Raw genomic sequence first — 72089 nt, 5'->3', positions numbered from 1 at the left:
TCACAAGAGAGAAGATGCACATTCGAATTTACCTATTTAAATGCATGTAAAATACGATAAATTATTTATGTTATCTTATATTTTGCTTTAAAGTTTAAAAATAAGAGAATAATACAACAGATTAGATTAAAAAAAAAAAAAAAATGGAAACGTATAATGGTATTTTCATTTTCTAAGTAAACAAGCTAATCATAGGCTAATAGAAACAAAATTAATTTTTAATAATTTCTGTAATTTTATAAGACGACTTCATTAAATTTTTTAATGAAAATTCTTTCCAAGTTTAACATTAAATAAAAGCAAAAGCGGTATCTCAAACATTCTAAATTCTATAGCATGAATAGGAAAACACGATCTTAGAGATAATTCTACTGAATTGAAGAATGAATTAGTTTCCTAAGATATCAGGAGAATGTTATTCAAATAAATGAAGGATCTTTTCTCTAGTCTCTGATGGCTGTTTATCTCGTTCTAAACTAAAATTACCTGATTAAAGTAAATTTTATAAGTTTAAAACAAATTAAAATACCAATTAAATAATTATTTAAAGACAATAACATTAGAAATCACCCGAGGGAACAAATGATAAAATTTAACAGTTTTAAAACTTTTCGAATATTTTATAATTTTTATAAGAATGATAAAATTACCTGTTCAAATCTCTTATTTTATTTTGTTTAGAATATTATTATTATTTTATAAGAAACGATACGAGTCTAAATGAGTAATTTAATTTTACTTTTTAAACTTGCTATACTGTAAAAGGTTCTATCACTTCATCTTGAGACACGCTACTTCTCTTGTAGAAGTCTGATCAAGCTGAAAATTTGGAATTAAGCCAATGACGATCGTAATCTAACCTATCAAGAATACTTAATTAGTGTAATATAGTCATTTGTTTATCAACAAAATTGATAAATGTTTTAACATCTGTTCAATCGAGCATAGATTACTGTATACCTTCAAGAGTGATTTTATCGAATTTTTCGGTTTATATAAAGAGAAAAAATATTAGAAAAACAATAGAAAGAATTCGACAAAATTTAAAATTTGATTGTAATGTAAATAATTAAACACACATTTTATAAATTTAGTTAAAAATTATAATGTAGATTGACGAAACAGACAAAAATGTGAACAAAAATGTCCATTTTTATTAAAAATAAATTGATCAGATTCTTAATTTGTAAATTAAAAGAAAAAAAAATCCATAATCATTAAAGAAAATTAAAGGAAAATTACATGTAAACTAAAGTTTAATATCATTCGAACAGGCTTATCGATTGGATAATAATTGTCATCAACAAATAATTTGCATAACATATCAGAAATTTCAAAGAAACTTTTAATTATTTCTAAAAATTGCAATTTCGTATATTTATATGGAAAAAAAACAATTAAAATAAATTGGCATTTTTTAGAATTTTAACATTTTTTTTAAAAAAAATTAATGTACAGTAAACTTCTCGAAAATATTAGTTATTTTACTTTGTTTATTTAATAACCAAAATAGAGCAAACCTCGTATAATTTAATATGAAACGTGAGAAAGCATGAAAATAAGTTTGCAAGTATAATATTATGTGAGTTTATTCTTCTAGTCTGAATTCGTGAAGTGACACGAGAAAAAATATTTCCTAAATAACGAGTAACGCCATTATATTCGTGCCATTTTATACAGAATTGAAAATCACATTACGCATCAAAGAAATAGTAAGAAAATAAAGGAAAAAAGGGGGATTTAAACCTTGAAAATAAAGATAATTGCTACTTATAAGACTTCAAAAAGAGGGATTAATATTTAAAAAACGAAAACATCGGAAAAATACGTATACATAATAAGTAATACAAAGTATCTTTCTTTCACTATATTCTATAATAAAAATTCAAAATATTTATTTATATATTAGAAATATTTTCTTCGGTATTATTTATATAAAAATATCTCTCAAGACAATAAAGTTAATTATTTTATTTGTATTAAAAATGAGTATTTAATAAGAAAGCATTAATAAATAAAAGTTTAATATATATATATATAATATGCTTATATGTAGAATTATTTAATAATGATGAACGTAGAGAGCATTTATAAATATCGTAGACTCAATCAATTATCGATAAAGAAGATCAAGGGATAGACTTTATCATTGATCTGCTTGAGTATTGTGACAAAGATAAAATTGCACAAAACAAAAAGAACTGAAAATATTGATCTCAGATATAATTAATAATATATAATCCTCTTACCACGAATACTAGCTCTAAATTATAAAGAATGTAATGACTGTTACAAGAATCCATGCATGGATTATTTATCTTAAACATCTCCAATGAATTAACACAAAATAAATACAAATAAAATTGTATTTTACTCGAAAAATAATACTTCGACTTAAGTTAAATATATTTATATATACGCTGTATTAAAAAAAAAACTTTTATAAACTTGAGTGATATCGATCGGTTGTCAGGATCGTTTACTTGATTTCGATAGATTTTTATCACACGAATTTAGGCAAAAGAGCACTTTTTTCTTATACAAAAGCCGTCAGAAAATATTGTATGTCTGAAGAAATATTTGCCTATCCACTAAAAGTACATCAATGATTGATGGACTGGTATCAATAGTATTAAAAAGTCTTTTCCGAATATTTGATTAAAAGTAACCAAAAATAGTCCGTGAAGAACTTTTGACATTGATAAATAAAATCTTAGATATAATAGTGTCTTAAATTATTATCGATACTTCAAAAGAAAGAACGTTTAATTTATAATAAGAGTAGAAAAATATTTTAATTGAAAACTTATTGATGCTAGTTTCCATTTTTTCACGTTTATAAATCATTTTTAAAAAGATGCAGAATAGAAATTGGATCTGATATTGATACTAAGTGGGATAAGAGAAACACTTCTGGAAACTAGAGGTGAAAAACTCTGTTCTTGGAGTAGCAAGACAACCTTTCGATCGTGTCTACTTGATAGACTTTCCAACGACATCCTTTTTTTTATTTTTACTTTCTGGAAGAAAGGTTTCTGATGTGAAAAGTTCTTTCTGCAAAAAAAGATACAGGAAGGAATACTCAATTTTGAGGAAAACAGATCATACACACGGTTAGAAAATATTAAATATTGATGTATTCAGCAAACTTTGTGGATAATGCTTATAAGTAAGCGGCAAATGGCAAATTTTATATATCACTGCACCAAGTTTTTGATATATTAATAATGTAAATGCAGTTCGGGTAAGTTTACCGAAATAATACATTTTTAAACAAGAAAGTTAATTAAGATTTTTTTTTTCAATTATATTTTTATTCCAGCTTTGTAAATTATCTAGTTTGGGAGTTACTTTTTGCATTATATGTAATGTATTTTATTGTTTCTTTTAATCCTTTTTTTTTTGTTCAAATTTTGTTGGGTACTTATAAATCGTCACAGGGATCCGAAAGGAATTCTCCCATTTTCTACTAGAGATAATTAATGCTGTCAGTCAAAAGAATACACTTGAGACAAAGCGTTAGTTTTCGTGAGAATAAAAACCGAATAGTAGATCTAATGAGCTTTGTGCTGTGGGATTTATTCTGATAAATGATCTTTCTTTCAGCATCTGCATCGAACCTCATTGTCCAGCTATTTAGTTTGTTCATTAATAAGATATATATATGCGTCTTTTATAAATACATCTCATCCATTTTTATCCCTAATATTTAAAGAAAAAAAAATGTAAAAAAATTATCTCAGTTTAGTAGAAAATTTTTTAATTATCCTCATAAAAATTTTTTTTTTTATACAGAAAATCTAAATGGGGAAACATCATAAATAAAAACTCCCGAAAGAATTCCTGTTTGTATCAATTCTAAATTAGTATAACTTGTTTACTTTGATTACATTATTGCAATAACAAATTACATGTCAGAGAATCATTAAATTATCATTCTCATTCAAAATTTATAAAGTATAATTAATTTTATAAATTTCATCAATTTTTATTCTTTAAAAGACAAGATTTATTGTTTAATTTATTACTACCCGAGTAATCTGAATTATAGTGTCATTGTTTCTGAATTATCTGAATTAGATTTTTCATACTTCTTAAGCTTTTATAAATGGTTCATCTGCGTTGTTTGAATATATTCTAATACTGAATTAGCCGAATATTTAAATTACAAGGTATTATTAAATCTGATTTATCATTTTATCTCATTCTTTTCGATTTTTCTAAATATGAATAATTTGAATTCTCTTCGAAATAAATTGCAAATTCATAATTCCAATAAGTATTTCTTTTATTTATATTTATCATTTATCTGTTTTAAACTTAAGTGTAAAAACAAGAATATGTTTTTATTAACGAAACCATTTAGAAATCTTTATAAGTACATATAGAAGTTTCCAGTTTTTTATCATTTAATTTGACTGGATGATCGAGGCGGTTAAGATGTTAGCCTACAGCTCTGGGGATCCGGGATCGAATCCGGGTAGTCAAGAAAAATCCAGGAGTTTTTTGAGTATGTTGTGGGCCTGACCGAATCCATGACGGGTATGGAAAAGGCCCCTCTTAGTGCCACAGGATGGAGAGAATATTAAAAAAATTGATGTTTTAACCAAGCAATTTATTGTAATATTGTCACAATACACTTAAGTTTAGTAGTCTTACCCCTGTACATCATACTTCTCCTGTTAACAATGAAGTCATGCCGGTCGTGTATCTAACTCCGTTCAGGATAAAATTTTTAAATTGAAATAACGTAATATCCAGGCAAAATCGGATGTTCTTATATAGTTAATCGAAGCCTCCCATCCCTGTGTTTTCCGTATCTGTTTTAATTTTCATCTATCTAACGCCATTCTCGAGATTAAGGAAGATCAGATAGTGGGAATTTATAGATCTATAATTTTTTCAAATTGTAGCCTAAATTTGTTCTGTTTTAGCTGCATGAATTCTATTATAATGTATAATATAGTTTTCATAAATAAGCCTATATGTAGATCCAAAATTTCATACAATTTTATTCAGAATTTTGAAATTTATGCTGACATATTGACTAACCGCCATTTTGAAACAAACTGGTTTTAAATGCGGCTATTGCGACAAAAATAATACCGTTTTATATTTTATAGGAAGCTAATAAAATTTTAATGAGAAACGTCTTCGATTCTTACTTGGATAAGTATCAACCTACAAAATATCGTTTAGTATAGATGTATATGAAAATCTATAAATGTGAGACCGAGCCAAATGGCCCTGTAATAGGGTCTATTCAGTGTGATCTGAGCCCTTTTGCAAGCTTTATTTTTTAAATTTTAATTTATAGCAATAACAATTATATTTTAAAACAAAATATTGTAAAATTCACTTAAAAAGTGGAATAAAAATCAATAAAATGATATAAAATGTTTCCAAATTGTATATTTTATAATTATTCTATTAAATTAATATTCTGCGTATTGTATTGCATACTTCTATATATAGAATTCTACATTCTACATAATTCTATATAATATTATATTCGTGTATCTAAGCAACAAAATTGATCTAAATTATATTTTATATCTAGATTATCTATACAACATTTCAATTAAATTAAGTTATATAATACAATAAATATCAAATAACATATTTATTATATAATGTTTTAATCAACTTATAAGCACATTATGTATACATTATTTCGTAATATTTACATTCAAATTATTATTATTAAATCATACATAAACTATCTGAATAATACTCTTGAGCTTATTTAACTATTTGAATAACATTTTAAATAACTAATACATTTAAGCTACTTTGAATAATAAATTCAGACTAATTGGTTACTGTAGACAATATTTTAATTCGAATTGCTCCAATAAGAACTGCTTATACATTATTTATATTCAAATTATTTCATATTTAGTTTACGTGGACAATGTTAACCAAATAATTCGATTATTTAAACTAATATTTCTATCCACATTACAAATAACTATTACATCTGTATCATATTATTATTATTATTATTATATCTGAAATATTCGAATTACTAAATGTTAATAGTTCAGATAAAATTATAATAATTACATAAATTATTCAAATTATTATTTGTTTACGGCTAAAACAAGTTAGATAACCAGAAAAGTTATTTATTACCTTAAAAATAATTTATTACGCTTGCTTATTAATCATATAAATTGGCGAATTATTCGAGAACCTACACTGTACTTTATCAGGGTTCTTTCCTTTAAAAATATTTATGAATTGTTGGTGATATAATCAAATATTTTAAAAATTTAAAAATAACCCAATGGAATAAATGAATTTTCTAATTATAAACGATCTTACATCAGGTAAATCTCGGAGTTAGTAAAATGAGAATTATATGGAAGAGAAAGGAGGCAAGTGTTCATGACACCAACTAGCTTGTAACCTCTCTTTCCATATAACATGGTACGTTGAGCTTAAGGAATTAATCAACACCACCTGCTCTAAATGGTTATAATAGCAGCTTCGTTAATTAAATACTTCAAATAGTAATCTGTATCATTTTATTTCTTTTCATTTTTGGAAATTTGATAAGGTCTGCTCTGTCCACAAAGATGGGTATTAGTTTCAACTTTTCTAATTAATAACCCTATGAATAATACCTTTAAAGTAGAAAACTCATTATTCAGATTGTTAGAGATATATTAATGAATATTTTTGCGTAAAAATAATCTTTAAAAATTCGATTGATACGATGAAAGATAAAAGGGAAACATTTTTCATTTCCTATTTTGTGAGTTGTTAAAAGCCTTCTTTTCTTTCTATTTTTTTTCATTTCTATTCTTTTATTAAATGTAATTTTATCGCTAGAAAAATTCGATTAAATTTCAAAAGTATTTTTCTTTATTTTTAAAGTCTCTTTTTATATTAAAAAAAATTAATATTTTTCATGAATTAAATGACTATTAGAAAACCAAAAGTTTGTAATTTAACTCTAATGGTAAGCATTAATTTTTAAAATATATCAATACTTTAATATATATATATATTTTTTTTTATTTCATTATTTTTCTCAATTATTAAATGTTTAAAAAAAGAAAACTTAATTGTTAAATTACTTATTTTAAGAATTTCGCAATTAAACTTATTAGATTGTTTCATGATTGTATTAATGATATTGAATTTCTTAATTGTTTTTTATAAATTACACGAAAACGTCGATCGAATAAATTAAAATTTTTAAAGAAAAAGAAAAAATTAAATATTAAATTGAAATAAATGAAATAGAAGAAAATTTAATTTTCCTATTAAAATTAAGAAGAAAAAGAAATTTTTTTGCTTATTGCTTTTAATTTTTTATACTGAAAAAAATGCGATTTTTCTTCATAGTGCTTTGCTTTTATGTACAAAAATTGTTTTTGTGTATTAAATTTAATTTTTATTTACATTATTTAATCTTTAGTTGAAAAGAATAATGCAAATTATTTTCTGTTTTTAAAACAGATTTAAAATTGTTTATTATAAATTATATAGAAATAAATTTCTTTATTTTTTTTCTCTCTATTGCTGCTGATCAATTGAGCTATAATACTAAATAATTTATATGTTTTTATAGTCGTTCTATAGAATATATCTATAATATAGTAGGTAAGCGTAATATCTCGAGAGATTTAGAAAAGAGAAAATTATTTTAAGATTAGTTTTCTTAAACTTTTCTCGTTATCTTGAATAATTTTCAAAGACAAAGATCCGCAGTTATTCCTTTGCTCAAAAAGCCACTAAATCAAAGTGCATTTGCCTTTCTTCTAGTTACTCTCAAAACTATCTCCCCTGGTGATTTTGTGTAGAAAATTCAATTTGTTTAATGGATTTATACGCACGAAGATGGTAAAGCACTTCAACCTCCAGGGTCTCTTCTTGCAACTCGGAAGATAGAAGAAAAGATACAAGAATTACCAGAGTGGCTGATGGAATACAATTTCCAAAGGTTACTTAGATACTACAAGAATGTAGACAAAATACTTATTCTAAGAAAGCGTGCATAATTATTCACTTTTATTTTTCAGTTTTAGAAAATTCGATTTTTACACCATCTTAAAATTCGATCCGACGATTTATCTTCTCATTTAACAAGTGTTAATTTATTAAAATTTTATGAATATTTATCGATTTTTCTAATGTTACAAAAAACATTGACGTGGAAATTAATTAATCTCTATTACAGAAACTATTTAAATTCTTACTTTATCTGTATAAAATACCATTTTATTTTTTGCACCATTTATTTTTAGATAAATATTTTTAATATGATTGGGAATTACAATACTCAAAAGAGCATTATAATTCTATTAAATTTCTATAATAAATATTTATATATATATATATATAAAAGGAGAAAGACAAATGTAAAATTTCAAAATCTTTTTCAATTTTTCCAAATCAAATAAAATTTAAAAAAAATTGAGACTTTGTCATATAAAATCAATAAATCTAGAAGAAAAGTAAACTTAACATTTTGCTTAAACATCTTTCTTGTCAAAGATTCTTTTTAAAAATAATATTTAACTAGCATTAGCAGAGATACTATTGAAGATAAATATATATATATGTTCGTTGGTAGATAAAAGTAAATATACAAAATTTTTTGTTATGTATTTTAGTTTGAAAAGCTAATCAGATTATCTTTTATTTTGTGTTGGAACAGCTAAATAAACTTTAGTACAGAATTTCTTGGCAAGACTCATTTTATCTTCCTTTTGGATACTTATTAGATTAATGAAAACAAATTAGGACAATTATACTCGGTTCTAAATTCAAATGAACAAAGTGCATTCTGACAAATTATATACTATGATATAATTCCGTTTACTTAAGCAGAAGTCCTTTAAAAATTTTAATCCAAAAATGTATTCTATAACCCATTCGAGGGATATTTTTCATATTTATATTCAAAGTCTTCGATTTATGATATCATATAGGTCTTTCTTTTCGAAAATCTTACCATTAATTCTTGAAAAATGAAAATATGGAAAATGGATCTTGCCATACTTGAAATACGAGTAAGGGCATAAAATATATTAAAATCTATAAAAAATATACATAAAAATCAATTTATGCTTTAGTGAATATATTGAGATAAAAGGTTTTCTTTTTTCAATCTTTTTTTTTCGCTTTGAAACTAATACAAAATAACACTTTACTTAAATTAAATTTTTAAAAAAACATGTTAATAATATATATAATACATTATTAAAGTCTTTTTTATATTTATTAATAATAGTGTTATATTATTTAAGCGATATATATATATACATGAACGTTTTTAAAGTTGTCTGTTTGTTTGTCTATCAGATGTATATTATTCATGGTTGACAAATGCAAGTAAAAACAATTTTTTATGAGCGAATATAACACCAAGGAATAAATATTTTTTGAGATAACTGGAAAAAAATGGCGGTCTTCCAAAGAAATACGCGATGTCGCGATATCGCATCGCATACGAAATGAACAAAAACAAACTCCATTGTTTTGAAAGGGTAAAAAAAAAGGTTGTGCACTAAAGAAAATTATATCTTTTTACGTGAGAAATATTAAAAGTTTTACGATATTTCTTTAAAATTAACGATGTGTCGGTGCACGCGATGACATGAAAACTGCAATATATCAAAAACTATTCATTATAAAAAAATCATTTCTGACAGAATTTTTCTTACATAATGTTAATAATGTTATTTGTATCTTGTTTTGTCAGTTTAAAATAATATTTTGGTTATAGCACACTGTCTGCCCGGCTGACGTTTCAATACGAACAGGTACAACGTGCCTAAGATGGAAGGCCGTTCCGACAGTCACCGGTGCAATTGTATAATTTGATGCTGAGATCTGATACCACTGAACAGTCTGCAATTACATAATATTTTGGTTATTGAAAAGTTACGTGATGCTTCGCTACTGGGATTACAGCGTGTAATGAACAGGTAATGATGCGAAAAGGTACTTATTAATAATTAAAATAATAAATTCTTATGTTTAAATGTTACTATTATAAAATAAAGCATATTTTAAATTATAGAATTTTGTGTAATTTTTAAATTTTAATAAATTACAACTTCATAATTAAGATAGCTTTCATATAGTTAATGTAAGAATTGTGAGTATAACATTGCATATTTTGTTATATTATTAAATTAATATCTAATATCTGACAATTATAATAAGTCAAATATAGTATAAATTTGTTAATCCAGCACTTATTTGTGCCGGATTATCGGACGTTTCTGTGTTTTCGCAAAATTCGATAGGTTATATGCGATCTGTACTTTGCAGACATTGCTGTACATATTGTACAAGCGCACACTGCTATATGCTTCCTGTACTTGTTTACGCACGCTCTTTAATCAGTTTGAGATAATACAGGGCATGCAGTGCCTTAACTAACCAGGTGCACAGGTGTACAGGCACAGGACTTGACGAGGAGCCTCAATATAGAACTGACAAAAAAATTGTCAAATATACTGTAACAATATTTTTCTTTATAAACATATGTAAATGTTCTTGTATATTTCTTGTGTTTCCAAAAAAAAATTATTTATAAACAATTGTTTTATTATTATTATTATTTCGCTTTAAAAATTAAGGAGCCCAAAAATAAAAGTTTTTAAGGAGGAAGGAGGTTTTATTTTTGGACCCCTTAATTTTTAGGGTGAAATAATAATTATGAAACAATTGAGTGCATGACTATACTGTGTTAAAATTGATTGAAAAACCTGTGAAACGTTAATTAACACGTTATTAAACCCGCAGTGATTATATCCACATGTGCATATAATAATAATATTTATTTTCCAGACATGTATTGTTCTTCCGCCCATAATCTTTAGTACATCACAAATTCCGATGCATTTCTATCATGCCGGATTATCGACTAATTTTCAAAGAGTGCCGGATTATCGGATGCCCGATTTACTATTGTATTATGATGAAATATTATAAACGATACATTTCGAGATTCACAAGATATTTTATTGAGAAAATTTGCTTTTAAATTATATTTATCATTATAATAGCAAATGAAATTTAACTTAAATAAAGATTTTTAAACATTATCTTATCAAAAATAATGGAAAATAGCATTAATAAGAACGAAATTGTTAATTTTTTAATGCCAATTTTCCAATTATTGTTAAGTTACAGCAAATTAGGTTGATATTTGGGGTTAAAAGCGAACTTAAGAACGTGAAGTTAAGCACATAAGAGATTTGGAGATTGTCTCTGGCAATCCCCTGCAATAAATCGATTAAGTCAGTAGCTATAATAGATTATTTGACATAGAAAGAAAGGAATTAAAACTAATGGCAGGCCTATATCCGAAATGGTATAAATAGACAATAAGATATTTTTCAAAAATCGAGTTTTCTAGGTACTGATATATCACAGATTTATTCTAACTTGAGGCAACGTCATAGCATATTCGTGAGAAGAGAACAATGCATCATTTTTATTCATTAGTCTACTTTAACGAGTTAACAATATACAGTACGTTGACGTGATATAATTCGAAGAAATTATTTAAATGAATAACTACATTCATTTCTATTGCAGACATCGTAATTGGGGCGAATCTTCTACAAATTTACTCTTCTCTACTTCATTATTAAGATTAATAATGAAGTAAAAAAAGTGAACAGTGATTGTATGTAATGAAAGTTTATTAAATACATTTTTTTTAAAAATTACTTTAATTAATATATTTTATTTTCTAAACACGGGTTCATTAATCATTTCTAGAGAAAATCGTTGATGGTATGATTTATTTTTCTTTTTCTTATTGTAATGTTTATAATTGCTTTAATGTTAAAACATTCGTTTGTGAAAATAAAATTATGATTTAGTTTACAAATTTATTTTCTTTGCTTATATATTAATATTTAAAAAAAACACTTGATGTTACTGAGTCTTCTATGGAAGTTGATGTTACTGAGTTCTTCTATATCAAAACAGAAAAACTTGTTTCGAGATTTCAGGAACTGTCTTTCCAGTTTGTTTACTATATCTTAAGAAATAGCCAAATGTATTGCAAACTGATGAATAGAGAAACTGACAAACAGTTTTCTTAAGGCTAGAGTAACCTATATACCATTTCATTCCCTTTACGTATACATAAAATAAAAAAAACCCTGTTTGTATAGTATGAATTAGTAGTAACTTCGGTGATTTTATTAAAATATTAGCTATTACTCATGTATTACAATAATTATTTCAGGTTTACTTTACTTAACAGTGTGTTTTTTTCCCTACGTAACGCAATTATATTAATTATATATTCAATTATTTCTTCGTCCATTTTACTCATGCATGTTTTAGCATTGATTCAGTTTAGATTTACAGGCTGTAACAATACTTGTAGCAATATGATATGGCATGTAACTAAATTACACCATTTTAGTAAATATCATTAGAATGTTTACTATAATATGTTTGATTTTTTAATAAGTAACACTAAAACAGACTTAATATAACATTTTTCTTAGTATTTTCTTATCTGTTTAACTAAATACCATATAAAAATAGCTTTAATTTTACATTTTCTACTTCATCAGTATTTATTTACTATTTAAAAACTTGCTTTTATGAATAATTAATATATTTTAAAATACACAAAGATAACATTAAAAAGTAATAAAATTAATTAATTATTTTTTAAAATATTAGTTGCTTAATAAGAAAGCATTATCGTAGCATGTTCATACTTAGTGCTGAATTTTCCAATAAGCACGTAAGTACTTAACTAGGAGCTTGAGGTCTCAGGAGCCCCAAAATTGCAAAAAAGTGAAGAAATTTTACCGTTGGAGTTGTATATCATACGTTATAAATAATTTTACAGCTAGAAGTAGACGTTATTAGTTTATGATGTCGTTAAATTATATAGAGGCCCCAGTATTTTGTTTCTAGAGATCCACCATTGTTCATACTACACACAGATTTATATTACATTAAATACTTTATATAATTATACAGTAACAAAAATTTACACTATGTAAATTGTTCATTTTTAAAATAATTCTTTTAAAAAATTAACATAATGAGACATAAAATCACGTTTATTCAATCAACATCTAATATTAATAACTACGACTAAAAATGTCATAAGTGTTGGAGCATGACATTACTACAACGACTATCACTTGATTAATAGACTGAATGGATATCCCATATGACTTTCAAGATGAATAAAAGAGTAGAAAGCTAAAAAAATAAAACGAAAAAGCGAGATATTGCTCAGAGATAAAGAAAATATAAAAGCTAGAAGATAGAAAAATATAAGTATAATAAATAATAAATATAAATCGATTTTTTAAATATATATATATATAAAAAACTACATTCGAGTAATTATTTTATAAGATAAAGACTCGATAATGTAATATTTTAGCAATCGAGCTCCATAACACTATAATAAAGCTGCTTCGTATCAAGATAAGATTTATCTTTCCCATTAAACTCTCCATTATCTATTACAATAAAATTACAATATCATACCAATATAAATAACCTAAAATGATAAGGAATGATAATAAATTATCATTATATGACGTTGCCAATGTCGATGGCGAAATTAAATTACCTGTTGGAGGGGGGAGGATAAAATTAAAATTATCTTTATAAATAATGATAATTTTGTTAATTAAATCTGTAATGTTTATTCTTAGAAGAATTTTATTTATTTCTCCATTTTCTAGCCGAAATCTTTAAAAGTTTTTTTTTAAAAAAAAGTTATTCAAAATAGAAAATATTTTCGACTCACAGACAATAATTCAGAATGAAAAAGATGAATGGAAATATATTTTCCCGTTTCCATCTTTCAAATGAAAAGGTGGTTGCCATGGTTACTGCAAGATAGAACAATCCCACTCATCAATCAAGTATTTTAGATAAAGTTGTCATCTTTTTCGAAAATACTAAGGTTATGCCAACAATGTCAACAATGTGAAATTTTAATGTATTTATTTGAAAATATATTTCTTTTATTTGTATTTTAAAATTGTTTTTTTCCAATTAATATATTTAATTTATATTATTTACATTAGAGAAAGTACAGTCGGCATCTTCAAATTTATAATTAATCAACCATAACAAATAAAAACAATATGGGCATGGAATTTAATAATAATAATAAATGCATAAAATATTGCGAGTTTTAAATTTAAAATTGAATTCTGTATATATTATTTAAAGATACTTACAAATTGAATATTTTTTTTGAATATGTACGGGATAGAAAATTGAAAATGCGTGTGAAGTAAGAAGAATTTATTATTATTTTTTTTAAATTAATAAATCTTGAGAGTTAGAAAATACAATGATGCCCACTAAAACATATATATACGGTGCTATATATATATTGGAAAAGTATAAAACCTCAAAAGTGATTCAATTGGAAACCAAAATATCAGTTTTATTGTTGAGCGTTGCAATACTTATCCCATAATCATCCAAGCAGAGAGAAAGTGTTGGTACTTAAGTGATATTGTTTAGAGTTGGGTCAAGGAGATGCTAAAGAAAGGGGGAAAAAAAGAAAGATCTTTTTCCCGTCAGGGCGGATGCAGCTAGAAAAAGGAAAAAAAAACCACTTAGCCTGTTTGAAATCGACGTCCACTTAGAAATCCGCCATAAAGGTTATACTTGTTTTTATTTTACCTTTCAATCTTAGAGTCAAATAGAAACAGAAAGTAACTAGTGAAATCTTATGGGATTGCTTTAAAAATTATTAAACGATCAGGTAAAGTAAGAGCATTTAAGACTTTATGGATGTTTATACATATATATATTTTATTCTTTAAATTAATTGTTAAAGATTTTAGCTGAAAACATTTTTACAGGAGAGATAAATTGAACTATAACATCTTGAACAACCTTAACGACTGTTGGAATGATTCGATCTAGGATAACTGATCAGATGGAGAAGAAACACATCTCAACAACTTCCTGTGGCGTGCAGACAGTCTATCGGAGGACGAAACACTTCCTTCACCTTTTCGATTAGTCTTGTCACGTCATGTGAACTGGCGCATGATACTTAAATCCTGAACAGTTGTAGGTATTAGAAGTATTTTCTTGCAGCCAAAAAACATCAATACTTTCGTGAATTTACAAACACCTTTATGTGTTTAGAATTTATATTACTTTATCATTGTCATATTATTCTGTTAGAAAGACAATAGAATTTATTTAAATTTTTTAAAACAGAAGTTTATAAATGTCTGATGCCTTCAAGTTTTTTTTAAAAAAAATAAATATAATTAATTTATAATTTAAAATGTTATGTTATTAGAAAGCCACACATTTCTTTATTTATAATATTAATTTTTAAAACAAAAAAGAATTATTCTGTAGTAAAAAGTAATGATAAACTTACAAACCCCGTATATGCCTATATGAACGTATTATACAAATTGGAAACATTCAGAATAAATCTGATAATAACCGTTTCTTGTTTGATTTAGTTTTAAATCTAATGATAATTACTGAGTGTTTCGTGCACTAAAACTCTTATCTAAACCATTATTATAATTTCTCCACTTACTTTACGACTATTATCAAATATGAAACGTTAAAAGTATATATTTTCTCAAATATTTCCTCATATTTTTCCTCGACTTAATCCTGTAAATAGATACTGCGCGATATCACTGTGAACAACTCATTAACTTCTGCCACATCTCTACAAATTTTACTACCTAACAACACTTTTAATGAGTCATCTAATCCTAACAGAGAATAGAAAGCTATCTCTACTAATTATGATAGTTCTTCCCCCTCAGGCTAGGACCCAAATGCTCGTAATTAATCAGGTCGTGTAGATTATCCCCAGGGACAAGATTTAAACTTATCTTGTTTACTAAAATATCGTTTTTTTTTCATTATATTCATTATACTAAAGTCGTAATTAGGATAATAGTCACGTTAATATTAAAAGTTAATTAATAATTATAAAATTAAAAACAATTAATAAGTTTAAAAATTGATAACTTTGTCTACTTATTCTGTGAGACTGCATTGCTGTTTTTTACGAACGGGTTTTAAGAAATTTTGATTAGAATGAAAATTAATCCTCGGAGGAGAATAATGTTTTTCTTGTAGAGCGAAAATATAACCTTCCAGTAAAAAAAAATTATATAAAAAACTATTTTGAACAAAAGAAATGTATCCTTAGAGAATAAAACGCACCTTTAAAGAAAAGAAATTAATTCTTAACGGGCTTAAAACCTATCATGAAAGAATAGAAACGTAATTATAGAGCAAAGGAGATATGATACGAAAGAAAAATAATTCTATTTTTCAACATAATTTATTTTTAAAAAATAAATTTAATTAATTAAATTAAAATTTTATTATAAATTGGGTGTAAAATTAAACAGATATATTTTAATAATAAAAAATTAATTTTCAAACAATTGTAATATTATTGAGTTTTTATATCGTTTAAGAGTAAATAAATTATTATTATTATTGGGCTACAATTTGAAAAAAACCTATATATATAGACCTATAAATTCCCGCTATTGTTCGTCCATCCGTCTCTCCTTCCTTAATCTCAAGGGCAGATTTAGATAGATAAAAGACGAGAAACTTTAGTGATAGGAGACTCCAGTTAAGTATATATATATATATATATACTTCCGGTTTAAACCGGATATTACGTTATTTCAATTCAAAACTTCCCCTGAAAAGAGTTAGATGACCGACTCTATCATTAAAGGAAAAGTATGATTTACAGGGGCAAGACAATAATAATTTGAGGTGGAGAAAATATATTTTAAATATTCTGTATTTATAAAAATAAATTTAATAATAAAAAAAAATTAATTTTTAATATTTTAATAATAATAATTTCAATGATTAAAAATAAATTATTTATTTACAAAATTTTTTTAAACGTAATTTTTATTTAAGTATTTTCAATTGAATCGAATTTTCGAATATAAAAGTTTTTCATTATATTTTTCTTACTTTTAAAATTTAAACTAAGGAATCAACTTTTTAAAGTTAATAACAATAAAAAAAATCCTATTCTAATCAAACATAACAGTCCCGATCGAAATTTTTCAGGGATTTCATTAAAAAATTCGGAATGTTCTGTACTCTTTTTCTTTTTCCTCGGTATGGATTATCAAATAAAAAGGGAGAGTTATAATGCCTGTGGCAGAATTCCTCTTATTAAGTGTAACTCAATCCAAGCAAGAAGCGGCCTTAGGAATCTTCAGTAAAATTCGATTGGCAAGTTGAGTTTCTTTCGGTTTTGTCTCCCATAGGACATTAATGTTTACAAATTTTTATTCTGTATTACAGAAGAGATGGTGTTTTGTTGCAAACAAAAAATTATATATAAGTTTTAAGATAGGATAAAGTATTCCTGACTATAAGAAATATTTTCTGCTTTCTTCTTTTATTTATTTATTTATTTTTTTAAAATTAAGCTGACTTTTTTCCGAAAAGTTTTCTATTGTATTAAGATGCGAAAATCTGCAAAAAAAAATCTTTTAGGAATTTTAAATAATGTAAATTTACTTATAAACACTTTCATATAAAATATTCAAAGCTTATATATTTTTTGTAGACTTATTTTAAATTAATTATTATAACAGTTTCGAACATATGCTTCTGCTTTCAACAAGCAGAAACATATGCTATTTGATACTGTATTTACATTTGTACGATTTATGATCTTATATAACACATATTATAAAAAATAAAAAATAAAATTCAACGAATATAATCTTTTAAGTAATGTCATTTAGTGAATAAATTTTATTTATTAATAAGATAATTAATATTTTTTAAACTTATAAAATATACATTTAATTAATTTTAATGTTTATCTATACGCTTTAATTATGAAAATAAATTTACGATAATTTACGAATTTTCAATTTATGTTTAATAGAATTAAAATTTAATTGGTTATTTTAATTAATTTAATTAAAATTAATTATTTTGACTTTGCTTATAGACATTTTCATAAATTTTAAATTCTAGTAACAAGAAAAATATATTTTTAAAAGAAATTAACTACGACAATTTATAAATGATATCAGAGGTTACATTATACATATTTAACAGAATAAAATAATTCTATATTTAACATTTTTAAAGAAAACATGTATAATTTGTAATTAAAAATCGAACAGGGCATTAATAAGAATAGATAGTTGAAGAAATATACTATAATATAAGAGTCCACAGTGCATTCAATGAGCTCTAAACACACTGCTGCCGCACTTATACACCTTCAAATGGCTTGTCAAATGAGCCTTGAGAGGAGTAGGATGGAAAACACAAGTTCGATGTCACGTTTATTTTACCCAAGACACCGTCCTCATGATCATGGGGTTACGAGTATAAAGGCATTACTTGTTACGCTCGAGAAAAAATTTTTTTATTCGATTATATCAAAAAATAAATCAAAACAAATATCTCCCGAATTAGAATTAATGAATATTTTAAAAGTCGTAAAGATAATAGATATCGAAGAGAAATCATAAAGATGTTTTTCTTCTTTTCTAACTAATCAATGCTTATTTTTTTGCAACACTAATTGAAGTATTTTGATTTCTTTCAGTTAGTTGCACACGAATTTACTGATTATTTCTTGAACAACTAACAGTAAAAAAAAAAAAAGCTTAAATTAAAAGAACACTTGGTTGCAACGAACTAGAAAAAAACTACCAAATACGTTCGGAATATAAAAGAATTTCTTAAGAGAAAAATCGTTTAATTCGTAATCTCTATCTTCCTACTAAGATTTATTTTATTTATATAATTGACAATTATATTAAATATTTATTTATAGTACATAATATACAGTTATGTATTAATAATTAATTAAATCCGTTTAGCTTTTAGTTAAGAAAATAAAATTATCAGAAGATTTTCTACTAACTGAGTTTACTCTTTCTTAATTAATTACTTTTTATATTCGTATAAATAATTTAAAACTAAATTATATATATATATATATAATTAATAAAAATAAAATAAACAGGGATTTTATTATATTAATTATTATGCTTTTTTTAAAAAATTAAATATAATGTACTCAAATTTCGAAAGATGCATACTAAATAATTCAATTTCTCTTTTATATTTGTTAATAATTGGAAATAAGTTTTTTTCCTTTTTTCTTTATAAGTTTAAATTCGATTTTGTTAATTCTTCTCATCTTATTAATATTGATGAAAATTAGAAATGGCGTGTAATAAAATAGATCTAAAGAAAGATGTATCATAAAATTTATAAAAGAAAGTATTTGTAAATTAAATTTAAATATATGAGAAATTGCTGAAAGAAGGATGGGGGAAAAAATGCTACAATTCTTTTCAATATTTAAATTTTAACTCGAATTATTTTTATTGTGACGTATTTCTTTCGGTCGAATTCATTTTTAAAGATAAATTCACGAAATTCATTGACTGACAATAGAGTTATTTAATATTTATTAATCTTTCATAAATATAAATTAATTTAACTCCATAGTTATATATCTGTTATTGAATTGGTAAAATATTTTCTGTTACAATTTAGATTCCGAGAAGAAACTAATGGAATGCAGCGTATCCGTTTCTGTCTACAGATATTGGCAAATGGCAAAATCCTATATTTGATAATGCTTAGCATTGCTGCACATTTTGCTGAAGGCGTAATTAACCAAATGTCATTTATCTTAAATTTTAAAAATTTTCAACCACGTCAGCCTATACAACCGCAGAATCGTCTCGGGAGTATGAATTGAATACTCCAGTTACGTCGCAGATAATAAGTAGACAGCTTATAATATTACATTAAAATGGATAAAAATGTAAAAAAAAATCTATACATCTGAAGAATTCTTCTATAATTTTTCTCAAGTTATCATCCAAATCGTCATTGATCTGTACTGATTGAGTCGGGTAGTTGATTGATTACGTACATCTGAACCGCGACATCTGCTGTTCTGTACACTAGAAGAAATTCCTACAATGGATAACCTGTATTGTCTCTCCAGATAACAATTTTAGGAGAAATGATTTAAAAAAAAAGAAAAAAAAAATTAAAAAATTCAGCAAGTTTAGAAATGGCCTTAATCAATTTGACTAAGTTTTTTTACATTAGTTTTTTTAATGAAATATGATCTAGTTACTCTGAAATTTGATTAATTTTTGGTTTTTTTAAAAAAATGTCATAATTATATAAAAATTGAATTCCATCAAATGAGTTTAATGAATTAGTAGTGATTTTTAAATTTAATTTTTTATTATTATTATTTTCTTTCTTTCGTTCTTTCAAGTGAATTTATAATGAAATTACGAACACTTTTAATTTTGAATAAAAGAATTTTAAAAAAAGTTTATTTTATAAACGAATATAAATTATGCAAAAATATGTATATTATTTTCTTTAAACTAGTTTAAATGTATTTAATATTACTCATTTTTAATTTTTTTTTTAAATCTAAAATAAGTATTAAAATTAGCTATTTTTAGAGATGAAAATTGCTATTTATAAAGTTATCGATCGATTATTTATTTGGAAAAACTGAAATAAATCATTTCAAAATTGTCAAAAATTATATTCGATTTTCTTTTCTTTTTTTTAAAAAAAAAAGAGATTTTTGAGAAAGTAAAATTATTATAAAATAAATAAATTTTACAATTTTCAAGTTAAGTGTTCTGAACCAATAACAATATAAACGTGGTGAGAATCTTTGTGTGTTTCTCCTATAAACTCTTTTAATGGTCTTTCTACTCTCTTCGAGCTATATAACACCTTTAGAGAAACCACTATATATAGTTTAAAATAAATTCTACTTAAAATTTCTTCAAATAAGAGAATAACACTTCTGAACTATAACTGATAAAAATTAAGACAATAATAATAATAATTATATAAGATTTTATTCAAAAAATAAAACTATTTTCGAATATCTACTTTCATTAATTAATACACAAAAGTTGCTATAAGATGTAAAAAAAATCAAGGAAGTGAATAATAAATGACTAACCCTTTTGATCTAACCAAGAGTGAGTATAATCCTCTTTTTCTTGTAAACAACAATATTAATTTCCAGTAGAGAATACCACGTGCTGTGTTATAGTGGTACGCATGCCCGGAATACAACGATTGAGAGTAGAAGTGGTTATCTGTAGAGGAAAGGTTCAGTCAAGCCAGTTGAAGCAGTCGAGTGTAGATCGTGTCCTATTCTGTGAATCGTTGAATGGATTTCTCTAAATGGAAAATGGCAAAGATGTTCCTACCCCTATTCTGTATCGGAGTTTTTTCTGCAAATATTTGGCAATGGGTGCAGTGTGTTGGTATGTATTATTATTATTATTATTTTTTCTTTATTCGAATTTTTTAACCCAATATATAATTTTTAAAAATATAAAAGACAAATTTGATAAAATATTAATGTTCGTGTATAATTTATATATTTTATATCATAAAATTATAGTTTTTCTATGTTAAAATTTGATAAATTCACGTATATATTAATATTGAAAAGTTGATTGTGAAAAGTTATGGAGATAGACTTTTAATATATTAAAATTTTTCTCTTTTTAACTTTTTTATAACTATAAATTATTGCATGAATATATTAGTATAATATTTAAAATTTTTTTTATTATACTTTATAAAATTGAAAAAGCTTTTTTTTTTAAATTTTATTTTTATCTTGAATTTATAAAAATTAAAAATGTTTTATTATTATTATTATTTTTTTAATTTTATAAATTAGTGCTAAAAAATAAATAATTTATTACGTTAAATTTAATAAGAATTTGAAAGTAAAATAAGTTCAATTCAAAAATTAATTTATTTTTTATAATATTAAGGTGTAACTTCTTCAAATTCTAACATTAATTAATTAAATTAATGTTTACTATAGGATAGCATTTTTCTACTTTTGAATTTTAACATTACTTTTTATTGATAAGACAAGAAAAACAGGGGGAAAAACTCTGCTTTTTTGTAGTAAATATACCTATAAAATCTGTATATTTTTTCGATAAAAACATTTTTGAAAATCTTCATTTCTATTGTTTATATAGGTTTGGTTAAAAAGAAAACATATCAAAGTCTTAAATTTATGATGCTCTCGATATAAGAGGGGAGAGTAAAAATGGAATTGTGGCCGGAAATCGAATTTCCTGGATCTTTCCGTGTGCTTTCGATTCATTCTTTTTTACTTTACTTCTGTATTTTATTATGGTCTTTTCTAGTAATGCTGGTTCCTTTAATATAGTTGTAGCTAACAATAACAAACGACTCGACTGACATTGGAGTATATTATAACGTTTCTGTGGTTTTCTATACTTCGTATGGCCCCAGATACTCGAAAGTGGGTCACGCCCTCTCTATTTCTTCCGAAACATTCGCCAATAAAAGAAAAGTTGAGTTCGGTATTAAATGGATATCCTAGATCGTAAACATGGTTAGCTCATGTAAAGGTTTTGTGTTTCTTAAGTGCCTTCAAACTATCCTTACTTGCTTTTCTATCATTTATATTTTATAGAGTTCTGTGCTGACACGTAAATTCTCCAATGCCATAAATAATTCAATATCAAAATTATTTTCCAAGACGTTCAATATTGAAATAACTTTCAACTGGAATATCTTTAACGTTACAAATGAATCAAGTAAAATAATTAATTACACTCATCTACCATGCTTAAATTTTATCATTAATAATTCAGTGATTTTAAATGTTTACTTATAACATTCCTTTTTATAAGCTGTAAAATTTTATAGCGACTGGTAAACAAGAACAGATAGATGTCAATTGTATATAAGATTCTTGTAAAATAGAATTTTCCAGGAAGTGTACTACAGAGGTTATATTGAAGTAGCCAGCAACGATTTTCTGAGTTACATCGACTGTTTTGTTACAACCAATCTATCCCTCTCACGTTTATCGGAGTTTTGGCCCTAGGGTTCAACCCTAGCAAAGATATCACTTCTTGCAAACATTCCGTTTTCTCATTTAACTTTCTGTCATATCCAGTTAGATATATACAGTAATAAATATCTGAGATGTCTTTTGTTATGGACCTAGAATTCCTTTTCTTGATAACTTAATCTATACTTTCTCGTATACTTTTACTGTTACGATTTTTTACTTCACTGTTTATGAATATAACTTGTATAAAAGGAGTAGTAATAACTCCACGCACGATATTATATATATGATAATGTAACAAAACATACCACGCAGGGTTAAAAATATATTTCCAGGAAAAGAATTTTTTAAAAATAAAACCGTTGTTTAGTTCTTACAGATAATTCTATAAACTGCAAGAAAATTTAAAAAAATAACAATAATAATAATTAAATATTTAATACAACAATTTTTCTTATTAAAAATTATATGTAATATAAATGATTATAAATATATTATTTAAAATATTTTAAACAAAAATCCACTATTAAAACATGCAATAAAATTCCAACTAAGTAATATTAAATGTAACTTTATGTATTAATTTATATTTAAAAAACTGTTTGATATTTAAAAATATTTTAAATTAAAAGTTTAATTTGTTTACTCAGGAAAACTTCCTTTGAATAGAGTGCTGCTTTCATTGATAAAAGAATAAAAGAGAAAAGAAGTTAATTAACAACACAAATTAAAAATTAAAAAATAATATAAAAAAAAATTGATCAAAAATTTAAATTTCAGTATAAATTTGACTTATTATTTTTACATAATGGATTAAAATGTAGTTGTTATTATTTTTTTTTAATTAAAATTATTATTATTAAAAACATTTTAATACTATTAAAACAAAAAGCGTATTAAATACTTTATATTTTAAAGAAATAAATTTTTAAAGTAGTGAAAACATTAGAATTTTGTAATTTAAATTAAACTTTATGGAAAATTTTTGTTTAATAAAATTATAAGCAAAAGTAATCACATGTAAATTTTTATTTTCCAAAAGAAAATAATCGTTAATTGCTCTTAACGAATGGCAGGGATTCTGTCATTACCATTGATGAAAACAAATAATTTTGTGAAGCAAAATGCATAAAAGCCTAGATGGAAGCAAAGGAGAACGTTATATGTAATTTCATTCCTATAATTGAATTAACTATTAATTTACAAGTAAGAGTCGCTGCGTAAATCAAGGTACCAATGCCTTACATAATTGAATCACACAATGTTTATTAATTTTCACCTCACACAACCTAAATATATATAGAAAGGAAGGAAAATAATTTTGTCAACCTTTCATATTTGATTTAATAATATAAAGAAATAAAATTAGCTCTTATTATTTTTCAAATATAATCATAATTTATCATTTAAATCGATTAATATCGTAAATTGAGTTTTATTGACTTTTGCTAGATTGCTTCGGATGTCATTTATTATAATAAACTTATATATAAAATAAACATTTTAAATTAAGAATTAATATCTCTAGAGGAAAATTCATTTGTAGATAAGAAATTTAAATCTATACATAAACTTTGTTTTCTAGAAAAATTATCAAAATTTATTCTGTTAATGTGGCAAACTATGTAGTTTATTACGTCGATTTTATCCGTCTAAATTATATTTTATTGTATAAATTATGTTCTAAGAATAAAAACAATTTATTATTCTATTATATAAATATTCACACTTACAAATAAGCAGATGTATAATTATAAATAAACACAATTCTTCTACATTTATGATAAACAGTGTGTAGAATTTCACTTAAAACTTTAATTAATTTGGCAGAATCGCAAGCTATTTTTAAACATGAAAATGAAACAATGCTATATTAAAATTAGTCAGACTAGAGAAATCTATTTAAAGATTTTTCGGCACAGTTTTTTTAACAATAAAAATTGATTCTTCTTGTATAAATTCTTTCTCATAAAACTGCCAAAATAAATGCATTTTTATAGTCAACAAACAAAATATTCTGTGTAAAAATATCTAAGCTTATATTAGTTCTTTCTCTGAATCTTCTTATGGAAATAATAGAATTAATTTTATAAAAAAATATCCGTTTATTGGATTTGATTTAATGGATTTTATTATGTAAGTAAAATGAAACAAAAAATACGAAGAAAATCGAATGAAAGTAATATTTTCTTAAAGCTTATTATATACTCAGCAAAAATTTATATCGAATCTTCTTTTTACAGAGTCAAAAAAAAATTACTTATAAAATGAGAAATTCAATGCAAATAAATGTCTACAAATTGACTCACAAGATACACAAATTGATCTTATTTATACAATTTGCGTGATAAAAAAAACAACAATTTAATAAAGATTTTGAACACAATGTTCACAAATGTCTGTTTAAATACAGTTTATCGTTCAATGTGAGGTGTTAGTTTGAGGTTCACGAACATGGTAACTTCGAGCGATTGGCCTACGGACACCCCTTGTTTAAGCCCCGATGGAGGGTGGTCACACATACTTAAATCTCTAAATATATTTATTTATTGTAGTTAGGAAATGTATTAATTTCTCGATTCCGTGTGGGAGGAAGAGAGAGAGAGAGTGAGAGTTTACATAATATCTGGTTTATAAAACATTATGACAATGGGAAATCTGAAGGTTAGTCGGTTGAGACTTCCTGTCCAACAGCGAAGTGATAATTAGGAGGAAGATATCCGGATGGTAACTAAAGTTCGTTGATTGGCGGGTGATGATGGTCGATGATGAAGTCCTCCACATTTTGGATCCATTCTGTTCTGGGTCCTATTTATACTGTCGCTCTCTTTTCACTCTTACTCCAGGTCACAATATTCCAAAAATGTTTATTCTACTCCATTGCCAATGGAGAGTATTTAAGCGTTATAGTTCTCCCCTTAGATCTGCCACTGGTCATAATGTCTCAAATCTGTCATTGAATTAAACGAGATTGTTTTATAATAAAAAGCTTTAAATTTAACCATCTTAGAATTCGTATATTGTTCAACTTGAGGCCATATTGGGTATATAATTTAATTTCTGTATTAGCAAATTACTTGCTTACGACAGTAATATATCTTTATCTTTAATGATATTGAGAATATTTATACAGTAATTGGTTTTATTCGATTCATTTATACCGATATATATGCATTCTTTTTTTTAATGTCTTCGTAAGCAATAATGGTAGGTATTTCTGCATCTTTATTTGAGTGAATAACTAACATATATCTAGTGGTTTCTATTTTTATAGTATATATACATTTAGTTAAACGCAAGAAGAATTGCCCTATTCGTTTCTTGGCGTCAAAAATTATCTGGAATTGTTTCCAATTTCCTTCAGATGGTTATCCAGTAATTAAATTTCTATAAATATCTTTCTCTCATTCAAATTATTGCCTGCAGGATAATTCCTTTATTTTTCATTCATTACTAAAATTCACTTGATTTAAATTAGTCTAATGCTCAATATTTATTTTTACTGTAATTAACACAGCAGTTTTTAACTATGGAATAATCGCTTTCAGCGTTGATTTATTGTTCTTTTTCAAATCTTTATTCGAATACTTCTATCGAAGGTAAAGATTAACTAAATCCAATTCCATCTATTTGTGAACTTTGGGAAAAATATATATGGCTACTTTCTCTAAGTTTCTTCTAATTATTAAAGGGTATAATTTACTTTTGTCATAAATTAATTATTTTTAACGTTTTTAGAATAATTAGATTTTAAGAAAACTCTTATATTGACTTACAGTATAAAACTGTTAAAATACAGGTGCGAAATTGCCATTTTATCTGTCATTTCCTACTTTAATTGATGAATAATTTCAATTTTATATGTCAGTATGAATGTTTGTCAATAACATAAATTCTTTTAATTTTTTGAAGATTTTAGTAACGTTATTTATGGCCAAAAATTCCTTTCCTGACTTCAGCCCAAACGAAGACAAATAGAGAATTGGTACTCGCTCAAATCTAAAAACTTTCTATAGAAAAGGAAAATACATTTAATGATAGACTGAAGTGTTTTGAGTTTCAATCGAAAATTTATCAAATGAATTTAAACTTCACATACATTTATATTCATATTTCCAAACAAATAGGTTAATTTCTCAAATTTAAAAGTGTTATGTGAACGATATACATTAAAGTTTCTCCTGAGACAATGAAATATTTAATATGTACTAATAGCTGATTAAACACATTAAAAACTTTTATTGTGTTTTAAATATTGATGAATTTTTACAAACTCGTTTTTTTCCAATTTATTCAGTTGTATGACAAATCCATTATCATAAAAATCTTTAACAATCTTATAGGTTAATTTGGCAATATCTAATTCGTTTCTGCTCCATATCCAACATCGTTGATTTAATTACCAATACATTCTTTTTCCAATAAATCTTTTATCGTTTGGTTCATTATTCGTCTTAATACTGGGAATGAACTTTCTACTCTTGAATCAAACATTGTTATAAGTTATGAAGTGTAAAAGAATTTTTAAATGAATTAAATTTTTTACATACTTTCTGAGGCATTAACTAAAAATTATTCTTTAAATCGATTTTATTTTGATAGTTTTACACCCGAAATCATTGATAATATCTTCAGCTTACAGATAAAAGATAAGAATCCATCTCGATTTTAAAATTTATATTCCTCTGATTATATACGAAGTGATAACTATCGTCTAAAATTATCACAAATGCCACTGTATCAGTTAATGTGAATTTACGATGGGTCATTAATGTAATAGAATTTTAATTTTTTATGGCATTCATTTAACTTTTTATCACACCTGTGATATGTTTTCATCTTTGACAGTTTATATATATATATATAATATATATATATATATATATATATATATATATATATATTCTTAAATTCTTTTCTGCAAATGATAAGCAACATCCTTACAGCTGACGTCGAGAAACGTCAGAGATGTCTTCTTTATTGAAAACAGTTTGCGATTCTTCAATTGCTGGCATTTTTTTTATTAAAAGATCAATGCTGATCTAATTTCTAAAAGATAAAAATTAAATATACTATCATGTATTATATTATTTCGATTAATTGATGGCTCAAATTTTATCTTAAATATGAGTATAGAGAACAAAGCATAAACAAAGGACATTCCATTAAAGTATCGAATTCGTTCTTTTTCGCTTTCGTAAAGTATCATATTAACTAATGATATTATTATTAATTCAATCCAAAATATATCCTTATTTAAAATAATTGCGGCATGAAAAGATTTTGCATTAATTTATGTATATTGCAAAAGACACGTGAACCCGAATGAACATTGTTAAACGTTCATTCAGCTTGAATCGAGACTGGTGGTGTCAATAAATTTGACGTTTTATTACCCGAATTAATTTATTATTAATAATTAAATGAATTATCATAATTTATTACAAGTCATACAAAGTAAAGTTTAATGTTTTATGTATGTTATACTACTTGTATTCTTTACAAATTAGTTTTTCTTGTGGGAGGGAGAAAACTTATATTTTAGGCGTGTGTCCCTAAGGCATCACGTTACTCTAATTTGCTTCATTGTGTTAAAGAGTGGCAAATTCACCAATTTTTGGTAATTCTACCTTTACTGCCATAATGAAATGTTCATCATTTATTCAAAGGATAAATGTAACAATGCTTTCTATAATAATAATCCTTCTCAATGTTTCCAGATAGGATCATTTGTTGCAGTAAATGAGCTGTATTCTGTTTTCTACAAAAGACGACAAAAATGGTAATTTCCGTTTTGTCCATTTCTCATTTCGCTGATCCGATAATAGAGACTTGTATCACTTGATGTCAGTATTATCCGAATGTTTTCGCAAATTACAGATTCTGTTAAACATTAGTCTGCCAAAAATTCTGCTCGTATGACTTTTCATAAATTTCCATCCAACTTTTCACGTTTTCTCTCTCTCTCTCTTCCCATCAAATTTAACAATTTCCATTTTACATGAGTAATTGTTTAAAATCTTTATTTTTCAGCATTTCCTGAAAAGGAGTTCGTTAATTACACTATTCTAAAGATTTGTATCTTGCTGAAACATAACTTTTGCATTATTAAACCCTAGAATTGCAATTTGTTGATCCGAGAAAACAGTCCTGAATATTCAAATACATCTCTTTTTCTTCTTTCTTAAGTATCGCACACATATTCAAGTTCAGTAATCAATGTTAAATAATGTTTTTAATGAGACGATGTTCAAATATTTGGATACGTTCATCAATTATATTCAAATTGTTCAGTCTGTCGACACAAATTTCATAATGAAGAAACTTTCAATCGCTGTTCAAATACAAAATTTAAATGTTGCTGAATATCATTACAAATATATTTTAAATTCGATTTTTTTAAATATTATATTGATTAATATAATATAAAAATAATCATAATTGTTATGTCTTTGTTTTCAGAAATGATTTTCAATAATGCTAGTGTATGACCATCGATATCCTTCAACTTCGAGTGTACTTTTATCGCTTATGGCGCTTAGTTAAAAATCTATCGACAGATAAAAATTGGAAAATTAAGAGAATATTTATTAAAATTATATTGGATAAACAATTAATACATATCTTTATATTTACCGGTTATCTTTACGCATAAAAATGATTTATTTAACTCATTAATTTTACGAGTTTCGAAGAATAGAATGTAGATTATATCTTTAAACGAGAGACGAATGCATAAAAATACTTTTAAAAAATGTAAATGTTACGCTGCCGAGATTGATTGTTGATTTTAAAAAAAAAATAATAGAATATATATTGTTTTTAAATGTAAAAATTTTATTCATAAATATGATAAAGAGTTTATTTTAAAGTTAAAAAGAAACTGCTATTGAAAATATAGGTTAATGTTACCTATGGTTCCAAAATGGCGGCTCGTCTCTGATTCCAGCAAATAGAAGAAAGGAAACAGGAACATAGGTTGTAACCTAACCTATTCTAATAATTTTCTTGGTAATAATTATTACCAACAAAATTATTAGAATAGGTTAGGTTAGAACGTGCCCACTGTTTCCTTTCTTCCATTTGCTGGAATCACAGACGAGCCGCCATTTTGGAACCATAGGTAACATTAACCAAAATATATATATATATTATTTATCTATCTTTATATTTTTCTTATTAAAATAAACAATTTAAACATTTTAAATAAAATCTTTTCTATTATTTTTCATTATTTTATTAAAGTACTTTATCATTTTTTTTTGTAAAACATCGCAATTAATTTTTAATTATTGTAAATATTACATCTATTCGGCTTTAGATGTATATATATATATATTATTTTCAAAAATATAAATGTATTAAATCACCTTAAGTCTTTAGAACGTAATTTCCAAAATCTTAAAAATTTTCATTTATATATATATAAGTATATATAATTTTATTTTTGAAATCCAATTTTGAAAAGTAAAAAATCGATTAAAGAGGGAAGAAAACCACACCCAATTAAAACAGATTACATTTTACTACAGTAAAAATAAAAATAATAGATTTTTTTTTAATTCTATGCATTTTTTTTATTACATCGATAACAGAAAGAACTACCATTTATTGGAATTTGAAATGAAAAAAATTCAATTTTCCATTACTTTTTATAAGAATTTTAATTTTGGGAAGTCATCGTTTAAAATTTTATTATTATTATAACATTTTCCTCCGATTTAAAATTACTAAAATATACTCTTTTTATTACTATTATTATTATTTTATTTTATTTTTTTAAATATTTAACCACGTAAAGTAGAATTTAAATCTAGTTTAACAATTCAGATATTAAAGTAATTCAACTTTTCTATAAATATTGTATTATTTTATTATTTTTTATTATTTTTTTCTCTAATTTTAAATTCACTTTCTTACAATTTTTATTCATTAAACATGAAAATTACAAATCTGTAATGTTACGTGAGAATTTTTTTTTTATATTCAGCTTTTATCTTTTAAATATTTATTACGGAATATTCGTATCGATTCTTACATTATATTTTTAATAATAATAATTTTTTTTTATTTTATTAAGAGAATTCGATATATCTTCGAGTTATTGTATGCCTATAATACACTTTATGACGAGACGAGACACCTCGAGCGATGTGTACAACTGTCAACTACGGAACACGTGATCAAATTGTACACCGAGGATCTCTTAAACTTATGCAAGTTTCGTGTTTATATCCCTGTAGAAGCTATAAAGATTTAATGCATTTTTGTCCATCTGAAAGTATTATACTTTAAAACGTTGGGTCCGAAGAACGTTCTGAAATCTATACATGTTTATGATAGAAGTTCTTCGAGACACGACACAATAAACTTCAATCTGCATGGCTTCCAAGAAAACAAAGTAGAAAATATATATATTTATATTAAACAATGCATTTTTTAGTAGTAAACACGAATAACCTATTTTCTAAAAATTTTTCTAAATGGAACAATTAAACAAAAAGGAATTTATATATATATATATATCATGTTTATAACTTAAGAAGATCGATAAGTAACTTCAGCAAAATCTGTATTTATACAACAGGAACAATTCTATTAAAATATTCTGGTAATTAAATTTTATGTATAAGATTATGTTTTATTAGTTGTACCTGTAAATGTAATAAGTGAACACGTAAACGTTCACCTGGGCAAGTAATATACGAAACATCATTTATGAAATGCATCCAAAATGAAGATAAATGATTCAGTAATGATTGCTTGATGTATCGGAAATAATTAGAGATAAAATTAACCATTTCTGATTCTTCATTCGAAAAATGGTTAACGAACTAAAATTAGATTTTACTCACAAATGGAAATTGCAGTCTTTTGAATCAAGAAAACTATTTTTATTGATTTGTATCTTTAATAATTGTCTTTTCTGAATTTAAAAAAGAAAAATAAATATAATTTTTAGTTATTTAAGAGCATTTAAGTGGCTTGTTTTTTTTTTAAATAAAGGAGAAAAAATAATAATAATAGCTTATAAAAAACGAAGGAATTATTTTAGTATGTTATTAATATAAATGATCTTTTGTTGTTTAATTTATTTACCTTCTAAATAAGAAAAAAAAAATATATATTTTTTTTAAAAGGTAAATTTGATAATTTTTAAAGTGGTTTTTTTCTTGTATCCATTCAATATAGTCATCTTAGATCATTACTGATTTATTTTACTAGATTTTTTGTCCGAATTTTCACTTTATAGTCAAACGATAAAGGGATAATAGCCAAACTCAATTACTTGGAGATGATAAAAATACTAATCTGCACTAAAGTCTTGTCTTTGTAGTTAATATCATAAAAGATCACGTTGCCGAGAAACTCTTATAAAATTGCCTACGATGATTATTTTTGCATCCTTTTCTCTCTTATAATTCGCTATATTTTCTTATTTTCTCCTTTGTAACGGAACATCTTCCATTTATTACATTAATCGTAATTAAAACTTGCATTACAGGAGTAAATAACGTTTCAATTTTAATTTAGAAAATTCTTTCAGTGTTGTTATCTTGATTTTTAATAAGCTAACGGTATTTAATGATGAAAAAAAAAGACTGAAGATTTTTCCAGATATACTTAACTAGTTAAAGGAAGGAAATTCTTTTTAATGGATAAAGCAAAACCGAATGCAACTCATAATTGAATGAGGTTCGGTTCTAGAATTCATTTAATAGTGAAATGAATAAAAAATAATCAACTTAAGAAAACTTTTAAAATTTTATTAGGCCGTATTTTTCTTCATATTCCGTTTAACAGTAGTAACGGTAGCTGAAAACAAACTCCTATGATGTATTGTGACAGCTATAGCGTGATGAGAGAATCATGTTATGGCCGGATTGACACCACTTTTATCACCGGCTTTTCTTCATTGAGAAAGCTATCCTTAATGGATTTCAGTCATTTACAGTTAATAGTGTTCGCTACAAGTCTATATCGACATTCCTGTTAAATCTGCAATTCAAGCAAAGGCACTTTCTTTGCATTGCTGTTTCGTCCCAGATGCATAATCTATGAATATATTACTCGCCAATGCTATGAGATTAAACAAAATCTACTAATTTATCTGTTTATTTCTTATAATATTTTCAGTTTTATCGGCACTATTCTTTCTTCTTCTTGATTTATTGGAGGTTAGAATAAATACCAACCAAACAAAATAGCATAAATCTCGACTTTTACAAGAAGATTATATAGTTTCTACGGTTGTTTTTTTTTCTGTATTAATGGTAGAAATTCCTCGTTTTATCGTCTATATCTGTTATCTTCGATTATTTATCCTCTGATACCGTCGTTATGGATGATATAAATGCAACTATAGTTTGTTTTTTTAAATGTTTATAAAGTAAATAAATCATCTAAATTTGTTCTTATACAATGCTATTTATGACATTCTTCAATTATTTATGATTTATTATGCGAAGCAACAGCAAAATGTAATTAAGATTACGTATTTAACGATTTCTCGCAGTTTTGTTTAAGGAAATTATACATTCTGAAGTTAATTAATGTATACTTAATTCAAAATCTCAGCTTTATACTTTACGATTTGAGTATTGATTGAATCATATTCACTTTAATCTAATTTTTAACTTTGTTTTGTATACATTCATTTAATATAATTTATATAGGATTTAATATAGATATTTTCTACTTATTTTTTCTTTTGCTACGAATATTTTCCGGTTGTATTATTATGATAAAACAGTAGCTTGCAGCTTTTAACAGCGAGTATTTATCATTTTTATCACCAAATAAGCCGGAAAAAACTTTAAATAATAAATATACATTACAAATTATATTATGAAAACTTTTTCTCGTTAATATAATTTAAAATATAAATTTTTTTTTCATTATATTTTTATAGAATAAAATTTATAATTATAAAAATTATTAACAATTTGTTAATATATAATAAAACATTATGTAAAAATACTTCGGATAAATGCATCAATTTTAATTTTATTTTTCTCTGTTCTCAGGTAGGAACAGCATCTTTTCCCCTCTCTTTTATCGCAGGAATATCATTTTTTAGTCGGCATTTTTTATTGTATGTTATATTTTATTTAAATAAATCTCCCTAGAGCGATAGAAAATATCAATTAAAGTATTACTTACATATTTTGAAGAAAATTAATATTTAAAATATTAATGTATCAAACTTGTAATTTTTAAATGAAAGATTTAATTAAAGAATTTCAAATCTTTGATAAAAAAAATAAAGAAAAATTAGAAAAGAAAATGGGTATATTTTTAAATCGGGATGTATATTGATCAATTTTAAAAAGATTGTTTTTCTTCATTCTCAGTTGATACCACTCCTCTACTATTATTTTCTTTCTTAAAGGAGAGAAACCTATGATAAATTTTACTTATTTATGTTTGATATATTGCTATACTGAAAATAAGAATCATGACAACCAGTGAGAGTAACTTTGCCTGTGCAAGAATATATATATATATTTCCTTAAGATCTCGTAGAAAAAATAAGACCAAAAAAAAAACAATAAAAAATATAAGTATTGATCTCGTAATTATCTCTAGAAAAATTCTATTATTGCAATATATCATAGTTAAGCTAAGAAAATAATCAATAATTATTCATGAAGTTTATACCTAAATTTTCGTGTATAATATCATTTTATTTTATATTTATTTAATATTATATAGCTTATATCAATGAAAATTTTATATTTATATATTCCCTTCTACAAGATGTATATAAATTTGTTTTAAAAAAAAGAAAAATTTCATTCAATATTTCAATTGAAAAATTGATTTACCATAAATTTAGTCCTGTTCGTAAAAATAGAAGTAAAAAAAAAACATGTTTTATGTTTCTTAGCAGAATTATATATTAAAGAAATTTAATTCATAAATCTACATTAACAGAAAATTTACAAATGGAAACAGAGTTAGCATAAAAGAAAATATATTTGGAGTTAGAGAGAGAGAGGATGAGGAAGAGAAAAAATAAGCTCTAGATGAAAAGTTTCTTAAAAGAATTATATAATAAAATATCCCGATAAATAATATAAAAGTATAAATGGAATAAGATAAATTAAAAACTTTCAAAAAATAAATGATTTAAAAATCATTAAATAAAATATATATCAATACAGAAAGGCTTTCGTATGGAAGTTTTTGCTTTTTTCTTCTTTCCTTTTGAAGGCTTTTGTAGTAGTTGAAACTCAGACTGGTGGATATAAAAGGATTGACAATTGAAAGCACGCTATTAGGAAAAGTGGAGATTTGACCTGATCCATTTTCTTCCAAAAAATAGATATAACTGAATTTTTCAGGTTTACAGTTAAGTAATGCTTTTCGAAAATCGTAAGATCTGTAGAAATGCATAAACGGTTTAAAGGAAAAATGTCAAATTCGGTTATTGAATTGTTTAAAAATTTTCAGTGGTTAATTCATTTTCCAATAAATTTGAATGATGATTATTAAATTTTTAAAATAGGAAAATATTTAAATTCTTTACGTAAATACATCATTTATCACTGTTTATATATATATATATATACACATACATACTCTGATGTTATTGAATATTTTCAATGATACAGTTCGATCAAAATTCTTCTTAAACAGAAAGAGAAATATAATTAATATTTTTGGAATTAAATTCAATTTTATCCCGGTTATCCTCTTATAAATTGATGCTAAATTTATCCAAAATCACGATAACTTACAATATATTTTTACATGATTAAAGAGTTTCGGTCTCTTATTTAGGATAATGAATTGCTTTGAAAATTTTAAATACAATAAATATTTTTCTTTTTAATAGCTAATTTGAGTACTGTTGTCAGTAATTAAATTTTTCATTACATTCTCTGATGCTCCAACGTTTAATATACGATGACCATATTGATAGTTTATGTCTTAATGGAAAATTTTCTGCTATTAGATTATAGTTACACGGAAATCGTTTAGAAACATTATCAATCCAATGCTTAAATCGTAAACGGTATTAATAAGATCAATAATAATAATACTAATTCACTATCATTGAATAAACCTACCAATAATTAGATAAAATTGAATTTAGTATCGAGTTTAAACTGTAGCAGAAAAGCATAGAAAATTTCATTATTTAAGTTAGATTTAATATATAAAAATTTATAGGTAGATTTTATTAAATATTTCAGAGTTAATGGAACGGTTTAAACCATTTTATTTGAAAATAAATAGAAGAAATAAATAGAATAAAGGGTTTGCTGTAGTAAAATTCTTTGTAAAATTTTTGTGCCATGGATAAATTTCAAATAGTATAAAAGAATACATATGTGGGTGATATAGTATGTTAGAGATGATATATGGTGATATACGATGACAGTAACTAAATTTAAATATAAAATTTATAAAGCAGAATGATAAAATTTCATATTTTTTTTTATCTGTTAACCTTCTTTCTAAGGTGGGATTACTAAAGGAGAAAGAAGGACGGAGACTCCTCAAGCAAAAATCGAACCCATGCTCTCCGGTGCAAGTATGTTTCTACACTATCACTTTGACGTCTGATAAAATTTTATGTATGATAATAATACAGATTAAACTTCTATAATATCATCCTTTATGTTAATGGAAGATAATCTGTAGTTAAAAATTAATTTAATTCTATAAATTTTATACGTCAATTGGCCGATCATGAGAAGAAATAATGTCTTCTTAGGACGTTTGCTAAAACATTGTTGCTGTTTAATTTAGTTAAAGCACATAGAGTCAATAAAGCTCGAGTCGACAAAGAAGTGATTGTTCTCTCTCTCTTTTTTTATGTCGACGAATAAAGTCATTATATTACATGCTTACAAAGAGCAAATAATATCAAATTAAAGTCTCAAATTGAATGACATTTTATATTTCTTTTCAGATTAAAAATTTTAATACAATCGTGTACAAGATTTTCTTTTCTTTTTTATTTTATTGTACGCTTATTCATTAGATATTATTTGTTCATGAACTTCAAAGTTTAGATCTTCAGTGTTTTTAATATTTAGTCTATATGTAATTACATACTACATTCTATTCTTTGTTTAAAATGATTTTAAAGTGTTGCATTACTCAAATGTATTTTCAATAAACTCTCATTCGGGTAATATCGAGATAAAATATGTTAGAATAATTCTATTTACCTCTATGTCCTTACTGTTTTATGTATTGTCTATTTGGGCCTTGTTTATTAATAGGACTTATTATAATGGTGAAGTTTCTGATTAGGGAAGTCAAAGGGAGAAATCTTAAATAAAAGTCAAAACAAAATAAACAGGTGAAAATAATAATTTTGTTTTGACTTTTGACTAAGATCTCCCTTTGCTAATTAGAAACTTTATCCTATTAATAAACAGGGTTCAAATAGACAATATATATACAGAAATGTATTTTAGAACAGTTTTGTTTCTAATTTCTTTCTTATATTTTCTATAATTAACATTTAGAAGTTATTATTCAAAAATTACTTAAATTATTCTCGAATTATTCTCTTACAAACGTAGAAAAATCCGAAAAACCAATAAACTATTCCAATTTAATTTATCTGAATTTTACGATATATTCTATAATTTGTTTATTAGAGTATTTTTACAGTATAAATATATTCATCAAGTTGGAAAGAAACTTGATGAATATATTTAAATTACTGTACAAATTCGAATATTCTAAAACTTCTTCGATATACTTGAACTCCCGAGTCATCTTCGTGATCATCATATGAATTTAGTATGCCAGCTTCTTTACGTCGTATGACGTTATCCTAAAACTAAGTATCAGCCTTAAATTTGACTTGTCATTATTATGAAGTCTATCTTCATGAATGAACTTTGACATCCTATTGATACTCGGCTTAGATTGACCATGATAGGAAGAGCTTCTAGCAATTTTCTTGAAGATAGCTATGACAGCGGAACTACTGAAAGAAGGATTATTCGATTTGTCGGATACAATGATCAATATCAGTCCCTTATTCTCTCCATATAAATTTGTATGCAATGATCGACATAGGTCTGCATGTTTTCCATGTCAATTTGGTTAGCTTATGCATCCTCTTTAGACTGCAAATTTTCTTTTTTTATTTATCTTCTTCAATTTCTATATCGTCTTATCAAATTCTCTTGTATTTGATCTTCTTAGACATAATCGTCAATTATTTTTCCTTATCCAAAATGTCAAGATCGATCATCGATCTTCTCTGGCTAATCGTTCATCTTTTTTTTCACAATCTTGATTGTTTAGTTATCTCTTTTCTCTGTTGTTTGAGTGCTCATAACAGCTCTCATCTAATAATTTTTTATGATCGATTTTCTTCAAATGGTCATAAAATTTTGATATATATACGTTATATATAAACCAGATTTTAAAATTTTAATAATAAATTTAAGCATATTTTATATCTGAAGACAAATGCAACATTAGTATAAGACAATATGTATCACGAGAATGCAAAAATGAATATCTATTTTTTCAAAGTATTGCATCCGGAGACTATCGCAATCATCTTGCTCAACCATGCATTGACTGAAGAGAATTGAATGCTTGGTTGACCTTTGACAGTCTCTGCCAAGAGACAGAAGCATCACTAAGATAAAAACACAAGATTAGAACACATTACGAAACAAAACAATGTCTATCTCTTTGATATTGGTTAAAATTTTATTATAAATAATAATCGAATAATACAAAGTATCATCACGTGTGAAATGTAAATTTTCATGCTTTCAAATTTCTAAACGAATTAAATTTTATAAAGTTAAATAAATAAATATTTCTATAAAATAGAATTACGATTTATTGTTCTGATTCATACAAATTAATGTAACACATGTAACACGATTAGTAATTGCATTAAAAGCACACAAAGTTCTAAATGCATAAATTCAATCATTGTATAAATTTAATGACTCTATTTAATGTTTTATTATCTTAAAGCTTTTAAGATATGTAAATTATGCAAAGTTAATACTCAATAAAATCAAAACATATTATATTATAACATTTATTACTTTTAAAATATATGAAAAGTATCATTCTTATCTCTTTCTCTTCCAGTAGTGCGGGGAAGAGTCATTTACAGGCTAACGTTTTCCGGGTAAATTTCAATAGCGTTGTTACAAATTATTAATCGCCATTATCTTTGTAAATAAGTGCAAGCGTAAGATAGCCATTATTCTTCATCAATCTCTCGTGAAAATAAATAAAGAAAATAAATTTAACTCGATTCAAATTCAGAAGTCATCTTTATCTTGAATTCCTCTAATAGTAAAACACAAGTGCAGATCGTGAAACGAAGAAAGAATAGAGGATTGTAAAAACTAGATAAGAATAATTGAATGCGGGGAAGTTTGCTTCTTGATGTAGATCATTCTTTGATTTAGTAGTTGCTGTACAATTCGTAAATCAAAACCGCAAACAAAAGCGAACGTTTAACTTTCTATACACGTTTTTTTGAAACTTTTCCAGAATTTCCTGAGTCGTTTCGATTCATACAAATAAAATAATATAATTTAATGAAATAAGAGAATTAGAATTTATAAAACAAATAAATTTATTATTAGTATAAGCTTATCAAGAAATGATAACACGTGAGAGAAAAGGATAAAAATGGAGAAAGGAATCTTGATTAAGATAATTAGTTTAACGATAAAATTCTTCTAGAAGATTAAGTATAAGATAATTTTAGAACTATAATTAGTTAAATATTCTTCATTTTATCGAATTAATACGGAAATATTTTGTTTATTATATGAAGACGAAATAGAATATTCATTTTTCTTTTTGACTTTACATAGTTTATTAAATTGATTTTGAGTTTAAATGTTCATAATCAACAAATTAAATTTAAATAAAAAGAAATTAAATTCTAATTTAAAAGATGAAATTTTCTAATTACAAATTCTAAATATTACTTTAAATTTTATATTTAAAAATACCCTTTTTTACATAAAATCTTGTAATATAATACGTAACTTTTTAAATACTTTCCTCTCACTGAACTTATTTAAATTAAGATGTATTGTAGAATTTTATGTTATTATACATCCTTATTTTGTTTATATCTAAAATATACGTCTACATAAGTAAATATAAGAAGAGTATCTGCATTAGAAGCTGCATAAAACTTAGAATTTAACCAAGATTTTAGTTATAAAATATTAAAATATATAAGTATATATGCTTTCATTGAGGGTTTTTTTTGTATAAAATTCTATATTTAAAACTTTAAAATATTATATTCTAAGAAAATTATGATTATTTCAATACTGTAATAATATAAAATGATTGAAAAATAGATTTACTTTATTTTTTATTTTCATTTTAAATTCCTTTTAAAATTTTTTAGATGAGTAATTAATCTTTCGCTGTTAAATGAGTTATAAAAATATTTTTAAGAAATATTTTTCTTAGAAACATTGCGGAAAAAAGTACATTTTATCCTAAATAATCGAATAGAATTGCCGTAATCCTCTTTCATCCTAGGTAAATGGCTTTCAAGAAATATGGATTCTTATATTCAATTATCGTGTTCGCGTTGCCTTCACAAACCTCTAAATGAAAAGAACTGATGAAAATATCTCTAGAGAATAGTGGCGTACTTTGCTACATTCTCTAGAGCATGCAGTTCCAAACGAAATACGACAATCCCAAAGGAAATGGCAGGTCAGAATGCGACAAATGTGTCTAAATAGACATCCCACCAGAGGAACCCCTTCCAAAAGAAGTAGACAATGGCCAAAGAAGTTTATAAGGAAGTTGTGGAGAGAAGCCAAAATACAGCGAAACACATCAATTTCGATAATAAAGACAGCTATAAATGTAAAATCCGATTTAAAATGTAAAAATCATAAAAATTTATATTAACTTGTAGAATTTTCTACAGCTTATTTATATGATTTATCAAGATTTGTGCTTTATATTTTCGAATTAATATAAAGTTTACTTCATTATGAATTTTTCAGTGAAATTTTGAGATGTATCCAAGTCTAAAATAATCGAGAATCGTCGATTATAAAGTTAATTCAATCAGAAAATGTTCATCGAAATTTGGCAGAGAACTAACTTTTCTGTCCTTTTACTAAATTTTGGTCATTTATATCGATATAATTTCATCAGTACTTAAAAATGTGTATAATTATACACATTTTTCACTCGTCAATCGATCTATTTTTAAATAATTTAAAGATTACGAGAGAGTTTATCTGAGTGAATATAAACGATTAGTTCTCAATCCAATCTGCCATCGTCAAACAAGTTGCCAGAACGGTGGATACCGAAGTGAGATGAGAAAAAGTAGATTGGGAATTTTGAACAAATAGCTAATGAACAACAAACCAAAGAAAAAAAATAATAAAAAGGTTTTGACCAGAGAAGATAAATGAAGTGTATCGAAGCTGGAACGAAGCCAAGACACCTCGCAAACTCATTACGTTATCTAATTATTAGGGCGTTGGCTAGACGGTGTCCAACAACTGGTATTAAGTCTTTAGACAGAGGTAATGTTCAATATTTAACGAACTAAAATCACGTGGTGGATATAAGTTAAAATTATGCCAATTTTCAATGGTTCATTGGACGGCGATGAGAAAAAATTTGCGGATATCACGCATCCAAGTAGCATGAAAATATAAAGTTTTCTCTTTCCTTATTTATAAATATTTAAAAGAGCATTTGTATTAATTAATTCGAAGCGATTACGTTTTATAACCGAGACAATATCGAAATTTTTATACATTTTTATAATTTACTAAACAGGAAAAGAGATTTTTAAAAAATTATTAAGAGAATCAACAACAGGTATTATCTCGTCAAAGAGATTTAAATAAAAATATTTTAATTAAGATAACTCATAAAAAAAAATATATCAGAATTTTCGCTGTAATTGCTTTCAATTATAAAAGATCATCATCCCAGAGATGTCAGCGCCCGTAATCACTTTGATTTATTATTCCAGGGACGATTTATGAAATCATTAAATGTACAAATTTATGCTCAGATTGCCGGGTTTGTATCATTTATTATTCATTTCTGATTCTTCCTTTTTGTTATTGTACAAGTTGCATTTCGATCAATTATTTTAATTTTGTGCATGGAGAGGTTTTTCCTTCTCTCTCTCTCCTTTTGCCCTGTTCCGGAAGTATTATATTGTACGAGGAATTTTTCTCTTTTAAATTGCCTGACAACTAACACTTTATTATTCATTATTATCCAGCATGTGACAATTATTATAGTAGTAGCAGTAGCGGTCATATGGGAATGTAAGTTTCTTTTCCGTGAAATTTTATTAATAAAGTAATATTGGTTACAATATAAAGAAAAAAATGTAGTTTATTTTTTTTCCATTTTAAGAATTATAAACTGCATTTTGTTGTTTAATAATTCATGGTTAAAGAAGTAAGTAAATAGTATACTTTGATTAAACTTTTAATTACAAATAAATAACAAATAATTCGGTAAATCTTTAATTAAACAAGTACAATTTCTAAATTTCTAAATCAAAATTTTCGACATCAACGAGCCAGTGTCGCGTTAAAGATGTTCTTATATGTATAAATGGTCCACCTGCTGCCCAGTGAATATAATCACTGGGCCACAGGTGGAATACTGGTAGTCGTGGGTTTGCACCTGACCAACTGGTTTTCACGTGCCTAACACCTAAACGGGTACAAAAGTCATCCTGGAAAACACTTCTTTCTTCGAAAGATCGCCCAGATGTTGCATTAACTTAAACCATTAAGCCCAAATCTTATATACGTGCACGAAAAGTGACTATAAGGTTCTGCATTTTTCATATATATATAATATAAAAAGTAGAGAAAACACAGCATTTTTTCAAATTTTTGTGGCACTTCTAGAGGTTTACGATATACAATTGAGATCCACTAATGTAAATACTGAAAAATCTACGTTCTTATTATTAAATTTAGTATTTTAAACTCTTGTAATGTTATTGTAAAGTAAGATACGTATAATTAAAAGATAATTATAATTTCAAACGAAATAAATCATTATTATCTTTTTCTAAAGCGGAATTTATTGAAATTTTTTTACCAATTTAAAAATATAATTATTACTTTCAGTAGCTATTTAAATATTTATATCGCTATAATAAAGAGAACTTCTATAATTTGTTAATAGATATTGCACAACGCTTTCCATTATACCAAATTATATTTATAAATATTAAATATTTTACCAGACTGAAATTCTCAGTTGCTATTATAAAAAGGATTTACCTAGAAATCAATCTCATCTGTCTTGAAATGTATAAATTTTAAATTTCCATTTTCATATATTTAAATGTTTTATAAATAATTTTAATATATTCTAAAGCAACTTGATTTTCAAAGTATTTTTCATTCTGTCATGAAATAATAATTATACATCGAGCAAATTCTTGTTCAATTTAAATCTGGAGGAGAAGAAATAACGTTCATGTTACTCGTTAAGTAGTTTATTTCTCTATATATAGAATAGAATGTTTAATGTTTATCTGTCTATTCTTTTGTACAGTACACTTGTAAATCTTTGACCGAAATGTACCAAAATTTTTCACACTTACTCTCTAGGACCTTGTGAAAAATATAGGATATCATAAAAGCTCCCCATTTTCTCCTATTAATCTCTCTATTAACTCCTAAATTCTTTGACCGATCCGGACCAAATTTTTTATAGTTACTCTCTAAGACTTTCCGAAAATAATAGGCTACTATGAAACATGAACACCCCATTTTCTCCCTATTTAATTTGTGATAAACATAACAATGATAGGCAAAAATAACCAAACTTTTAATACGGTTTCCATTTCCATGTTTGTTCTTATTACTTTTCGCTCGGGAATATCCGTTTATTTTAACGAATTTTTAACTTAAATTATTTAATATCAATAGGATTTTTTAAATTAAAGATGTATTGTTGCATAATTTCATAGATGTAAAAAATTATAAAAACAATTTCAGATCCATCATCCATTGTTTATCCTGATGTTTGTTTTATTTTGTTCCAACTTCTCGATTTTTAATGCTGTTTTCAATTTTTGAATGTATACTTCTTATTCATATTGTAAGAGTTTCTGCTCCAAATCAATAAAATTTATCTATCTACCTACCTATTTCTAGAGGATATCTACGTTTGTGTAAGTCTTACATCCCAGAAATGTATAAAACAAAATTTAAAATGTTACAATCATTTTCATTTAAATTTAAATTAAACTAATGAAATAATCAGAGAAATAAAACACAGATTATCTCAGGATATTTAAATTTCAACAGAGAAATCTGTTCTATTGTCCCATACAAAATTGAATTGGATCTTCTTTCTTTCTCTGTTCGCTCTTGTTCTGAGCCCAAGCAGAAAGAAAGACTAATGCAACTGCAGTTAATCTATTTATTTTTATACAATTGAGTACTAAGATGTAGTATATCGAATTTAGCAAGGCTCAATTGATACGAAACATAATTCGAACCCCGATTTCTCCCTGTAAAAGTGCTCTTTCTCTTGTTTACAATGGTGTTTTCGTTATTCAATATCTGTAAAATATTGTCTATAATATTTACTTTATCATTAACACAGATTATATTAGGGATATTTTATCTTTCTTCTTTCATGTTAATTCGAAAAATTTCATATTTTAGGCATAGAAAGTTTTAAATAATTACATTAAACCTTGTTAATTCTTCAAAACAGAACAACAATTCATGTAATACTTACAAGAATATTTAAAAATTTAACTATGAAAAATAAAATATACAGTAACGAGCCTGTAATATTACAGAAGCTGAATTTGTAAATTAATTTTATTGATTTATGTTAATACAATTTTAACGACATATTTTAATCAATTTATATATATTATAAAATTTTTAAGTTTAAAATTCAAATTACTGTATCACTTTTACTAATAATTACAAATATAACACAAAGACTTCTATTATATTATTGTTTTATTTGCTGAAACACTATATTTTAATTATGATTTATACGTAATGATTTATAATATAATATAATATAATCCATAAATCACGTTATAAATTGAACTTTATCTTCGTAATTAATACAGAGTTGAACAATTATGCATTTAATTATAAAACTAATAAATTAAGCATCCAATTTAAACTAGAAAATATATTTTTATAACACAAAAAACTGTATAAATACTAGAAAAATACAGGATTTTTACACGCTTCTGCTCATTCGACATTTCTAGAATATTATATTAAAAATATATAATTTATTATATATATATATATATCTTTCCTTTCAGTCTCCATCTTCCATATTTAATAATAACACTAGCTGAAATCATTAAGAAATAAAGAAATATACTAGAAAAATAATATTATACAACAAAAAACAAGATTATCAGTATTTGGGGCATGTTATAATATATATTTACAGTATATTTATTTAATTTAAAGTATTTATGTTATCATAATAATAATGCAGAGACCTGTATATAATTAAAACTTTTATAAAATATCGATCGTATATGTTTTTTACCTTCCTGTTCAATGATTCTGCTGATAACAACCGGCTATTAATAACAATATAACATAAGAGAAACAGCCAAAGTCAGACAAGTAACTGTAGCAAATTGTCCAGCCGGTTAGAGTGACGTTGATTTGACAACTAGTGGATGTGTGGTCCTCCTTAATTGTCAGAGAAAAGATTCACGGTTCACATATTTATTAATGAGGCTACAGAACATTCGAGCTTAGAGGATTGAGATAAAAATGGTATATACGTGAGATCCGCTCTTGCTCTTCTTTCGGGCGACAAACCATAATGCTTCTTTTTAAATTTTGATGATATCTACGACCCGCTGATAGTATTCCTGACACGGCTTCTATTTTCTCCAAAGTAGCTTTGTTACTAAAAAAGCTTTACCTTTTATTACACGACAACTGCAAAAGAGGAGCTGAAAAAAAATTACACCACATTACAAAGAATAAGAAATCGTGTAATTTATTAATTACTGTAGTATTTATTAGCGATAGAAATTAAATTTATAAAAAAATTTAAGTAGTAAAGCCTTTGATTTAACGGACTAATTGAAGGGGAAGGTGCACACTACTGCCTAAATCGAGTGTTTTAAAAGCATATATTTATATATAGGATGCATTAAAACGCTATTATAACCGATAAATAGAGTGTCTAATTTGTTTTCATAATTTCTAATTCACTCTATCTTCTCAATATCCTACTACAATCTTTCTTCCTCTTCCTCATCTCCTCATTCTCTTCCCTTATTTAGCCTAGACTCTTGAATAGACTTTCCCAATAATAATAATTCTTGTTTACATGTTATGTATTTTTTAAACAAATCTGTAGTCTGATCTGTCACTTCAATCAACATGGTAATACTTTATTCTAATAATAATTACGAGTCTGTATATTTTGTATTTTTGTCTACTAAAATTTAATTTTAGCGGACAAAATTTTCCATCTGTTAAAATTTCTACTTACAAGAAAAAAAAAACAAGCACGAAATTTATTTTGTGGTTTTTCTTATCATTGTTTTGAATAAGCATCATCCGGATAAATGAGTTAGAAAATATCGATAAAATAAAAAAAAAATGAGCAAGGAAGAGAAAACACGAGAAGGAATTTTTCTGTAAAACCTTGCGTGTCTAATTGTGTAGATGCACTCCTTTCATGAAAGCACACAATTTCTATAACTGGTGATGCAATTCTTTTTCACAAACTAAAGCAATCTGTTTATAAAATATAAACATTAATTCTACTCTTCGTTAGAAGAAAGATTCTTTTGTGATCCTTGTTATGGCTAATTTACTTCATTTTTTGTTTTTTATATTTCTGCTTCCTCTCCTTCGTTTGAACTTTGTTCTTACATCCATTGATATACGCAATTTTAAAGCATTCGCCGTCTACGTACAACTTAATATATTCTTTACTCTGTTATGAGATTTTTGATCGACTTTCGAACTTTATATACAAAAGCTTAACTTGTTTTTCTATCAAATCCCCACGAAAACATTTAATCCGACAGGAAATTTGAATATATTTAAAAATCAAAGTGCGAATTTGTTCTTAAAAATTGCTTTTAGTAAGTAAAACTACACGTTTAGAACTTTAAAATATGATACGTAATGTACTATAACATTTTTATATTGTTATTTTCCTACGAATTTTCTACATAATTAAGTTAATCGCTGTATAACTAAGGTAGCTTTATTAAACTTTCTAAATAACTTTCATATTTATAAATAAGAGTATTTTAAAGAAGTTTTAAAATTAAAAAAACACATATATATATACTTGTTCATAAATAAACGTATTACATTTTAAATATATCTTATAGAAAACCTACACACAGTACAGTACATAAACAAATAAATATTTACTATTTATAATTATATTTATTTAACTTATATAAAGATAAAAAAATGAATAAATATAGATGTATAAATAACTCTATAAATCTATACCAAACTCTATATAAATATTATATTTTTCAGTTACAAAAAATTATTTTTAGAATTTTAATATTTATTATTAAATATATATTATCCAGGTTGGATTATATGTAAAATTAGCTTTAAATCTTCTCGAATTTAACCAAATTTTCTATAATATATAAATTTATTTCATTAAAATTATTAAATACCGGAATAACTTATAGTATTGTAACATGATAAAATAAAGCAGGGTATTAACAAAGGATATATAAATGAGAAGTTGTAAGAGAAATAAGTAATTTTGACATTATCTTATAAAGGATTTTTCAATTCTAAAATTTATAAATTAATATCAATTTAGTCAAAAATAGAAACATTTAGACGTTTCGTTGCAATTCTTTAGCAGAGATAAGATAATAAGCCTTTGCTCTATTGGGGATTTAGCATGGATAGAACTTTGCTTCTAGGGGCATAGATGCTTTGTCAGATGGGATTGGGAAGATTAATGATCAACTGTATCGTTTCGGGAAGACTGGTTGTATCTTACATGTTTGTCCATTAGAGAATTTTATCTCTACGAACTGCATCAATGTGATACAAACAAGAATACTCACCAAGAAATCCACAATGTACAGTACGATAACAACTTTTGCTTGTTACAGTTACATTCATAACAGTACATATTAAAGAAAAAAAGTTGTAAGATTGATGTACGAATTTATTTAGCTTTATGCAAACATTTTAAAAGTTTTGGTCATTTTTTTTTATTTAATTTTTTAAAATCAAAATAAGCGTTACTATTTTAAACACTACATACATCACAAAAGTTGTAGAGGTTAATATTTTTTAAATAAATAAAATTGAGTTAAAAAATAAAATTTTAATATGTAGATATAAAGAAAAATTGCGAAGAAGTTTAAAAAGTAAGCAGAGTTTATTTATTTTTAAGATTTTAAGAAAGTTTAAATGTAAAGAAAAATAATTAAAATAAACGATAAATAAAGTATTGTCTTATTTTTTTTATTATTTTAGTTTTAAAAATAGTTTATTTTATAAAAGTGAAAATTAATTTAATTCGATAAAGATTTCCAATTCACGATATTTTTTTTACTTAAAGATACTTCTCGATGCGTGATGCTTAAGCAACGTAAAATAGTTTTCGATATACGATGGTTTTTATGGAAGAAAGTCTCAATTTAATATAACTAATGAAATTTCAAGGAAGAGGAAGAGGAAAAAACGAAAGTGATTATGATAATACACTCTCACCGAACAAAAAATTTAATCTGCAAAGATCTGAAACTAGTTTGTTTTTATTATATGGCATCAAAAGTAAATACTTTTTTTCGCTATAAAGCAGAGTAAAGTCAAAGTTACTTTTGCAACTGTAGAGTTAAGAGCAGTAAATACAGCAGAGTAGAGTATTACGAGCTGTTTCATATCAACTGGAAACCTAAGTACAAGAGATAACTGAAGCGACAACTACAACACTGCTGACTCCAGATAGGTGGATGTGTTTCACGATAGATTACTGCCAAAATGTATACAATACATCCAACAGACCTTTCAGCATTTGTTTGCCCTTATTTTCTGCTCATTTAATGTCAGTGGCATTATTAAAATAAATTAAATATCCTTAGTATCTTTATAATTAAATTTTCTATTAAAATTTGAATAACTTCTCCAGAAATTTGAAGAGAAAAGCGTTATCGAATTTATTATTTCTGTCTAATTCGTAAAGTATAAGATGTTTGTTAAAATAATTTTTGGGAATTATATTTAATTATCTCTTTAAATTTTATAACTCGTTCGAAATTAGAGGGATGTTATAAATCAATTGGTAATGTTGAATGACGTATCCTTACAAATCTATATATAGACACGCTCCATTAGATGAATTACTATTGCAAATCATTCCAGTAATTCATTTTGAAACCCTAGAGACATTACATAACTTCGTACTTAATAATCATTTCTCCAAATTTGATTTTAAAGTGCACTTAAAAGATTGAAAATTTTTAAAATTAAAAAATTATTAGCTGTAACTGAAAGGTCTATTGAACGGAATGATGATTAGTAATAAGCGTTAATGAGATCAATTGACTATAACAGTAAAGAAGGATCAATAGGAGCAACGACAAATCAAGTACGTCGGTAAGAAAGCCCACCATAAAGCAACCACTCCCAGAGCGCATTCCTATCACTGTGATTGATGTCTATATTTACTCGAGACCCTTGGTTCGATCTCAGTTATTAATCTCCCTCTGGTCTGTCTGCGAGAAAGAGAGACGTTTTGTCCGAAGTAGAAGATTTGTGGAGGACAGTTCACGCTGGCAACACATCACCTGTCAAGATATTTTTGGCTCAGTTACGTGTAAGAAGAGATATATAACCTTCATAATTAACTTCAACGGGGAGGAAAACTTGTTGCAATTTGTACCGCCTCCTTAATAATGCGCTACTGTAATTGCCATATCTGTGTCTAACCCATGTATGTCTGCTAAGTTTAATAAGTTTATCGCCTTTTTAAAATATAATTTATATGTCTGAATGATTTTTTTTCTGCTTCACTTACGTAATTTTTCCCAAAAAAGTGCATTACTATAAGTGCAATATCTGTCCGTGTACGTTTCATTTTAGTTGGGTTCGTGTAGTATTGATTTTCTACAGTTTAAAATGTTTTCTCAAACTTTATTTCCTATATTCTACGATTGATATAATTTCTGTTGGCTTTTTAATAATGCATTACACTGAATAGTTCGTATTTGTGCAGTCTGACGACCTCTTCGAGCTACTTATAAATATTCTTTCTAAATTTAACATCGAATGTTTTTCCATATTTATATATATCTAGATTATAGCAATATATTCATCAAGATATATGGGCTTAGCTATAATTGCCGATTTTTAAATTTATTTAATTTAAAATATATTCTCTCCACCTCAAATAAGTAATGATTTGCCCCTGTACATCATGCTTTTCCTTTAACAACGGAGTCGTGCCGGTCATCCATCTAACACCTTTCAGGGGAAAATTTTTGAATTGAAATAACGTGGCTTCCGGTTTACATCGGAAGTTCTTATAAGTTAATCGGTGTCTCCTGCCTCAAAAGTTTCTATATCTCGTCTCATCTTCCGTGTATCTAACTCCGTTCTCGAGATTAAGACGAACGAACAGACGGACGGACGACAGTGAGAATTTATAGATCTACAATTTTTTTTTCAGATTGCAGCCCTATTAATAAAAATTTTACTATATTACACAGCATTGAATAGTTTCCATTGAAGTAAATGGTCATAAATATTGGTTATATTAAGAAAGCCTTTATTAAATTTACTTTAAACTAATTTGTATACTTTTTTATAATCGAAATAAACGTCTTTTTCAAATATTTTACAATCTGCAGCAAACGAGAATAACTCTTTAATAATGGAAAAGTTTAAAATTCTTTAATTTATTCCAGAATTTAATCAAAATTTAATTCAGAAACATTTAACTGATTGCTTCTGGCTAATACTTCGATTAAAAATACATTTAAAAAAATTTTTTGAGTAGAAAATTAGGAAATTTTTACATATTTCTCAAGTTAAATATACGGTATATAGAGTTTTAATATTAAACTATTGTATTATTAATATTCTCATATAGTAAACCTTACACGTATAGAGAGAATTTATTTTCCTTTTGTTTAACTAAATATTTAATTTTTGAACAGCAAATACTCCTTCCTGGGTTTCACTTCCCATAGTGTATCTCTGCAGTTATTCAGGACGTCCAAATATTTTATCAACTGGTGCTAATCGCAATCAAGTTTTTGGTATACCTGTCCTTTTATTTATCGAGAGGAGAAACAATAAAAATTACTGTTTGATATATCACATTACTGATAATGTGGATCATCATTCAAAACTTGGTAAGTAAACTTTCCTTTATAAAATATATTTTTTATATATATATATATTTTTTTAATTAATGTTTTGTGTAGTCTAGACGATAAAATAAAACCTATTATTTACTTATATGACTTAAGTGAGAAATATTGTCTAGACAAGTTAAGTGAAATAAATTACTTTTAATTTTTAATACTTTCATAAATATAGCGATTATATACTTAAGCTCTTTAAGAAACTTTAGTAAAAGATATTAATAATATTTTTTTAAATAAAATATCCACCGTTAGATTGACATAGAAGTTAAATTAAGTAAATTAAAAATTAATCTTTTAATGGTATTTTTTACATTAAATCTTTTAAATTATTATTATATATATAAAAAAAATCTTTGACAAACTTAAATTTCTTCCTTTTTTTAACATAATTTTGCAGATAATAGTATTAGGTCGAACGTTTCATCATTTTTAAAATGTCCAAATTACAATTTTTTGATTCCTCCTCTATTGAACGGCAAGCCACCACCTTACAAAAGTATAAAAATGTCAAATCTCAATTGCTCATTTAATATTTATTCAAATAGAAAAATTAGAGATAAAAGAAATACTAAAACGCTTTCCATTATAACTGGAAAAATGGTAACTATCAGATGCTCTACATCAGGATTCGAGATGAAAGATACTAAATGGGAAAAAGGTAAGTTATTAATTGTATTTTATGGACAATTTCTTCTCTACAATACTTTTTTCACCCCTAATTTTAAGACCTTACTTTCGATAAAAGAATATTTTTTCCCCTTTCTTACAATGTTCACTTAACTTTTTCCCTTCTCTATTGCTTTTTTAAGTTGGTTTAAAATTATTTTTCGATCTTATATTTATATAAGAATGAGAATTCTTGCAATGTCAGCATGTTTTCAACCAGAGTATATTATTCGGCTTGGTTTCATTGATCTCTTTAATACAGTTAAGTTCAAAGGATTCAATTCCACTTTGATCTAATGAAAGAGATCGTTTTTACTTAACTATTTCAAATATTTTCAAGAGAAAGGTAAAAAAAAGTGAATAATATCTGAATTTTTAAATAAAAAACAAAATTAGATTTTACATATAATATTCTTCATAAAAGTAATTATTTAAAAAGAAAATTTAACTAAAATGTAACTTTATTGACGTATATTAATATTCAAATATTTAAATTTACGAATTAAAATAAAACAAATTTAGTAGAAATTTTCTGATTGAACTGAACAATAAATAAAGAACCAATAATCTGTCGTATTTTTAAATAATCGATACGTCACGTATGACGTCGTTAATAAAACGGTACAATTTTTTAAAATAAATATTATTACGTTTTAGTGACGTAATTTAAGCGAAATCTAATAAATTATTTATATTCGATTTTGTTTTGAAAATTCAAATAATAAATTAAAATAACGATAGCTTTAATAATCTTTATTCGGTTATATAAATAAAATATAACGCGAATCCGAGAAACTTAATTAAATTTCAAAATTAATAATATATCTAACATCATTGGACACTGTGTTTTGCCGACGTCACCAGAATTTTTGAATTCGAATTTAAATGTCGGAAGCTCATTGATTGACATCGGCGTGACGTCAAACAACTTAAAAACCAATAATATTTTTCTAAGTTTGATATATTAAATAGTATTTCGTTATTGGTTATCGTTGGTTACGTCAGCAAATTTGAATTATTTATTCATTTATTGATGGATATTTCGAAGAGAGAAAACTTATCGATTAAAAATTGAATTTCTTTGTTTTTTTTTTTTTTTAAATTCATTTGCAAGTTAAAAATTTTATTCTTTCAACTAAATTTTCATGAGTATTTTTATAATTCGAGAAAGTTATTTTCTTCTATCGATAAATTTTTCAAACTGGAACATATCCAAGTTAAATAATATTAGATTCTGTTCCATAATCAGGAATTTATCATCCTACGTGTTTAATACTTCCATTTTTTTTCTAAATCTAAATTATACTAAAATGCTAATAACGGCTATTATCTCCCTAATCAACTTAGAAGGTAATTTATTTTTGTTTGGTCGATCCCCTGTTTAATCTGTTTTGAAATGAGGGATTATCTGTATATTAACGTTACGATCAAAATTTCTCATTAAACTTCTTCATGAATTTTTAAAATTGTTACACACTTCTTATTCGATATCCTTCTTACGATCGCGTAATCTTTAATTATTCAAATTCTAGTTATTATTTTAGTATTAGAGGCGGGTTAATCCATTTGTGTGGATGAAAATGCAAATTGCTTTCAGCCTTTCTTTTTTTTTTCTCACTTAAGAATCTTTAAAATGTTCCTTTACTTATAATAATTCTAACGGAATATGATTATTGCTTAAAAATCAATGGATAAACATTGATTAAAAATTTAAATTTAAATATATATATATATATATATTATATAAAAATCGATAATATAAAGCGTAAAGTTTTATTTCTTGCTTATTTAAATTCGTTAAAATGAAGAAATAACAGATCTGTTACTGAATAAATAATATCCTAAAAATCATTATAATTATTGTTTAAATCAGTATATAAATTATATATTGAAAAATCCATTCGAGAAACAAAAATTGCATTTAATCCTGAATAAAAATTCTCCTTTCAATGTGTTCCAATTTGTTGTAATAATCTAACTTTCGGAATCTGTTATGAAGAAATGCCTTTTCTGAGAAATTGTCTCCTATTTAGACACGTGAAGAAACCCGAAAAAATTGCCTTTTGGTCAGTCACAACTCGTGTTAGCCAGTGTTCAGGGGTTTTATATACTCAACCACTGGTGGACATTTAACTTGGGAAGATGAACTTATTTATTGGAATGGAATTTTAATTTAAGTCGTAACAAGAACTTTATTATTATTATTTTTTTAAAGTTATATTTTTTGATTATATGAAATTTTACATACATGAGTGGTTTAAGCAGGGTTTGAGAAAGATTGGGTCTTACTCTCGCCAGAAATTATAAAAAATAAAAAAGTTGTATCAAAAAAACCTCAATTTATGTCATTTCCTCGTTATTATTATTATTTTCATTTTTATCTCTTTCCGCCCTGTGGGAATAAACGGGTCCTTTTTTAAAAATCATATCATCATCGTAGGTTCGGCAGATCCACAACGACTAGATAATGAGGGACGGGAGACTTCACATGAAAAATTCCTGGGGATGCTGGCCCGTATTTAATTCCTGATCTCCAAAAATAATAGAATGCCATTTAAGGCACATAATATGTTTTTCATAAAATATCAAATTTTAGGGCCATCTGTGTCCGGTGTCTTTTTCCTCGCTATTTATTTAGAAACTATAACAGCAACCTTTCTGACCACACAGACCATTAAACTCACAATTTCGAATCCCGCGGAACCACTATCACGAATTTTTTATTTTAAACGATACAAACATCTATAGAATGTTTGTATCTATAATTATCAAAAAAAGTTCCATTTTACTTTATTAATATAGAATTCAATTGTTTAATTAAAACGAATTAGCGTGAAGTTTGTTGCTGCTTGTTTGAAATAAGTTTATGGATTCTTGGCTTTTCCAACGAAGAACGATAATTGAATTCACAACATTATTTATTAATTTATCCATTATTGTTAACTGTTTTCCAGTTGAATTTTTATTTGATTTTATCGATGTTATAAAATTTGAAATTCGAATTCAAATTAATTAAATTTTTTTTTATTTGTTTAAGATGTTTTCAAAAACACGAGAACAATATCAGAAAATTGAATTATTATTATTATTTTTTTTTTCTCCCCTTTCTTTAACTGGATTTTTTCTTTATTCATTTAAATTAAAATTCAATACTCAGAAAGCTTTTATTGGCTGATTTAAAATTCTAACACTATTCAAAATGATGATTGGTACTTTTAAAATTAAGAAAGAAAAAAAAATGAGGTCACGGCGCTCCTGATTGGCTTTTTATTTCTGCACGACGTCATCAGGGATTATCAGTTTTATTGGTTCTACGCGAATTCGAAAATGACGTCATTTATCATTTTGATTGAAATATTGAAAAATTCAACATGACACCACTAAATAAAGTTATCTGTTCAATCCACAATTATTTTTTCTCGCCATTAATTTTTCTTTCTAAAGTAGAAATAACTGTTTAAGTACGAAATAAAATTCATTTACGGCGTCACAAAGAACAGAACTTAGTTCATTCAACAGAAATTTTACTATCGTATTTAACGATAATCAAAGAAGTGTAAGAGAAAATAATGATGAGAAATTATTGATGAAGATAGAGATAGAGAAAGAACACTCGAAAGCTTTCTTAGCTCTTATTATTTTTTTAAATAGGACTAGCTAGCAGAATCTCTCAATATTCAGTCTTTTGTGATAAAGAAAAGAGGAGTAGGACAAGAAATGTTTCCAACGGTTGAATTATTGCTACACGGTGTGTAGACACATTATAAATATTAGGTTACACAATCGATCGACAGGCCCCATCCTCTACTACTTTTATGATTGCCATATTCAATATGCAGTTAAGAAAACAATACCGTTGACATAGATGAACAAGTTTCAATATTAAAATTCCATAAGTCCCGGATTAACTGTATTAATAATAAACCTTAAATTTTTTTCTTTTTTTTGGAAAAAAAATTATTTTTACTTCGAATAATTTTAAATTCGAGTTGCAGACATATATATTAATATTATATTATTTATTTCCAACAATATGTTATTGTAATTATAATAATAACAAGCCACTGATGTAATTTGGTAATTTGAAGAATTATATATCTTATGTGACAGACTTTATACATTTTACTTTAATTCTTTTTAAACTCTGAAGAAGTATACTGTATTCTCTTGATGTAAAAGTATATAAAATTACATGGAATGAAATTATAAATAATTTTCGAAAAGTATATTGTATGGATGAAATCATTCATCGACGATGCAGATTATTCATCGAAGATAATGCAATTTATAAAATGATCCCTTTTCTGTTCAAAAACTACAGTTTCATTTTTGTCTGTTTCTCTATTACAAGTAACTCTGAAAGATAAAATCGAAGTTTAGTAATATAATTTTGTATCGACTCTGTACTTAAAGAGGCGTGTCATTGCTTTTTCATTATTTTCCATGTCTATATTTAGCAATTACTTTCTTCCTCAATTTACTATAGTGGAGTAGCATCTAATACTGTTTTGATATTCAAGAACATTTATTATTTTAGTAGAGTATATGATTACAATCTCGTAGATTTTTTTTCATTAAAAAAACTGAAGTATTAGTAATCAGTATTATTGAGGCATACTTAAACGTGCTTAAGATGCTTATTTATTCTTCTTGTTGTAAAGGTGATAATACTTAAAACAAGTTTCTAAACTTGAATATCAAAATATCACATCCTTAAGATAACACAATTATTCTCCACTCACTTCTAAAATTGTTTCCGCTTTCTTAATCTATGATTACACTTTGCAAATTTGATAACTAGAATGTTTTATGGGAGAATGATTTAGAATTCATGTTATGTCACATTTAATTATACTCTAGACTGTGTTTGTCATTTTAATGTTTAAAATTTCATTAACTGTTAATTATTCGTTTCTTTCTTGATTAAATTATCTACATTAGTTGCTACGTAACATATTTATTCGATATCAAAAATGAACTTATACAATTAAAATGTGTTTTGTTAAAAAGGAAATTTAAATTTTAAAATAAAATTATTAATTAAATTTTATACCTAATTATCATTTATTAAGTTCATATCGAAGTAAATCGTAATTAAAGTAAAAATTGTTAATGTAGCGAGTTATATCATGAGTAGAAATCTTCTGGGATTTACACGTAACTGAACTCTGTTCATCCTACAATAATGATGATCTATGTTAGGTCAATATGTGTCTACTCTTAATATTTTTCCATTAAGGACTATCCACTTTGTATTTGTTCTCTTTAGTCAACTGTACGCTTGTTTTATTGTTTTTCTACTCATCTAATGGATAATTAATTATTCTTTTAACAGTTTCTGATAGTTTAGCGATTATCAATGTGTTTTAAAGACATTTTTATTGCCAAAAGAAAAAACATTTAAAAAATTTATTATAAGTGCATAACTTTCCAATTATATAGACCAAGTATCGTAATTTTAAAGAGTTTTAATTTAAACTTTAAGTTGTAAAAGAGAGTGTTCTCAACAAAAAGAATATTGTATTAATATATATATATATATATTACATATTCAACAGCAATAAAAAATATATTCTAAAAGTTTCGCATTTAAAATTTAAAGACCTAGTTATAAAATTCTTTACTGTTGATATTTTTATATAAAGAAATAATAATAATAATAATAACAGGGGAAAAAAACAAGAAATAGTTTTTAAAAATTTGCAATTATTCAAATAGAATAAAAACATATAATCACAGTTCTTGTATATTGAAATATGTTTGGAATAATAAGTAAGATAATATTATTTATTTGGGTAAAAATCCGCATTCCTCTGTTTTCTCTTCTATTCGTGAAATGAATAAAAATGTTCTTAAAAGTCGAAAGCTGAATACTAATTTATTCAGAAAAATGCCAAGAATGCCATTGGACCGTATCATTGTTATTCCTAAATTTCTATTTACTACCATTAATAGCAACAACTATTTTATTTTCGAAGGAATGTTTTTGCTTTAATCTTCCTCCTGTAAAAAATTTCCAGCAATTTTAATCGAAAGTAATAAAAAAAAAAGAAGAAGAAGAAGAAGAACAAATATTGCATATATTAAAGGAAATTAAATAATTTAATAGAACAAATAAATAGATTAATAACGAGACACAGCTTATATGTTATTCTCTAGTTGCTACTAGAGAATACTTTAGAATTAAGTATAGGAAAATATACACGTGTAGAAACGAGTGATTATAAACTGTATACAGTTGAGACGATTATAATGTACTGTACAGTAATTCGATTGCAAAAATAGAAACTTGAAAGAATTATTGTAGTAGAAACTGTAAAGAAGTGAAAAAATAGTAACTGAAAATAACCGAAGCATTAGTAATTGGAAAGAACCGTATCATTAGAAACTATATTGAACCGCATTGTGAACTGTAAAGAATTTCAAAAATTAGGAATTGTAAAGAATTGAAGCTTGAAAAACTAGTAAAGTTAAGCAATAAGAAATTGTAAAGCCAATCTATAAGAAATTACATATAAGCTGATTGAAAAAAAATAAAACTTGTAAAAGTATTATATGTTTTGGGTTAATATTATTTTTTAAAAAAGAAGAAAAACTTATTTACGGAAATGAGTCATTAATTTAAAATTATTAAAATAAAATAACAATTTTAGGAATTATTCATAACGTTTAAAATGATATTGTTTAGCATAAGACATCTTGATAAAATAATTTCAAATTGTTAGTATTTTTAAAAATAAAAATTATATAATTCTTAAATTGTTAATGAAAATTCCAAGAATTTTATTTTAATTAAAATATTTAAGTAAGAATAAATATTTTGTTTATTAAATATTTTAATTTAGTACATTAGTTTACTTCCTAAGAAACACTTAATAGTATTATTTTTATTCTTATACAGTTACACAACACAACACACAACTATTTACAGATTAAAAATTACTACACAAGCTAGCATTAAATAAATTCAATACACAAATTGTTTATATGAAATATATCCAAAATAAATTTTTATTATTCAATATTTACAGATTCCTCCAGGTTACCTGTAAATCATCGTCAGAGGATACTACAAGATGGTAACCTTGTTGTAGATAACGTGCAAAGAGAAGATGAAGGATCATACAAATGCACTGCTATAGATAATAAAGGACGTGAACACGTTCAAATTATCGTGCTTAGAGTTATAGGTAAAATTTAAACTTTTTCTTTAGTCAAAGAAATAGAAAAATAACTGAACTAATATAGAAAATCGCTGTCATTCCAGCTGCTCCTACTATTTCTTTATCCGACTTTCAACCTGATATTCAGATAGGTATGAAAATGAAGGTACTTTGTTCAGTTCTTCAAGGGGATGCTCCCTTTCGTTTTACTTGGATTAAAGACGGTGTACCAGTGTCAACAGATCTGGATTTAAGCATTCAATATTTTGGTGATTGGAGTATGTTGTCATCTGATAATGTACAGTTGAAGCACGCCGGAAATTACAGTTGTGTCGTTAGTAACGAGGCAGCTACTACCGGACAAAGTTCGGTTTTACGCGTTAACGGTAGTATTAATTTACATTATTAATAAATATTTTATAATTTAATATCGATTTCTAGACACTTAAATAAATTTTATAGCGCCTCCAATATGGATTTTGGAACCTAAAGATGCTGAAGTCGTACATGGTAAATCTGTGAGAGTAGATTGTAGTACAACGGGTTCTCCTGTTCCTTCTATATCGTGGAAACGTGCTACCGGTATAATTTTTATATAATGTTCTTCTATAGTTGTAAAAATATGTGAATATATATATTTAATTTTTTCCCCTAGGTTCAGAACCTGGAGATTTCACTCCTGTTTATAATAGTCATAAGTATACGTTATACGCTAATGGATCATTACTGATCCAAAGTGCTGATAAATCGGAAGAAGGTTATTATTTATGCCAATCGGGTAATGGATTTGGTGCCGGATTAAGCAAATTATTATTTATCAAAGTCCATGGTAATTTGAAATAACTAGAAATTTAAAACTTACATTAAAATTTATATGAAATTTGTAATAAACACTTCCTTAAAGAGTAAAATCTATTTTTAAAAAAACACATGAAACAAATTTCAAATGATTGTTTTAAAATTTAATGTAATCTTATTAGTAAATTTTTAATTAAAACATAATAAAATTTTAATTATACATTCCTTGAAACTGGAATTAACATTTCTTTCAATACTTTTAAAATTAAAATTATTTCTACTTACTTTACCTAATCCTTAAGTGTATTACAATAATGAAGAGAAATAGAATAAAAAGAAAAATTAAACTTTATTTGTATTATTATTCTTAATCTTTATATTATATATATATAAACTTTCAGAGCCTCCACGATTCGAGATTAAATTTAAAGCCCTAGCATCAAAAAAAGGAGACACAGCAAATTTATTTTGTCAAGCTTTGGGAGATTTTCCTATAAAAATAAAATGGTGGAGGAACAACAAACAGCTAGAGAACGATACTCGAATCAGGTCAGTTTCTCATTAATATATATATATATATTTCTTGTATATTTTATTTCTCAAAGTAATATTTCTGTGTTATGCTACAGATTTTCCTCCAAATAACACTTCAGAATTGTCGTACATGTTAGAGATAAACATAGAAATTTCGAATCAGCAAGATACAGAAAAGAATGGAATTGTGTCAGATATGAGTTATCGAAGTCACAGAAATGGTCCAAGAACTGACGTAAAACTAAATAAAAATTGATTTCTTCCTGGTGAGAATCAATTTTTACTTTGGTACCAAACAGTAGAGAAGCAACCGACTTTCGCAGTTTTCATTTTCAATTCTTTCGACCACAATAAAACGAAAATAATAACGATGATAAGTTTAAAAACTTATAGAATAGAAGAATTGGAAGAGAAAAAAAATAATAAAAAATAAAAATAAAAGAGAATTTCTATTTACATCTGCCAAGTGAATCGAATCGAAATTATCTTAAAGGAAAGTGTCAGATCTGTTCCAATTTACTTCAAATAAAGATAAATTCAATTGAATTGTAGTAGTAAATAACGCATTCTGAATGATCCAGTTTAGCCAATTTGGCAATTGAAATCGTTTCAAGATAAGCAAATTGAATTTCATTATAGCGTCAATCATGATTTTCGTTTTGGGCCGAAAACTTGTCTGTTCTATTTACAATGAAAGTTTTGAAAATTTTTAGTCCCATCAGGTTTTGACATTTCTGATCGATAGAAACAACGAAAGAGGTAAATAGTTGATAGAAAACTCGGTTTTAGTATGTCCTAATCAATCACAGTAAATTCCGTCAACTGTCAATAACAGCTTATGTCAGTAACTGTTTGTTCACTTCCTAAACAGTATCGTTCCTTATGAAATTAAGGCATTAAGTATTCATGTTATTATCGTCTCTGACGGTTCCAGATGATCTAATTTTAGTGTATAATGCATGAATTTGCTTTACACTATGTAGAGAGTTTGGTTATGCATACAATTCACTACACTAGTCGACTTTTACGAGATAAATGCAACCAATACATTTCTGCTCGAGTTTTTATAGCGTGTAGACAGTTATGAAAAATAAATCCTGTTTTATTTAACAGAATAGAACATTTTGAAGACGAAACGCAGAAAACGGTCGATACAACATTAACCATTATCAAAACACAATCTGATGATTCAGGTGTTTACATGTGTAGAGCTGTTAACTCTTATGGGGAAGACGAGACTAGTGTAAAGTTACTAGTACAAGGTAAGTATCACCGAATTACGTTATTTAATTAAATATACTTTATCAATAGTTTTAAATAAATATGCAAATATAAATAAAAATATGCTTTATATCCTTTCACACTCACTCGATTTTCCTCAAAAATTTTCCTGTAAATTTAATAGAAATAATGTTAATCGATTTTTTCGAGATTTATTCTTGAGCGCTGAAAGGAATTTGATTAGGTATGATGAGTGCAAGAGGAGGAGCATAAATAGATTAAAGCAGTACAGTACTGTACATACGTATTTAATAAAATAATTTTAAAAAGTAAAAAAAAAAAAAAAAAAAAAATTTTTTGCCTTATATACAAATAAATGTGATTTCAACAACCATGACAACTATATTAGTTTCATGGCAGAGCCTCCAGGATCTCCACCAAACCTTGGAGTTGTCAACGTTACTGGAAGATCCATAACAGTTTCATGGAACGAACCATATCGTGGGAATAGTGCAATTACCAGATATTTAATCCAATATAAAAAAGCCGGTTGGTACTTAACAATTTTTTTAAATATTTTTATTTTCTTCTTAAACTATAAACTCGTTTTTTTTTAATTATTTTTAATTTTGAAAAGATGCTTCTTCGTTTGAACAAAATATCACCGTACCCAGTAGCCAGACCATGACTACAATCACCAATCTAAAACCATCAACAATGTATAAAGTGAGGCTAATGGCCGAAAATTCTGTTGGTCGTGGGCACTTTACTACTTGGTTAAATGCAACTACTGACGAGGAAGGTAAGATCTATTATATAAATCAGTTTAACTAAAAGATTTTCAAATTTTAAAGCAACCAATCATCGAGCGAGAATTTTTAAAAACATGTTTATTTCTATTCGATTATTAAGTGTGACGTAACAATACTATTATTCAAAAATTTAAATTACCGTATATAACAAAAATAAATAAATAAATTAGTTTAAAAAAAATACAACTACGTAATAAACAATTTATTTACTTCATTTATTAATGAATGTAATAAAATGACGAATAATATTTTATTTCGTTACATTTATATCTTATTAAAAACACACACATTGAATTATTTTTGTGTGACAATTGGTTGTATGTTGCTTTCGTTTATGACGTAAAACTTAATTATTTTATGAAATATTTTTCCATCGTCCTCTTTATTATTACCTTTTTTTTATTTCAATATATATTTTTTTATTTATTTATTTTAATTAAAAATTTCTTTCATAATCCTAAATTCATTGTTCCGTTTACTATTGTAATGTTAATAAAATAAAAATACGATAATCCAAGTACTGTACATACATTAATGATTGTTTTTAATTAAAAATTTTAAATTCGATTATTATTATTACATTCTCTAGCACCGGGTGGACCAGCAGAGAATGTAACTGCTAGAGCAACAGGACCCAATTCTATCAAAGTTTCTTGGAAGGTGTGGATCTTAAATACGTCCATTTATCTTTTAATAAATTAAAATAATAATAATATATAATTTTTTAGTCTCCCAAGAAGGAAATGTGGCACGGTGGAATATCAGGATATTACGTAGGATACAAAGAAACATCTTCGTCCGATTCCTACCAGTTTAAAACCGTAAAAACGGTGAATGCTGATCGTTTACACGAAGTTCATTTGACTAATTTGAAGAGATCGACAATTTATATTGTCATTGTTCAAGCATTTAATACTAAAGGAACGGGACCTTCCACAGAAGGAGTTACCGTAAAAACTCTAGACGATGGTAAGATATCAAAGTTTGTAAACGTTTATATACCCTCTTTCATCTCTAGAGATAAGGCTAATGTTTCGAAATTTTAACTAAATTATCCACATAATGATATAACGAATTGATAAAATGGATCATAAATTAAAACAAACTAGTTTAAATTAGCATTAAAGTCATTTAACTTATCGATTCGAGTAAATTTAAATGTTATCGATTTATCGATGGTTCATTGAGGTTATCGATACTTTATTGTAAAGGGTGGAACTAGATAAGAGTCAGAAATCGAACTATAAAAGGACTTGGTAAGGTTTAATTAAAGAGACACCAATGCATTTTGATACTTAATACGAGCCTTTAATGATCAAGTTCCAAAGAATGGAGTTGATAAAAGGAGAGATATATCGATTTTATTTTTTCTATTATTAATTTCTAATTTTTTGAATATTTCTTATGTTTAAGGAAATATTTTACAAATAAAAATTATTTAAAAGAAAGAAGAAGAAGAAGAAGAAAAAAAAAATACTTTTTGTGTGTATTTACTTTACTGAACAATTTTCATACAACGATGTTCAGTTGAATTCAGCTTTTCTTCATTTGTCAGTTGAAGATTCGATTTTGCTGTCAAAACCATAATATAACAGCGGGAGACAACTCGATTATGACAAAGAATGTCAGCTAGTTTCAATAAGGTTTAAACTTTACGAAAATTGCAAATTTTTAAATAAAAGAAAAAAGAAAAAAAAATAGACAAAGCGAAAAAAAGATCATTAACTTTACTTCTTTTTCTGCATATATTTTAGATTTTTTTTTTTGCACGATGCACTTGTCGCTTTATTGTCTTCCTCTAACATTGTTTCGTGTTTTAAACACCATAAACTATTTCATTATATGAAGTTAAAATGTTGGCAAAAATTAATCTCTTTTATATTTAATGTATTTTAAATCTATTCACGCGTACAATTCCGATAATAATTTACAAATTAATTAAAATATACAGATTATTTTTCAAAATTGCAATTCGTTTTATTTAACTGATATATTTTAGTATTAAAAAATACAGTCAAACCCCGTTATTACGCTATCGGTTTATGCGATTCTGACGTTGCTAAGCGAGTGAAAACCGCACCGTATAATAAATAATAGATTTAATTTTTTAAAAAAATTATAAAATTGAACCTCATCTAAACAGCGGCCATTTTTTAAAACACAAATTGCATGCAAAACAACCTGCAAACAATGGCCATTTATGTTTCCATCGGTTGTCTTTGTTTACAGGTTTAACTACAGACTAAAATCTAATTTAAAAAAATGATAAATTTAAGTAACGTAGAATATTAGAAAATTTTAAAATTAATTTATTTTAAAGAATAAAACGTCAACAAAAGAAAAATAAAGAAATTTTACGTAGCTAGACACGAAGTTTTGGAATAATTTTAATATTTATCTTGCTTATTATTAATAAAATATTAAATAATTTATGATATATTTTAAGGTCAAAAACTATTCATTATTATTAAAATAGTTCTTTAATGTTAACTTTTACAGACATTTTACATAACTAATATTTTAAAGTATGATAACGATTTACTTTATTTGGATGCAGTTCCACCGAGTGCTCCTTCTCTGAAATTACTATCGTCTACAAAATCGTCAATAACTCTAGGATGGTCACAGAAAACTACATTTGGAAATCCCGTCAGAGGTATTTATACATAACCAACTTACCTAGAATAATCTTAGACAAAGTAGTTATCTTTCACCTGCATTTTTCAAATTGATCTAAGAAAAGACAAGCAGTTGTTTCTCCAGAATCTTTTTACAAACTTAAAGAATCTTCAAACTTTTTTCTCTGTTGTTAAATCCCTCCCTTTTCGTGTCTTCTTCGACACTTACATCCAATTCAAATTGGAATTAATTGCCTTAGTTCTCATACCTTTAAGTTACGGTTTCGTGTTTCCATTTACAAGATGGTTGGCTCGTATCTTAATTCCGATTATAATAAATTTATTTTTAGCAATTCTTAATTGTTATTAGGAATTATAAATATTCTACTGATTAAATAATTACGCTTACAAACTATAATTTATCTATAACGTTTAGTTAGTTCATTCTTTAATACCCCAACGTATTGCTTGGAGCTATGGATGCTTGCTTTACCACTTTGACTCTATTCTTCTAAACTATAAAATTGCTTATAAATAGAGAATGTTACCTTAGGGAACAATTTTACAACCTAACATAAACATTCCATTCAAAATTTAGCGGAAATTTAGCTTCAGGTTAAACTCCAACTTTGTTAGATTTTTTTACTTGATCAAGATATTCCATTCTTTAAACTGTTTTAGACTATATGATTATTCTTTTTTATACAATAATCTATACCAAAATATAATAAAAATGATAAATATAACTTGTTACGAGGATTATAAATTAGATTCTGACGATAAAAAAACATGAATAAAAACATTCAGTATGGATTTTATTCAAATCACTTTTCAAATATTTGAAAGCTTAAATACTTCTGTACAATACCTATAGGCTCGTATATAAAAAAAAAGGGACGAGCTTATATAACAATTACTATCGAAAAGAATAAAATTGAGAAGTATTCTCGAAAATAACACAAAGGAGATCAAAGTAATTCTTTAATTTAATGAAACACAATGAAGCCAAAACTTTCTCATTTTTCCTCCACGCTGGAGGATTGCCAAATTGAATAAAAGATTTAAATATTGAACATTGCAGAAAAAATATCCATTATTCACTCTTTCGAAACAGATAATACTTGAAAATTAGTAAATTAAGTAAAAAAATATATTTATCAGAAACCCAGTAGTGAACACTATCTTCTTTGTACTGTTTTACAAATTTAATAATAGGTTTTTTCCAACCTAATGTTGTTCAATATTCTGTAAACAAAAAAAAGGAATTCACTTCTTACATTCTCAGATAAAAATAAAATATTGTATTCGTCCCATTGTTAAGCTATAAATTTCCTCATTGACATAATCTAAAAGACGAAAAAAATTATATTATATTTATCGATTATTCTCTTATTTATATAGAAAATTTCTTAATTTTTGTATGAATTCTTCATTCCAGAATGTCTTTTGTTTAATATAGGTCGTTATTGATATATTATAATGAAAATTATATATATATATATATATATAAAATATTTATTTAATATGAAAACTTTATCAGTAGTAAATAGAAGTTTTCTCAAGTTTCGTACTTTTCCTCACTTCATTTATGAATAAATTATATAAATTTACATGATATATAAATCTATTATTAAGAATTAAACTATAATTTAACAATTTGTTTCAATAATAGAAAGATTTGAAAGAATATTCTCACTTAAACTTCGTAATGCAAAGTTCCATTTAATGTTTAAAAGAAACGGAATTTGTCTGTACTAAATTCGTTTCTTGGCATAATTTTCGAATAATTTGCAACTGTTTATTAAATATTTGAAGTCAAACAAAATTTTAAACACGTTTTAAGAGTGGAAAAGAAAATCTCTGTCGTTACTCCTAAGACGGAACGAAGTGAAAAGCGCTAAAATCCCGCATAATTTATACTTAAACCGAGAATAAACATTAAAGTTACTGGGTTTTAATTTTTCGCTAAACGAAGGGAAAAAATTTTTAGTAAGCTCGACCAAAATTAGAGATTTACATTAATAATTCATCTAAGTTATAGCCACGTTTAAGAATTTTCATCTCCCCTTTAACAATTTCCATTCAATATTGTTACAGATTAAAGCTTTCTCATTCAGTTGTCTCACATCATAACTTTTAAAAGGATCATAAATTTTATTCCAGGCGTTCTTAATTATCTGGCGAAGTTAAGGTTTCATTAACGCTCAGTATATTAATAGAAGAGGCAAGTGACTTAATAATCTTTACTGTGGAAGTAATACAATTATGTTTACGATGTCAGATATATTGTGTGCATTTTATCAATAACTTACTAAATGATATACCCCAACAATATATTAATTTCCAATTTCTGAAAGAAACTTTATTAATATCGTCAAAGAACTTAAGAAGGGGGGTAAAAAAAGGGAAATTTTTAATAATATTCTTAATTATCTTTGGTGTTTCTGGACCAGAAAAAATTCTGTTCGTAAGCAGTGATGTGCAGCATTTCACAAATTGATTTGCATAAGTTATAAATATAATTTTGAATATATTTTTCAAGTAGAATAACGTATAATTCGTGTATTTTCTTAAAGCCCGATACTTTTATATTTGTAGAATATTTGCTATACCATAAAAAGGATTTAGAGCCGTGGATCCAGACTCCAATTTCCACTGACACTCCAACCTACGTTGTCAAAAATTTAACGTGTGGTACAACTTACCAGTTCTACATCACCGCTCACAACAGTGTCGGTAAGAGTGAACCAAGTGAAATTCTTACAGCCAGAACTGAAGGTGCAGGTAATAAAATTTGAAAATAACGACATATTTACTAAAATATTTCTATATGATTTAAAGAATTCTTCAAACTTTCAGCTCCTCTCTCTCCATCTAAAGAAGATTTCATTTCTACGACCATGAATGAAGCCACTTTGAATATTTTGAGTTGGAAGAATGGAGGTTGTGATATTTTATATTTTACAATTAAAATCAGGCAGAAGCACAGAAGGTCGTGGAATACGCTTACTAACGAACTTTTGTATACTCATAATCAATACATTGTGCCAAATCTGATGCCTTCAACCTGGTATGAATTGCACGTAACAGCACACAGTACGGCCGGATCTACAGAAGCACAGTACGAATTTAGAACGTGGAACGTCACAGAAGGCGAGTACTTTTTAAAAATCGATTTAAAATAAAACGAAAACTCAACCTAAAATTTGATTTTTTTTTCTCTTTTACAGAACTGACAATTAGGGCAACACCCGAACCACCCCGTCCAAAAACATCGCCATTAGTTACAGATTTAGAAATTTTAATACCAATTGTCGTATCTAGTCTTGTGGTACTCGTAGTAATTATAGTGGGGTGCATATTATGTTCGAAAGAAACTCATTGTAACACCAGAAATAACGGTAAAGTTAAAGTTTTATCATTAACACGCGTGTTAATGATAAAAAGAGCGAGTGAAAGTTATGCAAATTTTATTTATATAGCCGCAGTATTAAGACATAGCAGCAGTAAGTATACGAGAGAAGCAGTAGCTATGAAAGAATTAACCAGTCCACCAGACTGTATGAGTAGCGAAGACGGGACTCAAAGGTCGTCATCACAATCAACATCACATTATCCTCCTGGCCAACCATTATACTGTCCTAGGCCAGGTGAGATTTTTTAATGTTATTTAGCATTAGCATAATAATTTATAAAGTTCAAGTGCTTTTATAAACATTGTAACTTAAACACGATCTCTTCAGTAAAGTTGATGAGTTTGTTAACATGCTGTAGGGAATATATTAACTCAAAGCTTACGAAAATAAATTTCTACATCAAAAAATTGATAAAATAAGACATAGAAATCGCTTAATAATACAAATTAAACCTGAAATTTATTTTAAAAATTTACTTCCGTCTTATAAATTATATAATCTTTTATTTACTCTAGGGAGATAAGAGTTAACAGAAGAAAGAGTTTTAAATATAATTCAAGTGCTGAATTAATTATGAGTATTAAAATTAAGTAAAAGTAAAACTCGAAGCTTGAAAAATTGAAGAATAAAATAAACACAGTACAATGCTTTCTGTTTTAAAAGCGATGAAATAAAATCAACTCATCTCGCTCTTCGTTATCTCTTTACAAAAGTTCATCATTAATTAAACATTTAATCTTAATGGATAAATTAATTTATCAATTTAAAATGTTAATTAATGTAGGGTTATAACAGAAATATACACATGTTTTAGAATTTTAAATGATATTTAATAACTTTACAAAATTTAAATGAATTATTGTTTCTACAAGATATAAAGAAAAGTAATTTATTATAGAAATATCCGAATTGAAAATATTCGAAAATTTTCTTATTTGGGAATATTATTTTGTTTTGATTATTGTCTCTCTCTCTTTTTTATTCTGTTTCTTTTTCTTCTTCAATGTTTTTAGGTTGTCTCTTCCAATTCTATGATTTGTAAGGTTGCTAGGTTTTGTCATTTTTACTTTAAGTTGTTAGGCATTCTTTTTATGAGAGTTTGGGTAATAAAATTGTTTCTTTTCTCTATTTTTACATGCTATAGGTCGTTCCTTTTGTTTCTTTCCGTTCACAATACTGAAAGATGCTGCGTGTTCCTTCCTTTAAATCGATTACTGTTTTCACTTTGTCTGTTGCTTTGTCTGTCCGTACAAATTTCTATTCTAATCTATTTTCTTTTTATAATATCAATTTTTAATTCATATTCTAATTAAAATAAGCTATAACATTGTTCAAATGAATAAAACTCGGCTTTCTTTTCATTTTATTACTCCATATTATACAGAATTTTGTTTCATTCCAGCGTTATAAGTAAAATTATTTAAATTAGATTAAATTTTTAATCATTTAATTGTTTATTTAAACTAAATCACTTTTCTTTATTATAATACTTCGATACTTACGAGGGTGGCTCTATTTAGGAGAGCGCTATATCTAGATAGCGCTCTCCTAAATAGGGGACCCCCTAATTCAAATTTACCCGGACCCCACAAAGTTAATAAAACGCCACTGTCTTTATTCAATAACCTATTATTTTATATTCATTTCTTCTTCCTCCCGTTCCAATTATATTATTCACATTGTTCATTATTTAAATGAAACAACAAGTTTCATCATTACTTAAGCTTTATCTTGGAATGTGATACGCTACATTCTTCCCTTTCTTCTTATAAAATTGTTCAATTCCTTTCTACAGTATTTTAGATTATTACATAGAATCCATTCAGGCCGTTTCTATTCAATATATGGAAGTTTAAAGAATAAAAATAGCCAAAACTATCGAACGGGGGACGTATTCCATAATACAGTTTATATTAAATACCGATCAATAAACTCTACATCAATCTAACTAAAATGGAATTTGTGAAAATTGTAAAGAAAATGCTCTGATGGAGAACATTTCCCTAAAAGAAAAATAAATAAATAAAAGTACTGTAAACGTTTCCATTATATCTCCCCGTTTAATTATCACACACAAAGTTAATTGAATAGAAATCAAAATATTAATTTCTGACAGTTTCAAAAGATATATTATTAAATATTGTAACCTTTAATAATCTCTTTGTTTGTGTTAATTAATTAACTTCATTACTGTATTAAAGTGTTTAAATTTAATTAATTTTAATTTATTTACCGCTACGTTATCCATCATCTGCTTTATTTTATTTGTTTTATTTGTTTTTTTTTTTTTTGTGCAGATGATGAGGAAGAGACACAACCGTACGCCACTCCCTACGACACATTACCCATGACTGTTTTGGCAGATCTACCCGTTCATTCCACTTCAATTTCTTCCTTTTCCAGAGTTGACAGGACTGATAATATATATACCAGCCGACAGGTGTGTTACTAAAATTTATTCGATTTTTATCCAGGTTGTGTGCGGGTGTGTCTCTTTCCTCTGTATGACATGGAGTGCAATTATCTCTGAAGGGATCAATATACCATTTTTTATTTCTGTTTTTTTTTTCTAGTGTAAAAAGTAACTTATTGGGAAATTTTACTGTGTAGCGCGCTTTTATTACTCATATATCTATATAAAAAATGTAAATAATTTAAGTTTACTGACCGTATCCTTTTGTTTTTTTTCTCTTTTTCAAGTAGCCTTCGAGAGAGCGGCCTTATGAAGCCTTGATGCTAACATCATCGCAGTTTACAGATGCCATGACAGGATACCAAATTTTCGAGTGCTGAATGTAAAGAATTATATATATATATATATATATACACACACACATACACATACACATATATATGTATTCTAACATTCAGGAGATGCAAATTCCCGAAAAGTCACTATGTACAAAATTTATTTGTCGAGCCAAGAAATTCTTTTGTCTTCATGGGGAGAAATAACATACAAACAAACGAGAATATTTTTTATTTGCTCAGTTATAAAATTGTGATATATATATATGTATAAATAAACTTTAAAAAAAACGTATTAAAATACGTATTAATATCATTATTTTAAGTTATAAATTGAAAATATCGATTAAAAAAAAAAAAAAAAAGGAAAATTGATCAATCTGATCTCGAAATATTCGGATGGAAATTAATGATATTTTAAAAGGAACAATCAATTGGAAGATTGTTAAACGTTGAGAAAAAAAAGGCAAAAAAAAAATCAGCTAGATACGAAAACACATGTTCGCTGTTTGTGTATATAATTGTTTTTTTTTCTTCACTTTTATGTGATGAATCGGTGCTCTATCTTAACCATTGCTATGATTTTTTTCATTGCATTTGTAATACCGATGTAATAAAACTTTAGATACTTCAAAGTAAATGTGTGGATTTGTTGTATTTTGTTTTATGTTTACAGAGGCGAAACTGATAGAGAATTACTTCTCTTCTTCCTCAACTGATACGGAATTACTTTTATTGTTTTTGGATAGGAGGGAGGAAAACAATAAATTGCTTTCTGTTCTTAAAACTATAATAAAAAAAAAACGCGATCTATAATATAAAACAT

At 25.8% G+C, this 72089-nt stretch overlaps 1 protein-coding gene across 1 annotated transcript; it reads left to right on the top strand.

The window, feature by feature from the left end:
- Positions 1-21114: 21114 nt before the first annotated feature.
- LOC136972160 (cell adhesion molecule Dscam1-like) lies at positions 21115-71382 on the top strand. The gene is made up of 21 exons (XM_067266719.1): positions 21115-21314; positions 36372-36443; positions 51075-51272; positions 51685-51945; positions 58985-59143; positions 59221-59502; positions 59579-59698; positions 59772-59945; positions 60316-60463; positions 61562-61710; positions 62090-62218; positions 62307-62471; positions 63071-63141; positions 63210-63450; positions 65039-65137; positions 67698-67883; positions 67959-68252; positions 68330-68500; positions 68582-68749; positions 70813-70955; positions 71219-71382. Exons 1-21 carry the CDS (start codon positions 21218-21220, stop codon positions 71306-71308), a joined length of 3417 nt encoding a protein of 1138 aa, XP_067122820.1. The 5' UTR covers positions 21115-21217; the 3' UTR covers positions 71309-71382.
- The last annotated feature ends 707 nt before the right edge of the window (positions 71383-72089 follow it).

The sequence above is a fragment of the Centruroides vittatus genome, unplaced genomic scaffold (assembly GCF_030686945.1).
Source record: "Centruroides vittatus isolate TY-2023 unplaced genomic scaffold, ASM3068694v2 contig_2818, whole genome shotgun sequence".
Classification (NCBI taxonomy): domain Eukaryota; kingdom Metazoa; phylum Arthropoda; class Arachnida; order Scorpiones; family Buthidae; genus Centruroides; species Centruroides vittatus.
This window is presented reverse-complemented; position numbering and strand designations above follow the sequence as displayed.

What these genes read in the sequence shown, in the direction of transcription:
- LOC136972160 (XM_067266719.1), top strand. Translation starts at nt 21,218, where the DNA reads ATGGATTTCTCTAAATGGAAAATGGCAAAGATGTTCCTACCCCTATTC. An exon ending in GCAATGGGTGCAGTGTGTTG is followed by an intron (nt 21,315 to 36,371) that starts GTATGTATTATT and finishes CTTCTTTCTAAG; the next exon opens with GTGGGATTACTAAAGGAGAA. An exon ending in TATCGTGCTTAGAGTTATAG is followed by an intron (nt 59,144 to 59,220) that starts GTAAAATTTAAA and finishes CTGTCATTCCAG; the next exon opens with CTGCTCCTACTATTTCTTTA.